A 67,394-nucleotide genomic window follows, 5' to 3' on the forward strand; every position below is an offset into this window, starting at 1 on the left:
GTGTGCCTCTTTGGAGGAGCAGAGATGGGAGGTGGTTACAGAGATGGGGGGATGACAGCAACATTTCTTCAACCTAAATTCATGGCATAGACATTCTTTGATTGAAATAATTCTGATTTCTACTAAGTCTCATTGTAAAGCTGGATTTAAATGTCGAGGCTCAGCAGGCTGTGAAGGTTGGGGACAGCACAGAGTGCTTGGAGGAGGAACCCATCCCACCCATAAACTGCTGAGCACCCCCACCTCCATCTGCTTTGAGGAGCCAGCACAGGAGATGGCTTCCAAGTCATCCAAGAGGTTTCTGTCTTGTCCCCCTGCCCACTCTGCTCCCCAGATGATGGAAGGCACAATATCCCTCTACAGGGGTTTGCATCCCAGCTGTGCACGGAGCCAGGGCTCCAAGGTGTGGAAAGCAGCCATCAGGGATGGACCCAACCCCACAGCAGCTCGTGGGCTGGAAAGCCAGCCCTCACCATGGCCACTGTGGTCTTGCCTGCAGGCTGGGGATGCCAAGGGCTTGGAGCATCCTCATCTTCCCCTCTGGGAACCCCAGGAAGCTGCTGACTCCCACCCATTGCCCCCTGCAGTTCATGGAAGCTCAGACCTGGGCAGGGGCTGCCTTGGCGTCTCTTGGTAGGAGGTTGCAGGACAAGGCAGCAGCAGGGACAGCCCCGGCAGCCCATGGCCACACCAGGGGAGCAGTCCAGGGGCAGTGAGGGTTTGAGCCCCGAGCGGGGATGCTTTGGGGTCCCGCTGCTCCCAGGGTCCTGCTGGCTGCAGCTGTCCAGCCTCTGGCCCTTGCCCAGCCCAGCAAGGATTTTGCCAACTGTGCACATTTTTGGCAGAAGCTAGAAAATATCACTGGTGCCAAGGCGGGCGACAGGCAGGGGAAACAGATCCTCCCTCACACAGGGCTCTCCCGTGGCTGTGGGAGGGCAGAGACCTTCTCATCCTCCCGGGCACCCCATGGCCAGGGCATGGGGCTGAGCTGTGCTTGTGACCCTGTTAATTAACAAGCAATTAATTCAGGACTAAGCTGAGCACCAGCTGGGCCCACCTGGGGCAGGCCGGAGCCAAGATGGAGGTTTTTTTGCACATCATCTGAGGCTGGAAGCAAGCCCCAGACACTGCTTCTTCCGGGGCATGGGGACACAAAGAAGGGAACCATGGTGGGTGCATGGCCTGGACTTGCTCCAGCACGGCCAGGAATTAGCAGCCTCCTCTTCTGGGCAAGCAGCTCCATGGTTCCCCCCGGTTCTTCCCCTGCAGTCCTCTCTCCTCCATCTGGCGGCTCCTTCGGCACCACACATCGTTTGTCACTCCGACAGGTTCAAACAAACCCGTCTGGGATTAATTAGGCTCTGTCTTCGTTTCCTGCAGCGCTTCGCAGGGGCCGGGCAGCGGAAGGCGGTGGGGAGGCAGCAGACAGGCGGGCAGGCTCGGGCAGGCAGGGACTGGATAATGGGGCAGGGGGGAGAAGGTAAGCAGGGATCCCCCGGCCCCCCAAATGCCTGCCCCGGTGCTAAGGCAGTCGGTGCTGGATGCTGTCCCGGGAAGAGAAGGCTGTGGGCGCTGTGCAGCGGGGATGGATCCAGGACTAGAGAGCTGCTGCCACCTCGTGCATGGAGAGCTGCTCCCACATACCCCCTTCCTAACCCCCCCAGAGATGGGCCCAAAGGCGGCCAGAACCCCCAGGGGCAGGACTGGATCATGCCGGCAAGGAAAGACACAAGCAACAACCAGAAAGTAAAACCAGAGCCCCCCATTTATTAGCAGTCGGTTCAACAGGACCTTACATCAGTGCTTGGGAGCCTCCCCCAGCACAGCCCCCAGGGCCCCATGTGCAGCTACAGGGGCTGGGGCTGAAACATCCAGGTGGGAACCCTGCTGCCAGCGGGGCCCCTCACATGGCGAGTGAAACACGTTCACCCCACTGCCCTGGCCCCACTCCGGCAGCATCCTGGGCACTGCATCCCCCTTGGGCAGAACGGCTGCCATCCCACATCCTGCCATCCAAGGGGAAATGTGGGCCCTTTTCCCGGTAAACCCGTGATGGCTCACTCTCGTCTGCCAACAGTTCCCAGGGCGTGGGAGGGGCTGCAGCTCTGTATGGCACCACCAGTACAAAGATGTGTCTCCCACTGGGAAACCTTCCTGTTTCCACACTGACCTTTGTCCACGTCACGTGTAACAACCAAAGAGACCACGTAAAACCCTCGGGGTTTAGGTACAAATTCTGGCACTGAAGAAAAACACCTCCCTGCAAAATGGGAACCAAATGAACACCCCCCCCCACCCCCATAAAACCCAACATTATTAAAATACTTTCATTTTTAATATTCAAGAGGTTTGAAGTTCTCAGCATCCTTCTGATTGCCGTTATCCCAATGTCTGTTCTGTCCCCGAGCTCTCCTCCATGCCAGGGTGTGCCGAGCACCACTCGGCTTTACCACAGGAAACACCACATGTGTACAAGATTGCAGGATGGGCCTGGGAGTCATGAGCATACTGGGACCAGTATGCCCAGACCAGCATGCCAGCCCCTTCTCCTGCTAGGCCACAGTCCCACCATGCTGCCCATGGAGGGGGAGCCAGAGGTTGAGGAGCTTGAAAATGACAAGAGAGATGACAATAGAAATTGTGCCCCAGTCTTTGAAAGAAAAATCCACCTTGTTCTCAGCTTTTCCAAGTAGGTATTGGGGGAATCCAGCAAACTCTCCTGTCTCCTGCCATGGGGCTGATGGCAGGAGTGGGTCTGGGCTCCTCTGTGCTTTGGGTCTCCACCAGCTCCATCCCTCTGCTCCAGCTCAGCGAAGTCACCACCAGTGCACCCAGAATGGCTGGACCAGGACCACCCTCAGACCAGGAGGTGAGGGACAGCTCTGGTGCTGCCCTCGGGCCCAAGGCAGTTGGAACCCATTTTGAGCAGAGAAAGGGGGAAATTTGTGCCACTTCCCTATGCCAGATCAGGGCAGGAAGGGACCAGGAATTAAAAAGGAAAAATAAAATGAAAGAGATACAGGTGTGGGGCAGGTGGAGAGGTGGGAGCACAGGGATTGCAGAGTCAGATCACTGCTCAGGCAGCCTCCAGTGGAGCCCTGTGCTCCTGGGGGTCCCCTCCAAGCCTCTGGTGCAGCCATACGCTCCTGGGGGTCCCCTCCAAGCCTCCAGTGACGCTGTGCGCTCCTGGGGTCCCCTCCAAGGCTCGGTATTGCTGAGAAGGTCCTGCTGGCACAGGGTCAGCCCCGCTCAGGTACTGCTGGGGGGTGGCAGCAGTAGCAACTACCTGGTGCTCTGCAGCTCCTCTCGCAGCCAGGTGGGCAATGTCTGCCCCATTTTGTACAGGAGCTTGGAGAGCTCTATGTTATGGTCCCTGTAATAGTCCCGCAGGAAGGCGCGTGACTGCAACAGGAGAGCAAAGAGGAGCGTCAGGGGGACCAGCTCAGAGCCCGCCAGCCCAGCACAGCCCTGCTCAGGACCAGCCCAGGAGGCTTTCTGCATACTCACATCTGAATCCATCTCAGGGTACTTCCTCCCTTTGCTCTTTCCCAAGCATTTTGTTTTCCCTCCATCCAGAAGCTGACACCAGAATCCTTTCTTTGGATCAAACCTGCAAAGCAAGAGCTCTGCCTCAACCCTCTTACCCACCTCACACCTTCCATGGACATCCTGCCCAGAAAGTCCCATAGGGCACTTCTCCACCTCTGGAACCCACAGCCCAGCTAACATCTTGTCATCAACCCCCTGGTACAACAGGTTCCCCTACAGCTGTGCAATAAGCAGTCCACCAAGCCTCATTCATTGCCCTACTGAGGGAGCACAGAGTCCACCTGGGTTTAACTACCATTTTCTGTGGCACTTTTGTCCGTGGATGCCCTCAAGTGCCCCACAGCATGTGGGTGGACATACATATGGGCAAGCCCTGGCAGAGGTAAATTACTATTTCTCTAGGAGCTCTAGAGGCTTCTCAGAGTGGGGTTTAATGGAAGGCTCAGAGCAAGATGACACCTGCAGAGGTACCACACAGCCAGCAGCTGCTCTCAAGCATGTACAAGGAGATGGAATGCCAGGGCTCAATACCATCATCTGTGCCACAAATGCACTCCTGAACTCTGCTCCAGGAGCCCAGGGCTGCTCTTGGGCTGCCTGGAGTGACCCCACTGTGGTGTCTGGATAGGTCTCAGGAAAAAGCCTGGCCTCATCAAAATCAACAGCAGCTCTGTAGAGAGGCCCAGGGCTGGGGGCTGCTCTGGGGCAGTGCTGGGTGTCCCCTGGCCAACCCACTGCATGGGAGCCATGGCAGGGTGGAGGAAGAAGTTGGGGGAAGGACTCACGCCAGGGTCTTGTGATAATCGATGAAGTTGGTCACACCAAGGAATTTCTGGACTGTCTCCATCACTTTGGCGGGTTCCGTTCGGAGCAGCTTGCCATCCAGCACCAGGATCTGCAAGGAGCAAGGCAGGGTGGTGAGGTGTCACTGGCTCCCAGCCCTGCTCTCCTAAGGCAAGAGGACACCTTTACCATACCTTCAGACATCTCAGAGCCAAATCTGCCACCAGCCTGCACAAGGGCCTCCACTAAATATCAATGTGCCCTGGTGCTCCCTTACACTGGATGTAGGAAAATAAAATGCAACTAAAAGCCAGGGCCAGGACCCACCAGGACAACATCAGAGCTTCTGCTCAGGGCTACCCAACCCACAGGCAGCTGGAATTGCAACACAGCAATTACACTAGCAGCAGGCAACTAGTAAAACTTCATGAGGTTAATCGACAGCGGAAAAATCATTCAGGGATTGATCCCATACTCTCCAGCAGTGCTGCACTGTGCGGGTCACAGCAGGGCTGGCATCCAGCTCCCATTTTCCCTGCAGATGGCTTGAACTATGGGCAGCTTCACCTGCTATTTTTGTCCTGTTCGATGCCGTGGTGACACTAGACAGGGCAGCCCCAGGGGGGTCTGTGGCCAAGACGGTGACCCCACAGAGCCACCCACAGCCCTCCGCCCCCACTCCCTTTCAACCCTGCTGTGACAACCCACACAAGGACATCTTCGTATGTTATCCATCATCAGGTCCCCTTCTAGCACAGCACCTCCCCTGTGCCCCCTCTCCAAGTAATTTTACTTCTCTCCCCATGGTTTTTTAGGTTGCAAGAAAAACAGCTCCCACGGGAGCAACTCCACAGCGGACCTCGGATCCAAGAGCTCTTTCCCCCACATCCCTGCTTGCATGAGGGCTCTCCCCAGCTGCTGCCACTGCAGGACTGGGGTGCTCCCATCCCTACCTGGTTGGCGTGGTAGCTGTTGAGCCAGCGCTCGATGTGGGTGGCGTACCAGCCCGGCACCAGGCAGCGGTTCTGCAGGGTCCGCAGCTTCGGGGCGGCCTCGGGCCCCGCTGTGATCACCTCGTGGAAGGTGTATTTCAGGGCAACCGGGTCATCGTGAGCTCGCTGGTGCTGTCAGGCAGGAACAAGGCAGGTTTGTCCCCAGGGTAACCCAAATCCTGGGCTGCCCACGAGGTGCAGTGGCTTCCAGGCCACCAGGATGTGTCCTCACGCATCACATGTTCCACCAACTAGCGTGGCATCCACATTCACCCCACATCCCAAACCAAGCTCACCATCCCACAAGACTGCGCCATCCAGGGGAGAGGCAGAGGCTCACCTGATACCAGGAGTAGGCTCGATCTGCAGGGTTGATGAGGATGGTGATGATTTTGGCCTTGGACAGCAGGGCTGCAGCTCGCCGGGGAGCCACTTCAGAGTCAAAGTAGTTGGCACTTTTCTCAAAGTAGAAGTCAGAGGTGGTGTTGGAGGGGATGGGGAAGAATTCCATGTACCTGGGGGAGGCATAGCGTGAGGCTGGCAGACAGGCACCACAAGATGTCCCCAGCACCGCTCTCACAGGTAACACCTCAGACACTCAGAAGGGAAATCCCACAGCACCACTGCTCCCCTTCCCAAAGTTATTGGCACTCCCAGCACAGTCCCCACAATGCAGAGACCCACCAGTCGATGCCCTTGTGATAGTTGTGTCCATTGAAGAACTGTATCTCCTCGAAGGTCTCTGAGCTGGGATAGTTGCTGCTCAGGTCCGGGTGCATCCCCAGGAAGAGATAAAGGGCAGTTGTTCCTTTGGACAGACAGATAGAGTTGACATGGGCCAAATCTCCCTCCAAGCTCTGCTTCAGGGCAGGAGGGCTGAGAGAAGCTCTTTGGGAGTGTGGGAGTCCTGTCAAGCCTCCCAGCATGCTCCCAGCACTGAAGGTGAAGGGAAGCACCTGTTTTTTGAGGCCCGATGATGAGAAGCTTCGGGAATCGGTCACAGGTCTTTTCTTTGGACCAAATGTCCTTGTGCCGTTTGTCTTCACAGGGATCCTGAAACACAGCGTGGAGGATCAGAGACAGAGCAGCCTGGATGGGACCCCACACCACTGCTCAGCCCCTCCACCCTGAGCAGACACACGGGGAGGCCACCCTGCTTGGCAGGCAGGACAAAGACCAGGCTTATCTCCAGGTCTACAGGGCAAACCCCTTCCTGGCACTGCCTGCAGAACCAGCGAGAGGTGAAAAACCTCTCTTCCCACTGCTTACCCAGGGAATCAGAGGGAAATCCAGGTTGGAAGCTACCTGAGGTTCAGAGCAGGGCCAGCTACACCCCACTACCCTCTCCCAGCACAACAAACAGGGTCACTCCCCCTACTAAAGGCACAGGGGTACCTGCCACAGCGGGTCCTTCTCCTCGGAAAAGATCTGGAAGTATTTCTGTGCCAGCTGCACTGGGGGCAAGGTCTGCAGCTTCAAGTTGGTCCAGGAGTTGAGGAAGCGGACCAGGTGCTTGAAGGTGTACAAGCCCAGGCGGTCGTTGCCGTAATTGGACAGATGGGTCATGAAGATGCTGATCTGAGAGGACAGAGCAGGGGTTAGAGGAGCTTCACCCAGCAACCATCTCATGCATCTCATCCCACCCTGGCTGAGGACACTGGGGACATCTCCCACAGCAGTGCCAGGACAGCTCTGCAGGACACCTGTCTGTCTCTCCCCGGGCAGTACTTACAGGGTTCAGGAGCACAGTCAGGAACAGTTCACCCCCATTGATGATTTTGTCCAGCTCACTGGAGCCACCAGGGTATTCATTGTAGAAAATAGTGTGCGTGAAGAGGCCACAGGTTTGCCGGGGAAGCACCTGGGGCAGGAAAAAAGATATGGATGGAACAGGCAGAGGAGCCAGGGCAATGAAATGGCCCCATGGTCTCCAGGCTTCCAGAGCTGGATCTCCTTCCCTTCCCAACAAAAGGAGGGAACCAGACCTCAACCCTTCAGAGGTCAGGACCAGTTACACTACTCCTCACCATCCTTGACTTGAAAACATACACAGAAGGGAAGGATGTGAACAGATGGAAAAGCCAAAAACTGTCCTCATACAAGCTTCACCCATGCAGGATGAGCAAGAGGGAACAACCCCCTCAAACTGGAGCTGAGCAGAAACCACCTGCCGAGGTTCTGGTTTTGCTGGGGGAGGCAGGAGAAGAGAAGCACCAGAGACAGAGCTGGGCACCCACCATGATGCCATTGTGGATGAAGCCGCGGCGGTAGCGAGCGGGTTTCAGGTGCGGATATTCCTCTGTGCTCGTCACTCTGATGGACCAAACCTGCTTCCAAGCCTCGTACAGCTGCACATGGACGGGGTACACGCCCGAGTGGTGGGGGGCCACAGCGTACCCCATGTCAGTGGGGATGCCATGCTCCTGCAGAGAAGAGAGTGGGGAATGGGTGACTGTGGAGACCCCAAAATCACAAACCAATCCCTCTCCATTCCCAGTTACAAACTGTCTAGTTGTGCCTCTGGAGAGCAACCAGGGAAGGGCTCTGCATCCTCTCCTAAGCCTGACTGTCTCCACAAAAGGGAGCCCAGGAACAGCCATGCTGGGTGGACACCCACTCCTCTGCTTCACTCAGACCATCCTCATCCCTGTCCTCTGCTGTCACCCACAGAACAGCCACAGCCAAGCTGTTCTGTGAAGAATGAGGAGATACAGTTATATAGGACTGCAGAGCGGTTTATATCAGTAGATACAAAACAGCCTGGAAATTCTGGGCTGGAACACTGCCCATCCTAAGTAGGAAAGGTCTGGTCTAATTAAGCACTTGTAATTATCAGATAATAAATTCAAGTTAGTTTGAAGATCCCTCTCTCTTCGGCCAAAGGATCCAATTATTAATAAGTCTGGCAGTTTGGATTCAAGACAGCTGTTGATCAATCACAGCATGAACTGGTGCCAGTGCAACACAAAGGACAACCCAAAAGGACAGAGAACCCCTGAGCAAGCTGAAGGTCACAGCCTGCCTTTACAACCAAACATGTCCCTGCCAGTTCGGCCTGTAGAGGGAGTTTCCATCAGCCGGAGCCTCCCGGCACAGCCACCGCTCCAGGATCCCACATCATCACCCAGCACAGATTCACACGGTGCCAGGCTAAGCATCCCCATGGGCTGCACCCTCTGCATCCCCACGGTGCCAAGCCAGGTGGGCACAGCTGCAAGGCACAGACAGGGTCTCCCCTTGAACAGCCACTGGGGCAGTTCACTGCCACAGGAACAAGTTGGCTGCTGCAGATAAATCCTTTGGCTCTAGGTACTAGAGCATAAATGGATTTACCCACAGAGCTGCAACATGAGGGACATGACTTAATGTCACCAGGTCTCTCTGCTCCAGCAAGCAGGGGCTTTTCCCTGGGAATCTTCTTTGCTCCTCTTCTACCATCCTCCCCTCACCACAAGCAACCCCACTGGCAGCATCTTACTCACGACAGCGAATTTCTTGTTTAAGGTCATCTGCTCGGCGAGAACTGACTGGTTGTGGAAGAGGTGAGGCTGCATGTGGCTCCACATGTGGGGGAACCACCAGAACTCCTTCACGTAGGACAGCAGCAGGTCATCACCTTCATCCTCAGCATCAGTACCTGTGGCACGACACTTGCTGTCACCACCGAGCATGGAGAGCTGTGTGAGCAGCTGGGGCAGAGGGAGGGGCAGCCCCTCTTGGTGGCCAGGTGATGGAAGAATAGGGTGGGATGCCTAAGGACCCTCCTGCAGCCCCGAGAGTACCCTCTTTGAGCACCAATTGGTGCCCCAGCACCAGCTGTACGGCACCCACAGGAGAAGTGGTGCCCTTGCCCTCCTCACCTGTGTGGAAGAATTTCCCTGAGTATCCCAGGTTGAAGGTGAAGTTCGGGATGTGGGTGCGCAGCTCGTTCTGTGTGTCAAACAGTGCCTGGGAGGAGGGAAGAGAAAGCAAGATGTCCTCAGCTCATGGCCTCAGGGACAGGTGCCACATCAGGGCAAGCACCAGTGTCCCTGAGAGCTCTGCAGAGTGGCTCCCAGAGGGACAGGGGAGGCTCTGAGGGCAGGAAGGTTCATCTCTGGAGCATCCCTGAGCAAGCACAAGTGTCCAGCTTTGCCCACCCAGCCAGGAGAGCACAGACGCACCTTGACATCTTCCACCTTCATGCGTGTGCCCTCCTTGCCCACAAAGATGTCATCGATGTCCACCAGGATGTAGCGGTCAAGGGGCAGGGACAACCTCTTGCCCGTCAGGAAGGAGACAGAGTCCACAAAGACCAACTTGTGCAGCCAGAAGTTGAGGTTGTTGCCGAAAAGCACCCTCTGGATGCCATCGTGGAGGCCCAGGTCCTGCATCACAGTGGTGTGCAGTGCAGCGTCCACGCTCATGTGCGGGATGGACTCGGCCGACTTGGTCTTGGCCAGGAGGACAGGCTCGTAGGTGGAGTGGTTGGACTGGAAGACAGTCCAGTCCTCCCCGGGGAGCACACCCTTCTCCACCTCACTGGGGCATGTGATGTAGAGCAGGGGCGACTTGGGGTTGATGCTGCAGTCCTTCAGCGCCAGGTTGGAGTGGAGGAAGAGTGGGAAGCCCTTCAGCTGGGCACTCAGAAGGCTGTTCTCGTTGGCCTGCATGGGGAAAATGGGAGCTAGAGGAGATGGGACACTGAAACAAGGCAGGGGCTCACAAGGAACACTAACAGCCATGGCAACAGAGGCAGTAGCTCACCGCCCCCGGAGAACTGGGTTCTGGCTTCCCCCCGCTTCCTCTCTGGAGCATGGGGTGCCCTCATCCCCCTCACACACTCAATCCTGCTCATGTCCTATGTGCAAAGTGTCCCATGGCTGGGAGCCCTTGGCAGGAGAAGGGCTGCAGAGCAAAATACCTATTCATGCTTTTGGCAAACCCCAGCAAGGGTCACTGCTGGAAAACACGTGCTAAAAACAACTGGACTGATCCCAGAAGTGTGGTTTTTCCCTCAAAACCTCCAAAGGCCACACAGCCCTTCCAAAGGGAGAGAGCTAAGATGGTGCCCTCTGCTAGAAGCTTGTGCCCCACACCAATTTCATGCTGCTTGCAGAAAGCATGGGGAGGGCAAAGTCCCTGTGGGGCAGCAGGACACCAGGGCTGACACCCAACCTGGCAGTGGGATCTTGGTTTGTCCCGTGTACCCCCTTACCTTGAAGAAGCCGATGATGCCCACGCCGTACTCCACGCAGTACTTGTCCAGCAGCTCCCGGTTCCAGGCATCCAGGTTGACATACTTGAGGATGTTCTCGTAGATGATGAGGGCAAAGCGTCCCCGGTCCTTGTCGGTCAGCGTGGGCATGTCCCCCTTCCCCGGGGCAATCTCTGTCCTGTATTTGAAGCGACTCGACTCCAAAATGGCCACAATCTCCTGGCCCAGCTGGGAGTAGAGGCTCTCCACGAAGACCAGCACCAAGGGGTCTGTGCGGGAGGAGTCGGCCACCTTGAGGGTCTTCAGTGGCAGCAAACGGGAAGGGGCAACCTTGGGCTCGTCGCAGTCCGGCCCCGCCACGTCCCCAGAGGGCTCCAAGCCCCTTTTCCACCCATATAAATAATAAGCAGAGACGAAAACACTGAGCAGGCAGAAGGCAAAGAGCAGGAGCAACACCACCTGCGGAGAGAGCTGCCAGATACCGCGCCGGGCCCTGGCCAGCACAGTCATCCTTGCATCCGCTGGGTGAGGTGGGGCCCCTCTCCCCTGCCCACCCCCTCCCCTCACGAGCCCCGGGGAGGGGAAGAAGCAACTAACCAACCAATAAAAAATTAGGTAAAATCAAATTGAATACTACTAATAAATTAAAATACTAGCAGGCTGCCTGTGCAGGCTCTCTCCCCTCCAGCAGTCGGGCGTCCCTCGCCGTCTGCTTCATGTCACCATGGCAGAGGCACCGAGAGTCCCCTTGCCGAGCCGAAATTCCTGTGGTGATGGCAGCAACGGCAGCAGCAGCTCCATGGCCTCAGCAGGGCGAGGGGGCGGCGGGCAGCTTCGGCATGGTTCGTGGTGGGAACGTTGGCATGGTGGATCCCTGGTTCCCCGGCTCCACACAGCGCCCTGAGAGAGAGAGGTGGGATGAGAGGGCAGGGACGATGCCAACGCTGCCACTGTTATTTCTGCCAGTGTGACAGCCCCAGCAGAGTCCTCAGGAGCTCGCTGGCATGCCAGGGCTTGCCACAATAACGCTGTGAGCTCCCAACAGCGCCGGGGATGGAGTGGGAATGCAGCACACAGCCAAGCCATGGGATCCTGGCTGTGGGTGCACCTGGAGTGCAGGTGCATCACCAGGTGCTATGGAGAGGAGCCCCCAGCCCCCTGTGAATCTCTGGTACCTCAAGCAGCTGGAGAAGCAGCCCTATTCCTCCCTGTGCCCAGTGGGAGCCACGCTGTGCCAAGGAGAATGGGGGGAGGTCTGAGCCCCCCATGGCCCAGCTCGGCTGGCAGGGAGCGACATGGGCAGCCTGCCAGCCAGGCAGCTCAAGGCCGAGCCAGGAGCCGCCAGCCAAGGTCACCGAGATGGGCATGTGGGAGTGTCCACGTGGAGCCAAAGCAACCTTGGGAATATTCTTCCCTTCCCTGTGAAAGGCTCTTTTGAAAAAAGAAAAGGAAAACAATGAGCACTGCTTGACAGGAGGTGAAGCCACCTGGGGGACAGACTGATGCAGCTAATGTGTTTAAGGAAAAAAAGTGGCTTGCAGCACTGTCCCCAAACTCCTACCACTGTTGGGGACAAGGGCAGGAGTCCCTGCTCCTCCCAGGGAGAGCTCCCTGTGTCCTGCTCAGCACTGCGGCTGAGCACCCTCCCTGCTGACACCAGCCGGGCTCCTAACAGGATTAAACGTGGCCGACTGAGCGGCACTGTGGATTACAGGCTGGGGCTTGGCAGGGTAATCCTGTCATCCCTGCCCTTCCCAGCAGAAACTCCCACTCCAGGCAGTGCTTCCCAACCCTGCCGACATGGCACTGCTTCAGCCAGGCCTCGGTAGGTGCTGCTGGCAGCCAGTCTCCTTCCAGCCTCCACCACTGTCTCCTCCTTCACCATCTCCATGACACATCAGCAACTCCCCTTGCCAGCTGTGTGGAACACCTGGGTTTATTGACTTGTAATTTATCTTTGTGCACATAGATGATCTCCAGGCATGACCAAGAGAGGATGCACCTTCTCTCCTCAACCCCTCGAGGCGTGTCCTGCCTGTTCCACCTCACACCTTCAGCCCCTCCGGCATCTCTGGGACAACAGAACAGCCCTGCTGGGGTTTTGGGACAGGGCTGCTCTCCAGGTCTGTTGATTTTAAGGATGTGCTTGCGCAGAGGGAAGCTCCCCTGCCTGCTTACAATCCCTAGGGATGCAGAGAGCTGGAAATGCATTATCCAGCACCCTGGCTGTGCCATCCCACTCCTTCTCCGTTTCTTTCATCTGCCAGGAGCAGTGGGTACTGGCAGCTGCATTCCCACAGTGATAGGCGGGCAAATGGCAGCAGTGGGTTTGATGCCAAGCACCAGAGCCAGCACCTGATGGGCAGGACCGTGTGTCCATCCATGCACCACCCTCCATGAAACAGGGAATAGGGCTCTGCACCTACATCACCTGCCACTTCCAAGGGCGCTTCATTAGCCCATTCTCTCCTAAGAGCTTTTAATTACAGTACTTAATGACCAGGCTTTGGAGACAGCATCTCTGGCCAGACGCCGGCTGAGTCTCCCCAGGCTGCCACGTCAAAGCCTGCCCAGGGCAGGGGGCCAGCACCGGACCCCCGGAGCAGCCAGGTGTGAGCTGGGACTGGGACAGGCAGCATCCCGCCTCAGGCACCTGTCAGTGTGGCAGGAAGCAGGCAGGAATCCTGCTCTGCTGGTTCACTGCCAGAGCAAACCCTCCATGGGGAGGATGCCAAGGGCTTTGGGACAATGCTGCAGGGTGGGGATGCTCCTGCCCAGGGCTTTCCCCATGCAAGTGGGTGCTGGCTGCATCCTGCCCAGCAGACCCCTGCACATCCCTGGCACTGGTGGGAGAGCTGACAGCTCATTGCCGGGGAAGGAAGCAGGCTCATGACCAAAAGCACAAAAGAAGTCCTTGAGACCAACAGCTTTTCTAAAACAAAAAGGGAAACAAGATGGTAAAATTTAAAAAACCACAAGATCTGGCAAGGTGACAGCTGGGGTCAAACTTCCTTTTAACCTGATTTTTAGACGCTGCTCATGTGCCTTTTAAAACCACAGTGATTATTTAAAAGGCACCAGCTGGAAATGTCAGCCTGAGTCCCACACACAAGACCTCAGGCCCCAAGAAACGAAGCTGGCAGGCTCCCATCACCAGGTGGGTGCTCAGCCACAGCCACACATCAAAGACCCCGGGAGAAAGGGCCCTGGAAAATGCTCTTTCCTCATGAGTTTCTGAGCAATGCCCTGGAACAGACTCCGCTGGAGAGGAGGCTCAGTGAGGAGGCTTAGCCACCATGCTCTTAATCCGGCTGCCCTGACAAACACAATCAGCATCCAAGCAGCTTCCCGGCGTGGCTGGGAGCCCAGAGCACCCTGCGGAGCTGGATCCGACCCCAGGATGGGCAGGGAGCGCAACAGGGGACAGGGAAGCCCTTTACTATCAGCTTTACTAAAGTACCTTTGCTTCTTCAAATCTAAGAGAGCTGCAGGAGGAAGGGAAAAATGGTTCAACAGCTTTTCAAAACCCACCCCCCAGTGCAGTTTGGGGACAGTGGTTTCTCCCTGCCCAGTTATTTTCCACAAATACTCCCTGGGGAACCACTGCACCCCAGAAAGTCAGGGAGGCTCTAGATGAGATGAGAGGGAATCTCCTTTAGTGGCTTACAGCACTCTTCCTTTAAATACCAGTGAGATTTTGCCGGGATGCAATGGGAGGATTAAATATAAGCAAGGAAGTGCAATCAGATCCAGCGGAGAGGGAAGAAGGGTCAGTGATCCCAGAAGACAACCACAGCAGGGTCTGATTTACTGGGGGGTGGAACAGGTCTGGCTGCAGGTGCAAGCAGTGAAGATCAGGCAGTTCACAAGTCCCAGCTGTTGGATAAATCAACTGTCCCAAGCCCATGGCCCAGAGATGGAAGGTGAGCTCAAAACCACAGGTGTGACAGAGTAAGAAATTGCTCACACATTTCCCTCGCACCAGTTTGGAAAAGGCTGAAGGGAAGAAGCAGCCATCCACCTTCATGCAGAAGACACTCCAAGATTTTGTTCAAGAACCTTGGCCCCTGATTCTAGTAGCTTCCAAACCTCCAACATTCAACCCATAGAGATGAAGCCACATCCCAAACATCACAGCCAGATGGGTAACCCTGCTCCTCTCCTGCTGGCACCCTTTGGGTGGGCACCCCTGCTCCTCACTCCTCATCATTGCAGGGAGAGACCCACCACTGCTGGGTAATCACCTTGTCACCACCACGCCAGCTCCACTTCTCCTTGTAAGCCAGCCCTGGGGGTTAAGCATGGATGGAGGAGGATTTAAAGGCAGGATGCTAAATTGCATTGCACAGCTCAGCGATTTGCAATCACTCCTGCTCACTCCAACACTTCCCCTATCCAACCACTGCAGGGAATATGGATGGATCAGCCCCACCTACACATCTGCTGCATCTCCCACTTGAAGGCAAAACGCTACTGGAAGGTCTAAATTTGGCCAGGCTGGAACTCAGGCCCCCAGCAGGCAGACAGTGCTTATCCAACCCCACCTTTTGTCTTTCCCACACCTCACACACCCTCACCAGTATCCCCAGTGATCACCAACTGGTGCCCTGCAGCCCTGGGAATCAGCACTACCTGTAAAAGATGCACAAAAGGCAGCCAAATTATTATTAATAGGTTTAAGTTCCCTCTAGAGGGAATCCCCTTCACTCACTGGTAATATTTAGAGGGCTACAGATCTAAAACCACTGAGCTAAGCACATCCTTAGAGAGAAGATTAATGCCATCACATTATTCAAGAGACAACTGCAAGCTCAAGACAGGGGAGGTTGCTTTGAAAATGAAAAAGTAATCGGCATGAAAAAATGGCCTTTAAACACCCACCTCTGCACCGCCACCTTTATCAGCTCTAAATGACAGTGATCCCAGCTACGACTGGAAACATCTGCAGACAGCTGGAAGCACTGGCAAGGGAAAAGAGCTATCTCAGGGTGCAAAGGACCACTGTCTGTCCCTGTCCCCATCTCCTCCCTCCCCAGCCAGGGCTGCACCCACTGACCAAGAGAAGGCACAATCAGGAGATGATCTCCTTTACTGTGGTGTGTGGTGGTGTGATGATCCCACCAGCATGCTCCTGGAGCTGGGACACAAGCCCTGCACCACAGGAGATGAAGCTACAGCAGCCCAGGAAGAGGAACCCAGCATGAAAACTTCAACCACTACAAAATCAGGAGTTTTTCCTCGTGATCCCCATGTCCTGACAGCCTGGGTGAGCCTTAGGATGGGCCCAAGAGACTTGGACAGAGGAGTGATCTGTATGGACATCCATTTGCCTCCTGCCAAGCTGCAAAGCCAGGGTGTCTGGGCAGATGTCTTGGGGTGACGTTATGATGTGTATCCCATATCGCTGCCTATGCCCAGAAATTAATTTTTGTGCCTTTCTATGCCTCTAAACTGAGCCTGAGAGGGCGAAGGAAAAAAAACTGAGCAAAACTTTCTCAAAGCAGGAGAAGGATGAGGAGCAGGCAGAGAGGGGAAAAACACAGAGAAGGACACAGAGGAGCAGAAAGGAGCTTGTCCCCATCACCCACTCGCCAGAGGTTTGGTAATGCCAGATAAGGAGGGTCTTATGTGGTAGATTACACAGGCTGTTTAAGCACTTTGCAAACAGTAGTTACAACCTACCAGGGAGAAAAACACCCTGCTGTGGGAGAGGGAGATTCCCAGTGCTGCTTTCCTGAGGACACCAGCCTTCCACCAGTGCCCAAGAGGTGCCAAGTTAAAAATGGACAGTGGCAGCCCTAGCAGCTGACCTTGAAACAGGCAGTGACAGGCAGTCCCTGATGCTGCTCCCACTTCAAACCCACCTGGCTCGGCTTCTCCCCTTCATGCACAGGCTGGATACGACCAAACACAAAGGAGTATCGGGAAAACTCATCCATGATTTATAAGGTCTGGAGAACTTCCACCCCAGGAGGACTTCAGCAGGAAAATCCTCCCTTCTTCTCAGCTCTTTTTTTTTAAGATCTGATTTATAGAGCCTGGCCTGAAATGAGCAGTTGGAGCATTCACCTGGATTGCTGAACCAAGCTTCACCTTGATACCTCTCTCCCCTCTGGAAATAAACCTCTGGCTCTGCTGCCCACCCCCTTCCTGCTCCTAGGGGAAAGAAACCAGTATGAGCAATGAGCCCAGTGAAAGTGGTTAAGAATTTTCACTTTTAAAAAGTTATTTTTAGTCAAAGTGTCCAGCTCTGGAAGAGGAATTTTTCACCCAGAAAGCCCTGTTAGCACTTCAGTTTTACTGTGAGAGATAAAAGTAATGTTTTTCTCAGGTTTTCTTCAAAAAAACAATCATGAGAACAGTTCACTGCCTGCAGAGGGATGGAAAAGCAAGGTTCTGTGTGTGACATGTATATGCTGAATTTTTAGGGGAGAAAAAACCTGAATAATTTTTTTTTTAAATCCAAATCACTATAAACTGGGTGAGGTTTCTGGAAGGCCATGATTAAAACTCTTCATGGCAGAGCAGCTGGCAAGCCCAGCTGGAGGGTGTCTAAGACTAGTTCTAGCAAACTCCACATCTTAAACCCGCATCCCAAGGTCCTGTCCCTACTAATCACCATCTCCCACCCCTTTCCCCAGCCCTGTCAGTGAGGCTGTACAGAGGAAGCCTTTGCAGAGGTCACCCCATTTCTGATCCTGGGGCACTGGTGGCTCCCACCCTCCTTGTCCTCAGCATCCTGATCTGGAAGAGCACCTCTCCATCTCCCAACACCCACATGAAACCAGTCTCCTCTACAAACTAGGCCAGCAATTAGCAGCAGCCATTAGCTTTCCTATGCCCCAGGGACACTGGGTTGGGCAGCTGATCCCTCAGCACCAATGATCCCCAACACCATCGCAACAAAACACCCCAACACCCCACAGCCAGGTTATGGTTCAGGTTATGCCGCTGCAACCCTCTCAAAAAAGCTGAAGCCCTTCACAGATGACTCCTCCTCAGAGGTATTTTTTGTCCTTGAATGCTTGGGAACAGCCTTGGAGCAGAGCTTGGGGAATTCTCCCAAACCTTAATTGAAAGAGGCGCTTAACGAGGAGAGTTTCTTTTGTCTGTTAATTGAAACAGGTTCTTACCGACAAAACTCTCCATGAATTTTAAGTGGGTTCACAGGGGGAAAAAATCCACTCAATGAATTGGGTTTTCCTGCTTCGAAATGTGCCGTGTCGGTTCCTGTGGCTTTCCAAGCACCCAAGAGCCTTTCTGGATAACTGGGGCCTGAATCCTGAGTATTTTAAAAAGAAAAAGGACGAGGGGAAAATAATCTCACATGCATTTTTATATTTCACTGGAGTGGCAGCCTGCCCTCTCACAAGCAGGTTGCACAAGGACTCCTACCCAAAAAAAGACAGACTGAAAACCCCTCGATGCCACATTTTGCTGCCTCTGACAATTGGCTTGGCCACACTTTTCCTGCAGAGATGCTGGTCCTGCCATGAGTGTGAGGGTGACACTGGATCTCAGAGACCCTCGAAGCAGCAGCGATTCCCTGTGCTCAGCCACGGCAGCACTGCGAGCCCCATGGCATTGGCCGGCTGCTTCCTTTTCTTGACAGCTTCTTGAGAGCAGAGGCATCCTGCCACAGAACTGCCAGCTGTTCTGGGGACCACAGGCTGCCCTGCGAGTGCTAACCCAGCCCCAAACCAGCGCTTTTGCAAAGCAGAATCCATAAAATCACAGCATGAACCAGCTCACAAAGAGCAACCGACCCCCACCAGCGCCCACATTCCAGAGAAGTCCCTACAAGGATGGAGCTGCCGCCGCCTCCTCCCAGGGGCTCCCTGGGATGCTACTGTCAGACCACATCCATCCTGCCTGATGCCCCAGTGCTTTGCTGAGCTGCCTCTGACCTCCACTTCCCTGCAGTCTGCCAGGACAGGCGCTGCCAGGAGCCCAAAGCACCCGCAGGGCCAGGTGCTGGCAGCCAGTATTGAATTAGAAGTCAGAGCAGTCCCTGCCGTGACGTGGGTGTGCTCCCGCCATGGCTCCCGGGGTGGCAGATCCTTTGGGAAGGGCTGGGCAGCACACGCTGACGCACAGGCAGGACGCTTCCAGGGCCAGCATGCTCCAAGGTCATGACTGGGCCAGGCTGGAGGTCAGATCTTTTATTAGACCAATGGACACAGTTGGAAAAAGCGACACATTCTGGCCACGCAGGCATTCCTCAGGCCCAAGAGCACATCTGTTTTTTCCTAAAGGTATTAGTTAGGCTAATAAAAGACATTACCTCTGCATGCAAACTTTGTCACCCTTAAAATGTACCAGAGGCTGCAAGGCTCAGCAGCCCAGGGAAAACACAGGGAGCAGGAACAGGCACAGAGCACAGGGGACACTTGCAAGATTAGTTTTGTTTTCACCCCTAGAACAGCACTGGCAAAGCCCACACTTGCCCCCAACAAGCACAGCTGCTGCCTCTTGCCTCCCCTATTTTCAGATCCAGGTCTGAGGCTGCAAGAACCAAATGGCATGTCCATGGGAAGTCTGTTGCTTTGGTTTACCTGCTCCAGCATCAGTCCTGTCCTCTCCTTCTCCTCTGCAGGGGCTCCAAGGCAAGCAAATGCTCGAGGAACCAACCTGCCATGCTCCACCTGCACTGACTCCTTCCCTCCTGGCCTCAATCCCACTCTCCAATGTAAATCCACGAGACCAGCAGCGTACCAGCACAGCAAGGGATGGATCAAGGCCAATGGAGGAGACTGAAAATGGCCTGAGCCATGTGTCCAGGCACTGACAGCACTTGCAGCTGCACTTCAGGACTATGCAGTTAACACTTTTTAATGCATCCCCTTTCTTTAAGAGCTCCAAGCCCTGGGGTTGCAGGGTTGTACAAGGCTGTGAAGGTGCAGCTGGTGTTGGGAAGGAAGGGGAATACTCAGTGGGGTGCTGACAAGTAGCTAGATGGTATCTGGGTTTTGCCAAGGCCAAGGCATGGGAAGCAGAGCCAGGAGAGCATCAGGCTACCCCATGGAGCAGGGACATCCTGGGGGCTGTCATCCTTCCTAACCATACCCAGAGCTATGGGGTGAGACACACATCTCCCCATGTGGCAGAGGGAGCCGAGCCAGACACCCCTCACTGTACATCCAAGCCTCAACATGCCCAAGCTCAGAGACTGGAAACACTTCTTCCCTCCTTTACACCAGTGAATGTAAATTCCAAGATATTTTGGGATCCCTAGCAGAAGTAGGACAACAGGACAGAAATCCTAGAAGAGAGCCTTGATCTCTCCAAGACAATCTCCATTTCCACAGCTTTGACCAGATCAGCATCAGAGCTGAACTTGGGGTATGCCCACCATAAATACCAGGGCAGTTCCTCTTGGGATACCTCCCATTAATGGATCTCTCGACCTTCATAAACCCCTTTTGGAAGGCTTGTACCACCTGAAGGTAGTGCAGAGGATTCTGTCCCCTTCCCAGGGCAAAAGACTGCAGCAAGGTCCTGCTGGTTTTGGGGAGGACGTGGGAAGCGAGGTGCTCCCAGCCCCCTGGCCACCAGCCACAGTCACACGCAGGATTTACAGCTCGATATTGATTCGTCTTCTGCAAGCTCTGCCATTACAGTCGGTGGCTTTTGCAGGAAAACAACATGAATCATAAGTTACAGGCCGCCATCTCTCCATGTCCGCAGGGTGTGACTCATCCAGCCCTTCACGGGTCCGGCATGAGGGCTGCCCTGCTCCTCCACACCTGGGGACAGGCACAGAGCGGGCACGGGGGGCACCATCTCCCACTGGCACCTGGAGAGTGGTCTCAGCCCCCGAGGTTTGTAGGATGGTCTCCAAGAAAGCAGCATCACACCTTCCCTCCACTCCCCATGTCAAGTTCCAATATCACCAACACACACTTGACAATGGCACAAAGCAATGCCGCCAGAAACACGCAAGGAAGTCAAGGGCTGTCATGACGTCCTGAAGTTGGAATGGTTGGAAACATCAATGAGATAGACTGGAAGCCCCTGTCCTCTGATGCCATGAAGCAAACACAAGACTTGGGAACTTAATATCTTGCTTCCTTTGTCTTGAGTCCTAACCTTATTCTGGCAGGCTCTACCTCAACAGCCAAAATAAAAACACAACTCATTAAGGTACATCTTGAAGGCAGAATTACACAAAAAAACCCTTTTAAGCGAAACCCTCCAAGACCCTGCCCCACACACAAAAGAACCAAGAACCAGCTCCATCTCCAGTAGGCAGTCAAAAGCTGGCCAAGATTGGATACTTGGTGGGACCACAGCCCTCCATCCTCAGCCCAGCACCCAGAGATATCCCAAAAGCAAACCTGCTCATAAAAGCCTGTGGAAGGAGACGGGGTAGGTGCTGATGGTGACACTCTGCAGCAGGGGCACACACGGCTGTGCCATACTTCAGCATGGCACTGTACTGAAGAAAATATTAATCATTCCCTCTTCATTCCAGCCTGGGTTTTGACTTATGAGGTGTCTTTTTCCTTCAGTTTAAATAACCACCAACAGCACATTAAGTATGTCCTGTTCTACAGTACTGACAGAGCCACACAGGAAGGGGGGAAAAACCCAAAACAACCTGTAAGGGAAAGTCTGTTTGCCTGGGATGGATTTTCCATCCCCATCCAAACAAAATCATACCAGACCCACCAGTTTCCCAAAGGCACAGGAACTGGGAAAGGGTTTGTGTGTGTGAGCTTCCCCATCAGCATCTGTGTCCTGTGCCTGCAGCTCCAGGTTGGAAGGGACAAATTTGGGGGCTGCAGCTGGTGGGGTGTCATGGCATGTACTGGGGCTGAGCAAGGTGACCCTGATGGGTGGCATGGGGAGGTCCTAGCTTCCCCATATCCACACATGGATGCCCCAGCCATGGAGTGGCACTGGGAAACATGAGTTTCGCCTTCACTGTCCTTGCCCAAAATGAGCACTGACACAGGCAAAGGGAAGATGCCCGGCCATTCTGCCGGAGACCAACAGCATTGGGGTTTATTTTCCGGCCATATCAAGTCCTGCACGTTTTTTCTATTGTTTAATTTCCTTCTTCTCCACCCACGGCAAGTTCACTCAGAAGAGGAACTTATTTCCTATTGAATTTGTCCTGGTTGTTTTACTTGGAAAAGGACAGCTTCCTCAGCCCTGGTCCCCATGTGCAGCCGAGGGGAGCAGGCATGAGGCTGCTCACCTCCCCATCTTCACCAGCCCAGCTCCAGTAAAAACAAATCTCGAGATGTGAGTAACAAAGATGCTGCTTTGCTGCAGGAAGAGCTGCTGTTCCAAGGCTGCCGGTGACAAAAGGGCACTGCAAGGTGCCGGTTTCCCAATCCTGTGAGCACCACCGTTAGTGGGAAGACAACCATCCCCATAGTGTGCTGTGGCAGCAGCTGGCTGGGATCACGAGACGGGAGAATCCCGGTGCTGTGATGTGACTGCAGTGCTGGGAGGGAGCACCAGCCTCGATGGGGAGAAAAGCCTTCCAGGTGATGCCAAAGGTCGCCCAAGATGGTGTGCCTTCTGTGCCGCCGGGAATCAGGGGCTGCCCCCATCTGCGGGGGACAGCCTGCCTGTGTGGTGGTGAAGGCAAACCCAAACGACTTGGGAAGATTATACACAGCTATGTACGAGAGGCCCAGGAGCTCACCAGCGGCGGAGAAAATGCCAGGACCTCTTCCAGAGAGGGTGGTGAGGTGCTCCACAGGAGCGCCCGCCAGGCTGGGCAAGCCGCGCCATGCACAAGGTGTGCACCTCCAGACCGGCTCTGGCCGCGCTACCCTGGTGCTCCGGTCCTGCGCGATTTTAGCTACCACCACTCGCACTCCTCGGCAGCGGGGACGCCCCAGGCCTCGCACCCCGCGCCTGGCGCCGTGCTGCAGCTTGGCCTCGACTGCTCCTCGGCGGTGCCCGGCAGCGGCGGGGCGAGGGCACCCCCGGGCACCGCGCGGCCTCGCCGCCTCCTCCGACCCCCATGCGGCGAGACCCCCTCGGCCTGGCGGAGCCGCGGGACGGCTCGGGGCGGGGGGCTCCCCGCCGGACCCCCGCTCCACCCGGCCGGCTCCTCCCGAGGGCACCGGGCCGGTCCGCCGTGGGGACGGGCGGGGAGAGACGCCGTTCCCGGGGGACGGGAGGAGCCGCCGGGCCCGGTTCCCGGCGCAGCCCGGCCGGGGCGGTGCGAGGCCCGGCGGCCCCGGCCCGCGCTGCCGCCCGCCCGCTCCCCCGCCCGCCCTTTGTCTGCGCCGCCGCCCCGCTCGGGCCGTACCTGCCGCCGCCGGGCCCGCTCCGCTCCTCTCCGCTCCCCTCTGCCAGGCCGCCGCCGCCCGCTCCGCCGGCCCGGCCCCGCTCGGCGCGTCCCGCCCGCCGCCCGGGCAGGCACCGCCCCCGCCGCCCCCCGCCAGCACCGCCCCGGGGGCCGCGCGGGGCTCCGCGGCTCGGCCGGAGCCGGGGCTGGGCCGGGATGCCGCGGATCGCAGTGCCGGGGGCAGCGCGGGGTTTGGGGCTGCCCCTGCCCCACCTGCCCTGCCCAGCGCAGCCGGCGGCTCCTCGCCCCCTCCGTGGGCCGGGCGATAATCCCGCGGCGGGAGGGCTCAGATCCCCGCGCCCGGGGTGCCTGTGATGATCCATGCGCCCGGCGATGCTCCCACCAGGGCCCCACATTCCCGCTGTTTCCCGGGATCAGTACGATGGGGTGTCCAAAGGGTACAGCCCAGGCTGTGTGTTTGGTGTAGCTGGGGTGTCAGGTTGATGGCTCCTACACAGAACCTTTTCATCCTTCCCCCAGTGTGCACACACCCTTTGTGACAGATTTTTAAAGTCAGTCAAGCCTGAGGTTGTCCCCAGCCTCCTCCCCATCCGCAGAACACAGATGTCGTTTCAGGGTGCTGGTATCACACCGTTTCAGCTTTTCCTCCCTGACTTCAAGATAAGCTCAAGGGCCACATCCAAGTTACTGGCTGGCTGCCTCCAACCTGCATGCACACAAAATTCCCTTCATTCCTCAGAGAGGGGGAAAATGAGCTGCTCTACTCCTGCCCTGCCCTCGGAGGCTGCTGGGGGCTGGCCGGCATGTGGAGACACACTCCGGTCCAGAGTTAATGACCCACACGAGCCACCCAGGTCTGTCTCACTGCTCGTGTTAGAAGGGATGTGGTACATTAAGACAAGCCTGTCAGGTTTCGTGTCCAGCCCATGGGGATAAGTTTCATGTTCAGCCCACAGGAATGAAATGTGGCAGAAGGTCTGCTGGGTTCAGTTTAGGCAGCATACTCTGGGAGAGTTTCCGACTGAACAAGAGTCGAGGAAGCAATTTCAATCAAATGGAACAAGCAGATAAACAAACAAAAGGAAAACAAGAAAGGAAATTGTAGGGAAAGAGACACAAAGAATGGCAGACTATTATGGCTGCACATTTTCTAAGTGTTCATTGAAGTCAAAGACTTTTTATCCTTAAACATTTCACTTCCCCTACAAGCATTTTCTCTGAAGATCCCTGAATATTTTGCAAATGCCAAAGTTACTTGAAAGCTCAGAAAACAAAAAGGGACAAACAGCAAGTTTTTCAACTGCAAACTGCTGTAAAGGGTATTAAAGGGATTATTTTTTTTTTCAGCCTTAAATGATTTGCAAACTCAGCCTGAAAAAAGTATCTCCCCTGGGAACAGCATTCTGAGGCCATGCTAACCTCTGCCAGAGGAGGTTCATGCACAAATCATTGAGCAAAAAGCCAGCAATGAGTAATCAAAGGCATGCACCAAACTCCAAGAACAATCTGCAGAATCCACAGTCTCAAGCGGTAAAGTTTTCCACGGAATAATTTCTTCTGAGAAAAAGGAATTTGTTGAATTCTTGGTCTGGCATTTATGAATACTTTTTTCTTTTTAAAGAAGAAACGACTCACTGGAAACAGAAAACCACTCAGAAAGGCACTAGGATTTATTAATACCAGCTCTGCCATTTTACATGAGTATCAGGTAGCTTTTTTTCTTGCCTGTCTTCTGTTTGCAAACACAAAGGAAACCAATTCCTTTCCTGCGTGCTTTAAGTTACAGGCGCTTCTTCAGCACATCTGTCAGAAAGCAGTTCAGCGGCTTTCCTCAGCATTGTTTCCAATTTATTAATCAACACTTCCAGCTCCCTACTGAGTTACAGCCACATTATGGTCCCCTTGAAGTCCATGGCAGCACTTCCACCAACTTCATTAAGACCAGAAACTGGCTCTTGAAGTCTCTGCCAATTCCTTAAGTGCTTTAACTTCAGCGTTGGAGATTTCTGTTTTAATCTTCTTACGCCTGTTTCTGACACATCATTTTACATGTGTGCATACACAAACTGCTTTTCTGAAACCAAAACTGGCCTTAAAAGCAGATGGAAAAGTTTGGTTTTTTTTTTTACCTGTGAATGGTGCATTTGGGACCCTGAATGTATCTTTGCCACGGCTGTTAGAGGAAAGATGCCATCTTGAGGGGTCTGTTAGAGAGCCCCAACTGCAGACCCTGCTCTGTATCAGGCAGACAGCTGGGATTCAGCCTGCTGCAGGGGGAATTTTGGCCTCTTCCAGTTCCAGTCTCTGTTTCAAGGCCACCAGTAAGGCCACTGGCCCATGGCTCATGGGAACAAGTCACAGCCATGGAAACAGTGATATTTGAGCGCCAAAAATTCCTGCTTGTGGGAAGCCCAGAGCTGGGGCCTTTGCAGGTCAAGCCAGTCACTTCCCACTGACCCCTCTCAGCCTGAGCCAGTTTACTCCAAGGCCGAAGCCCAGCAGGAGAAGAGGTTAGGAGCAGCGTTCCCATTTGCCTGGCCTTTTTGTTTAGTCACCGGCTGAGTTATGAAATCCGCCTGCAGCGTCACCGTGTCTGTGGGTTTCCCATGGGCTGGAGAGGCTATTACCAAGGAGCAGCTGGAATGTTAATTACCCATTAAGGAACTAAATCTGGGGGATTCCTAAAAGCAAATACACATCATCTCTGGCACTGACCCCACAGTGGCCTGAGCATCCTTCCCAGCCAGGCTGGAGGACACAATCCTTCCAGCCCCTGCTGGGTGCCTCCCTTCTCATCCCAGCCAGGAAGGCTCTCAGTGCTGTCCTCAGCAGTAGGGCAGCCTGGCTGGAGCTGGCATTCGAGCCCCAGGAACATTTTGCAGGGCAAGCAGCTCCCTTGCAGACACACCAGAACTAGTGCGAGGCAAAGTGAAAGGGAAGAATGTGTCTCCGGGAGTGGAGAAAGCCCCATGCTGCCCACACCCTGGAGGGACTGGGAGCAGCCTGTCTCCCCAGCAGCTTTGGGGCTGAGGGCAGCACAGGATTTTGAACCAGTGTGTAAATTCTTTTAGCAGCTCATATGGTTATTTCAGCCTGTTGCCCATAAGTGGAGGCTTGTCTGTTTTCTTGCCTCTGGCTTGCATCTGTTCCAGGGGAATATCCATAGGCTTGCACAGTCCTCCCGAAGGATTGTCACAGGCAGTGCTGCACGCGTGGCTCTGTGGGGATAAACCCACCCTGCCTGGCTACCTGTACACCCCTCACCATCCCCAGGCTCCTCCTCAGACGGGGCACCCACAGCACACGTGTCCTGACACAGGCTGACCTCTGCAGCACTCCCTGCTGCTGACTCCTTCCTTCCCCTTTCCTCCAAATCAGGCCACTGCCGCTGTCACTGGAGCTCCTGGCTGGAATTACAGCAGCTCTGCCAATGTGTATTTTAAAAGCCTCTCCTTCAGTATTCAAACAGGAAGATCCCTGATGCAGTGGCAAAAGTGTAACAAAGACAGGAGCGAGTGAAGGTGTTCCACGGGGTCAAGAAGGGGGTTACAGTGGCATCCCTGAGCACAGAGAGCTTTCCCAGGGAAAAATCCCAGCACGGGTAGGGGAGGGGCAGGGAGACAGGGATCCTTAAGGACCAAACCTCTTTTCCCTGGTGGCAACCCAGAGGTTTGCATCCTGGAGGAACCTGGAATGCTTGGCCAGAGAAAGGAAAAGGCGTGGGAAATCTGGATGGGCAATATGGACACGTGAATGCTACCCTAAAAACATGTAGCACCCTACAGCTTCAGAGGTGATGGACATGAGAAGCGAGGCAGAAGTTTCTGGTGGGCCAGCACCAAATGCTATCAGTCGAGCAGAGGTGCTGGACCCTCCCTGCAGGTGTTTCCAGGCCTTTGGACTGCACAGCCTTGCTAATAGGGCTGTTATAAGGAGCCTCCCTTGTACAGCTGCTTCTCCTCTATCTGCCCAGCTCGGAGCACAGTTCTGGGCGCAGATCTGAAGGCCTGTCAGGCATTCCCATGTGGGGACTTGCAGGAGCTCCTGTCCCAGCCCCATGTGGCTCAGAGCTCTCTGTTTCCCAGAGGCAGCTCAGCACCAGGGGGTGCTGGATCCCGCCCAGGAAGCATCTCATCAGTGCTATAAACTCAATTTCATTGTGCTTCTGTTCTGAAGGTTTTTGGTGTTCCCCATCCTTACTCTCCTGAGCACTTTTAAAATCACTTGGAACCAGAAAACATTGCCTTGCTGGACCACCTTTATGTAAAAATTTACAAACTGACATTGTCTTTGTAGAGGTGGAACAAACCTCCCCGATCACAGCTGCGGGAGGTGTCCCTGCACCATCGCTCAGTTCACAGCTGCAGTCTCTGCTTCTCCCATCAGCTGCCAGAACTCCTGAGAGAATCATCAAGATTGAAACCTCTCCCATCAGCTCTTTGATGAAAATACCCCATGTACACATATTAAACCACCACATACATTCTTTTGTGAGTGAATTCCTGCACACCTCCCCGCAGTCAGGGCTCCCGCCTGAGCTCGGGGCAGGGACAAGCTGGTGCCTGGAGACCCCCAGGACCCCTTGCCGTGCTCAGCCCGCACTGCAGAGCAAGGGGGAGAGGCCTGCACCCCAACCTGGCTCTTGCTGAGCCGGGGCAGAGCCGACTGCTCGGGCGTAGCCGGGGGGAAGCAGGATGCTTGCTGGAATTACACCCATTTCCCTCCAGTTGTTTTTTACACCGGTTCGTTTCCAAAGCTCTCCCGGGACGGCTCCGTCAGAAACGCAAACACCCAGCCGCCATCTTGGGGAGGGACTCAGGGAGACGCCGCCGCCATCTTGGGGGGGGTCGAGCCGGCGGCGCCAGCTGTGTGAGGGGAGAGGCGGCCGCGCCATCCTGGGGAGATCGGCCCGGCTTGGCCTCGGGAGAGACGGTCACGGTTTGGCGGCGGCGGCCGGCGCGGAGGGACTGGGACTGGGATCGGGGCACAGCTCTGTGCCTGCGGCAGCGGACACGCCGCCTCCCACCATCTCTTCCGGGTGAGGCGGTGACCCGCGCCCCCTGACCCCGCCGCTTCCTTTCCGCGGCAGCCGCCGGAGCAGACGGGCAGGTGAGTCCGCGCCGCGCCGCATCCGCCGCCATCCGCCCGCCCGCGCCTCGCCGCGGCCTCCGCGCCCGTCGCCCGCCCTCACGGGACCGGGGCTGCGCGGGGCAGCGCGCTGGGTGCGGGGGAGGCGCGCTCGGCGGAGCGGGGCCGTGGGCCGCGGGAGAGCCGCGGGCTGGAGTAGCGGAGCTCCCGGCTGGCGGTGCTGGGCCCCGGGCCGGCCCTCCCCCGGACCCTGAGCGGCCGGGGCTGCGTCCCTGAACGCTGAAACGCGGCGGGTTTGGAGCTCGATGCCGGCGGTACAGCGTGTGCTGCGTGTGCTGTGTCGGCCTCGCTGGGCTGGGGACGGCGCTCTGGAGCCTGTGCGCCATGAATGTGTCGAGAAAGGGATGTGGGGCTATCGCAGCGGCCGCGCAGACACTGATGTAAATGGATGTTACAGTGCTCAGGGCTGTTGGTGGAGAGGGGACCACCGAGGGCGAACGTGGGTTGTGTTGGGGTTGGTTACCTCGGTGCAGTGGCCGCACGTCTCCCTTGTGCAGGGCACTGGCTGTAGCAGGAGTTTGGCAGGAGAGGGCAATAGGGAACCGTCTTTCTGCGCTTGGGAGCGGATGCACGGGATTCCCGGCCGCCAAACCGAGCACACCCGAGTGCTGCCCCTGCTGTCTCCCATTGCTGGGTGTGGGCTTCAGGGGCAGGAGACTTAGCTGGGCTAGTCCCAAGGATGTGGTTGAGAGACCAGTAACATGGAAGAACCTAAGCTGGTACTTAAAAGGTCTGCAGACTCGGGGCTTACTGACAATACTGGGTCTGTAGCAATTGTTTGGTTTGGTGTTTTTTTCCATAAACCCGCATAAACAAGGGGAAATGCTCAGCATGGCTGGTTATCAAGGAAAGGAGCTCCCTTGTGCACTGCTGTGGCGGAGCTTGGGGACGTCAGGTGCCATGAAATGCAGCAGGAGGGACTCCACTAACAGCTGTAGGTGATGACCTGTGTGCCAGGATACAGCAAAGCTGTGAATCCTGGGGTTTATAAGAAATTTACCTGTACCCCCACATTTACCTGTGTTTTGCCAATGGTAACTCATTTTTCTTGCTTGGTGAAAGGTTGCAATAGCAGGAATTCCATCAAGTTCTTTAACAATGTTGAGGAAACTACCAACACTCATACATCTGTTTTGTTGTTTTTCAGAAATGGCACCTCGTAAGGGCAAGGAGAAGAAGGAAGAGCAGGTCATCAGCTTGGGACCACAGGTTGCTGAAGGAGAGAATGTGTTTGGTGTCTGCCACATCTTTGCCTCCTTCAATGACACTTTTGTCCATGTGACTGATTTGTCTGGCAAGTGAGTATGGGACATGCATCACCTCGCTGCAGTACCCAGCTCCTTCGGGTGTGAAAGTAGAAACTAGGTTTGGCAGGAGGTTCCACCAAAATGCTCGAGTTTCTGCTGAGCTGTGAGTTGGGATGGTGCATGTACATGAACTGGGTGGCTTGGTGAGCTCTTCTGAACAATACGGTGTTCCGGGTACTCTGTGGCAGCTTATTGATCTGGTAACATTAGCAATAACAGGCTTGGTCTGTAGGCAGAACCTGCCTTGGGGGAAGAACAAGGAATGGCTTTTTCTTCCTGAACGTCACCTTTTCCTTCTGTAGGGAAACCATCTGCCGTGTGACAGGTGGGATGAAGGTGAAGGCGGACAGAGACGAGTCCTCTCCCTACGCGGCCATGCTGGCAGCCCAGGACGTTGCCCAGAGGTGCAAGGAGCTGGGCATCACCGCCCTGCACATCAAGCTGCGTGCCACTGGGGGCAATAGGTACAGTGGGGGGACTGGGACACTGATGGGGACGTGGCTGTGGGGGCTGATGGTGGATGAGACTGGACCAGGAGGAGGGTGGTTTGGCATGGGGAGAGTGTGACTTTGATACTGCTGGCTATTTGTAAACTGTGTTCAGCTCCTGAGTTGTTGAAGGGGTTGTTGGTTCTGACTCTCCTCCAGGACCAAGACTCCTGGACCTGGTGCCCAGTCAGCCCTGAGAGCTCTGGCCCGCTCTGGAATGAAGATCGGCCGCATTGGTGAGTGAGGAAAAAAGGGATTATTTAGTGAAAGGAGCTTTGTAGGCATCTGTGCTGCTTGATCTTAACTTTGGGATGTTCTTCATGGCTGCTTAGATGGCTCCAATGAAAGGATTTCAGATCCTTAAATTGACAGTTTACCAGTAGGTGGTGAGAGCAGTACTCAGAACCCCAGTTTCTATGTGCAGGGCTCTTCTGATGTCACAGAGCTGTTCAGTCCCTTAATACCTTGTTGGTCTTGGTGATTCACTAATGATGGAGTTCTCCAGCTCTTGGAGGGAGAGTCCTGAACTTTGTGGGGGAGTCACAAGATGCAGTTGTGGTTGTTGTGCTGAAAATTCTTCAAGCATCCTGTGTTTTTTTGGAAACGCTGTGACTGCTTGGTTTAAGTGGGATAGGAGATGGGGATTTTTGCTTACAAGCGCTAAAGCCCTGGGTACCCAGCCTGTGGCAAGTTCCCAAATACCTTCACTCCATGGAGAGTTCCTTCTGCACACGTGCAGCTCCTGTGGTGTCCGAGTGCTGAGGTGCTGGGTGATGGCTGGGGCTGGGTGGCTGTGCCCAGGTGGTTTCTGGAAGGTAACTGTGTGTGGGATTTTCTCCCTGCAGAGGATGTCACCCCCATCCCCTCCGACAGCACTCGCAGGAAGGGTGGTCGCCGTGGACGTCGTCTGTAACCAGCGCAGCACCTTCTGTTATTAAAGCTCTCTTAAACCTCTGTTTAGCTCTGTGTTTTCTTAATGGGGTGTGCTTAGAAGCCGAGGGGCTTCAAGATGGCTTGTGCTCTGGAGCTGGGCCTCTGGCTTGGAGGGGAACCAGGCTGGGTGCTCTAAAGCCAAAAGATGCTTTCAAAATGAGTCATGACCTCTTGCATCTCCTGGAAAAAAAAGCTGGGCTGGGAGCGAGCAACTGCTGCTGGGTTTTCTGCAAAATGTTGCTTAATGCATCACTTCCCCTTTCTGTGGAAAAAATCCTCTGCCTGGACATCTGTTCCTAAGCCAGCATTTCCCTTGGCACAGCCATAGTGCTTTATTTGTTATTTTTTATGTGGCCATGGAAAATGTTAGAATAAACTTCCCATACTGTCTTAAAAGTGCACTATTTGCTGTTCAAATCAGTTTCCTGTACTTAAAGTGTTCTTTGAACTCTGTGTGGAGAAGGTGTTGAAAACATGAAACCAAAAGCAGCTCAGCCAACATGGAGCTGAAAGGAGGAGGGGGCTGGACAGTGGAGAGCAGGGAGTGGGACACTGCGTTGCCAACAGCTCCTCTGCTTTTTGGTACACTTGGATACAGTGAAAGCTGTCCCTGTTCCATGTGAGTTACTCTGTCCCAGGGCTGCCTCACGGGGCACATCTGCAAAAACAAAGCCAAGGCAGGAGCTTTGCTGTGGCAAAAACTCAGCAGACTCTGCTTGTCTCTTGGTGCAGGGGGAGGTGTTCCCCCTCACTCCCGCTGCTGCCCACCCTGCTCCAGGCCAGTTCAGCCCTGCTGGTTTATAGAGCAGATGTAGAAAAGGGAAGATGTCTGCTCTACAGGAAGGTGGATTTGGAACCCTTAACCCTTGGAAGCTGGAGCTGTGCTGGTGCACACAGGGCTGGCTGAGCCGAGTCACTACACCCAGCCCGTGCCACGTGCTGCCCTGGCAGTGCTGTGCCATGGGCAGGCTGGTGCCTGGGCTTGCTGCACAATTAAAGCACAAATCACTGATTTCTCCGTCGACCTGACGTCTTTGAAGCAGCTTCCTGTGTTGATGCATAACCCTAAAGAGGAAATGGTGAATGAGGAAGAGAAACCAAAGTCCCAGCACAGAGCAGCTTCCTGGCCTGTGTCCTGGGCCTTTTTGGAGGGAAAGACCCTCCTGTCAGAGTAGCATGGATGGGTCTCCTGGCTCTAGACAGTCCCTGGCCTAACCCAACCAGCTTGTCTTGAGTGATTCAGCGAGGAACTGAATCACTTGCACCCCCTGTAGCTGTAGCTGGGTGATGGCTCCTGGGCTGGGTGGGTGGGGGACACGTGTGCCTGCCTATGCTGTGTCACCCTGTCATCCTGTGGAGAGCATGGGGCTGCTTGGGGGCTGTGCTCCATCCCCACACACAATCAGGGGTCACTGGTGGGCCCTGTGGCTTAGCCTTCCCCCTCAGGTGTGCCCAGGGCTAATCCTGTGCTGTTGAGGGTGTCACCTCAGGGTGGGTGGGAAATGTAGGTCTGTTCCCCAAACCTTTGTGCAGGGTCTGGGGGCTGAGAGCTGTGAGATGAGACCCAGCTGGTGATGAATGGCTTCCTGTGAATGTGCCTGGGTTATTCCACCTCATTGCCTGAAACAATTGCTCTGCTGGCCTGCTCCTCAGCAGAGTCCTGAAACCATTCCTTGCTCCAGATGGCTTTTTCTCCCCAAAAAAAGACTTGTGAAGTTTTTGATGGGCAGCACCAAATACAAAGCCTTGGGGTAACAGAGTGGTGACAATCCAGTGCCAGCCTCAGGCGGTGGGAGAGTGAGGAGGGTCAGACAGGATGGAAGCTGCTCTCTGAAAGGGTCTGTGTCTTCCCTGGAAAATCAGTTCACAGACTGAGGAAACACTGGGTGCCACAGCCCTGGGCAGAAAGTTGTGTGTGTGAAGCACTGAAGAGCTGACTGGGAATGTCTGTGTGCGGAGCAGGGCCTGACTTAGGGCTGATGGTCCCCCTCCAGGCTGGGCCTCAAGGGGCTCAGCCTGCCTGGGAAGGGGGCTGTTCCCCACCCCCAGGTTATCACCCACGTTTGTGGTTTGCAGAGCCAGCCCAGCTCCATGGAATCGCTGGGGTTTCGGTTGCCAAGTTCCTGCTCAGACTTTCTCTGGTTCCCCTTATGGCTGAGGCTTGTCACGGAATGCACCAGGAGCGTGGCCTTGAGGCAGGGATTGTGGCCCCAAAATGAGGAGCTGAGTGGGGGCTGAGGCTGTGAGGAAAACCCATGTGTCCCCTAAAACTCCTAGTGCCCATGAAGGGAGAGACAAAAAATGCGTGGAATGCTTTTTTGTTCTTTTGTTTTCCCCCCCGTTTTTTCTTCCCCTTTTTTTTACTTGTCTTTCTTCCCTTTTATCTCAATTTCCTCTCCCTTTTTATGTTCTTTTCAAACCCCTCTGATGGTTTCTAAATACAGCTTTGTTACAGCTTTGGGGTGAGGTTGATGGACACCCCTGGGCCTTTGGGGTGAGGCTGATGGACACCCCTGGGCCGGTACTTTCTGAACCCCTGGGGGCCCAGGCCTTTCCCAGCTGGGTCGCAGGGTTGGGACCAGGGTCCAGGCACCAAAAAACCCTTCCCCTCTGTGAGGCTGCAGTTTGCCACCTAGAAAGCAGGAGCACTGTCCCACCATGTTTCCTCCAGGAACAGCATCTGCTGGGACACCCTGCCCTACTCCCTGTAAATGCTCCGCAATGATCCCTTTGTCTGCTCTCCCAGCCCTGGCTGTATGTCCCTGCTGGCTGGGAGGCTCAGGACTGAATCAGGAAAAGAAATGGAGTGGCTGAAACAACACGTCCCTGCTCGCCCCAGTGGGTTTGCCAGGTGACCAGTGGTGCCTGACTTTTAATTCCACATTCGCAGTTTCACTTTTGACTGAACTCTGGCCATGGCTGTGCTGAGTCCTGACGCTGGAGCCAGCTTGGTGCTGGGCTCAGTGTGACCCTCGGCCCAGCATGGGTGTTGGGCCATGGCTGTGCTGAGTCCTGACGCTGGAGCCAGCTTGGTGCTGGGCTCAGTGTGACCCTCGGCCCAGCAGGGGTGTTGGGGGTGTGTTATCCCTGGGCTGCTCTGGGACATTGTGTAAAATCACCAAAACCCAGCATTACGGACTGGATGGCTGCTCCTGCCCATGTAGCACTTGGGGGGCTGTGGGGGGGCTGGAGACCCCCATTGCCCCACTCCCACTGGTGCTTTGGGGTCCCTCACCTTGAGGGGCTGCTCCTCCTCTCTTAGCTTTGGGGGTTCAGCTCCTGGAAGATGCTGCAGGCAAAGCAAGGGGGGTAGTGCTAGAAGGAAGGAGGGCTTGAAAGTGCTTGGTCCTTTAGTCATTGCCCCCTCCGCCTGAGAAGTGCTGGCCAAGAACCCCCACACAGGGAGGGTCCAAAGTGACCCTCAAGGAGGGGCTTGAGCCCAAGTGCAGCTTTCCCCCAGCAGCCAAGGTCAGGGAGGAGGGGTGTACCCTGCCCTGTGCCCCCACGGAAGGTCCTGCTCAGCTTTTGGTGTAGGAGGTCCTCCCCATGGTGTCCCACCCCCCGTGTCCCACTTCTGCACCCCAGTTCCTTCCTCACTCGTTGCCTCTCACCTCCCCCATCTGACCCCCCCCTCCCTTTCTCACCTCCTGCCGCCCATGTACGACCTCCCGCCCCCCCAGGGGTACCTGAGTCTCTGGGCCCATAGCACCGGTGTCACCAGGCTGGGCACCGTGACCTGCCCGTGGCGTGGGGTGGGCAGTGAAGCCCCAGTGAGCGGCCGTGGAGCTCACGGCTGTGTCCAGCATCATTTCTGAACTGGAGACCTCCGGAGCAGAGGTCTGCCTGGCAACAAGTGATGCAAGTGCCAGCAGCCAATAGGACTTTTCTTTTGGCTTCCCCCCCTGGGTGTCAGGGCAGGGTGGGGACCCGAGGGTATTTCCAGAAGCCTCGCTCGGGGTGCTCATTGTCTTCGGGGAGCCCAGCGGAGCCATGGCTGACGAGCAGAGGGACCTCATCTCTGACCGCGGCAGCGGCGTGCTCAGTGTTGGGGACGCCCAGAGGTGCCACAGCTGGGGACACGGGGATGGGGGGCACGGGGAGGGCAAAGCGGGCGCAATGGGGACGTGGGGCAGGGGGGTATTGCGTGGTTGTGGGATGGAAGGGGATACAGTCGGGTCAAGGGGGCACAGAGTGACTATGGGGCAGAAGATGGGGCGCAGGCTGTGGGAATGGGGCACTGCGGAGCCAAGAAGGTTGTGGAAGGAGCCAGAACATGGCTGTGGGGCAAGGCAGAGGCAGGGCGTGGCAGCGGGATGGGGGAAATTGGGTGGCCGTGGGATGGGAAGCATGGGGCGGCAATGGGAGGGGGACATGGGGCGGCTGTGGGATGGGGGAATCGGGTGGCTATGGGATTGGGAGGGCACGGGGTGGCAGCGGGATGAAAGGGGTCACTGTATCTCTGGGGCAGCCGGGGACAAGGCATGGCGATGGGGTGGCCAGGCTCACACAGGGTGTGGCAGAGAGCCATGGCTTGAAGCTTTGGAGGAAGCAAAACTTCTTTCTTTGTGAGGAAGAGGTTGTGGGACAGGCGGGCTGATGACGTGGCCATGGGGCAGGAGCGGACCTTGGACCCCAGTGGCTTTGTGGGGCTGCGCCCCCAGGTCCCAACTCGTCCCTACGGCCCAAACCCCGCAGGGGGCACACCCCACCCAAAACTTGCAGCCAATCAGAGGCCGGGAGACCCTGACGTCACCAGTCACCAGGCAGACGCCCGTGCGGCGCGTCCCGTTCGGGACTTGTCCCCGGCCGGGCGGTGTCCGCTCCTCCCGGCAGCGGAGGCGGGCGGTGACCTCTGGGGCCCCGCTGCACCTCGACAGTGCCACATTCACCCAGCGGGGCAGGTCCAACATCCCGTGAGTCGTGTCCTCTGCCCCACGGACCAGCGAGATTCCAAGTGGTTTTCATCATCCCGCAAAAGGCGATGCCCAGTGATGCCGTTCCCCAAAATCCCCTGGCAGCGCCCTGTCCCCCTCCTGTGTCCCCAGTTCCCCCCGCCCCCACAGCGGGTTTCGGTTCCCGGTGTGGGAGGTGACGCTCATGCTGAGGTTTCACTTCTGCTCTCATCGATGGGGGAATTTGCATTTGTCTGGTTGCAAATCCCCCGGGACGGGGCTGTCTGGGGCGGGGAGGGGGTGACGGCAGGATGTCATGTTCTGCCGCCGGCGGGCGGCTGAGCCCCCTGACCGTGTCCCACAGGTCTGCGCTGAGGCGCAAAGCCGCCTTCTCCACGCTCTCCATCCTGGTGGCCCTGCTCATCGCCGGCCAGGCTGTCACCATCTACTTCGTGTACCAGCAGAGCGGGCAGATCAGCAAGCTGACCAAGACCTCCCAGAACCTGCAGCTGGAGGCTCTGCAGAGGAAGCTGCCTGCCAGTCAGTAGCCCCACGGGCACCAGAGTGGTGGGAGGCAGGGGCAGAAGGGATGACTCCCTCCTGGACCACCCAGCCCTGTTGGTGCCTCTCACAGTTCTCCTTCCTCGGCAGGTGCCAAGCCAGTGAAGACGATGAACATGGCCATGGCAAACCCGCCCCTGGTCATGAGGGTCCTGCGTCCTGCGCCCTTTGAAGACCTTCCGGTAAGAGAGATTCAGCACTGCTTGGCACTGCCTGCTGTCCTTAGGGCTTGCTGCCGTGCTCACACTGCCCCTTTGCCTTTTCTCTTGAGGTCAAGGGCCCTGTTAGCAACAAAACCGAGGACCAAGTGAAGCACCTGCTGCTGGTAAGGTCCCCTGCTCCCCCCGCCCCCCTCCCCACAGCTTCGTCCTGCACTGGTCTGGGGTCTCTTGGGGTACTCAGAGCTGGTGGGAGCTCCTGACCTCCTGCAGCATCCATCTGGCTGATACCAGCAGAGCTCCAACCCCCACCCCCTGCCTCATTTTTCTTGGCCCTCACTGTGGTGGTTGCTCTGCAGCAAGCAGACCCCAGTAAGATGTTCCCGGAGCTGAAGAACAACCTGATGGACAACTTGAAGAGCCTGAGGAGCACCATGACTTATGCGGACTGGAAGGTCAGTGCTTGTCACTGTCATCCTGTCCCACCTGCAGTGCTTGTCACTGTCATCCTGTCCCACCTGCTTTCCATCCAGGAGTGCTTTGGGGAGGGACTGGGGTATCCCCACCTGGATAAACAAAGTCTGGCTTTAGCCAGGCTTGGGCTGCTCCCACCTCAAGAAAGGGGATGGTTTTGACAACCTTCCCTGTCCAAGCCAGAGCTTTGTGACATGGCTCCCCTGGGGTGAACTCCCTCATGCCCATTAACGTGCTGGACCCTCTCATTGCAGTCCTTTGAGTCCTGGATGCACAAATGGCTGCTGTTTGAGATGGCCAAGAACCCCAAGTCGGAGGACCGCAAGGCAATCCCAGCGGAGAAAGGTATTGGGGATGGAGCTGCTGAGCTGGGGAAGGTCAGGGAAGTGTTGGCATGGGGCATCTCACAGGGAACCAAGCCCTCCCTCCAGTCACAGACCTATTTGTTCCATGGGGAGCCTCTCTTTCGTGGCTGTTAGGAAATCACAGAGCATCTCTGCCTGCTGCCTGTAGGGCATTTGGGGTGAACAAAAGGCTGAACAGCTGGAGCACCACCCCAAATCCTCCATCCCTGGCTGGCCCAAGAGCTTCAGAAAGGTCACCAGGCGGGGGCTTGCTCACTTTTAACTGTTTCTGGATAGAATCTCCTGCTGAGGGGGAGACGGGCCTGGGGGGCTGATGGAGTGTCCCCTCTGTTTCTATTGCCCTAGTGCAAACTAAGTGCCAGGCAGAGGCCGCTTTTGGGGATGACCAGCTGGGCCGCTTCCGCCCACAGTGCGATGAGAACGGAGACTACCTGCCCAAGCAGTGCCATTACTCCACCGGCTTCTGCTGGTGCTCCTACAAAAACGGCACCAAGATTGAGGGCACTATGACTCGGGGAAAGCTGAACTGTCCCGGTAGGTTGCCAGGGAGGGGATGGAGAGGAAGGAGCAGTGTGTATGCTTGGAATTAGGGAGGAGAGCTAGGAGAGGAGAGGAAGGAGTCCAGGCTGCAGGGTGCACCCCTCACCCATGCAGTGCCAGCACGTTAAGGCTGGAGAGGACCCCAAAACCCACAGTCCGCCGCAGGGTAGCTGGAGCTGAAGTGTGCAGTCAGGGTTTTCCATGAGCCCCCCCTTGCCCCCAGCTCAGCAGTGGGCACAGGCTCTCCCCCACTGCCCACAGAGGGATGGGGGTGGGTGATGGGGCAGCCCCGGGGTCCAGCACCCACGTCCTGCGCTCCCTCTGCAGGCACTGCTGCTCCCAGTGCTGCCGCTGCCACCGTGGAGCCAGAGGAGATGATCTTCTCCGGGGTGGACATGCTTAAGCTGAGAGCAAGCAAAGGTGAGTGCCCAAGTGTCCCCAGAGTCCTGGGGACTGCGGGGGAGGGGAAGGTGGCGATGGAGAGCGGTTTTGGGAGGTCCTTGAGCTGTTTTACTGACTACCTGCTCTTGTTCCCCCACAGAAGACTAGAAGAGGATGCCAGCAGTTGCCTTCAGCATCCCAGCTCCTGCCTTTTTTTTTTTCTCTATTTCTCTTCTGCTCTTACATTGCTTTTCCAAGGCAGTTAACAGTGGGTATCCCTGGGCACCCTTCCCCTGCTGCACAGCACCAGCCAGGGCTGAGCTGCCACCACCATCAGACATTGAGTACCCTCAGAGCGTGGGTAGAGCAGGCTGGAAAATTACTTCAACCATGTCAGATCCATAAATCCTGTTCTCTTTGACTCGACCTCCAACAGCATCCAGGCAGAGGTACAGCTCGCCCCTGCTGAAGAACTAATGCTTCCTTCACTGAACATTTAAAGCAGCAAAACAATCCCCACCAGCTTCTTAACTGATCCCTGTAGGCTGCAGCCCTGCTAGATTACTGGAGTAATGGGTTTTTATTGTGGAGTGCTCAGATTTGTAGATAGAGATTCGCCTACAGCCTCAGCAGTGGGTAACTATGGGCAGAGGGGCTTCTAATTTTCCTGAATATATCTGATTGTTCCTTTATAAATGATCTCACAAGCTAATAATCTCAAATAAACTTTTGAATAAGAAAGCCTTGTAAGCAACTCCAGCAGGGCTCTGTGTGCTGTTTGCAGCTGTCCAAGGTTAAAAATAAATGAATCTTAACAAAAAGGGATAAAGAAAAATCTCTGCAGGCAGAGACAGCTGTATCTCCACCCAGGATTGGCTGTGTTTCTTGTCCCATTGCTCGCCCATCCCTCGTTTGATTTCACTTGTACCCTGGGGTCCCCCCTGCCCCAGACAGGCAGACACTGGGCTCTGCTCTCCCACCCACAACATCCTCCAGAGCCAGCCAGCCTTGGCCACCCCTGAAAGCAGCTGAAGTAAAATCTCACTGTTTGTTGTTTATTATTTTGTATTTCATTAAAAAACAACACAAAAACTGACTCTGCCTTGGCTGAGAACAGCTGCTGCACACAACTGTTCAGTGCAACTCCAGGGACATGATAATCACTGCTGTCAGTGTTGGAATAAAAAGGAAACCCGAGAGCTCTCTTCTGTAGTAGCAAAAGGACTGACACCACAAGTCACAGGAGGAGGGGAAAAAAGGTAAAAGTTTTTCTCAAAAAATATAGCTCTGTGGTAAGAGAAAGGGATGGCTGGGTGTCAACAAGGGGGAAAGCAGTTTATGTTCTGGTCAAACTGCCTCCTCCAGTCCCATTCCATCTGGAGGGACTATAAACACATCTCTGGGCCTCAGCAGGACAGGAGGAGACAGAAAAGTTACACTGCTCTGCTCTAAAAGTCGGTTAAAAGAAATTATAAATTACTATTTTGAAAAAAGCTGGAATTTTCCAGGTGAGCTTCCTTTTTTTTTTTCCTCTCTTCTGTTTGATCTTCACCCATAAATCTTTAATCACAGGAATGCGGTACCTTTGGGGAGAGGAGTTAGAGAGTTAGGGATGGGGAGGAGAACAGCCTTACAGCTGAGCAGAGCATGGGCAGAGGCATCTGGTCCACTTCCAGGTGGCTACAACATCACCATCTAATCCCCACTGCTTTTGCAAGCTCCCTGTGGTCAGCAGGGACAGACAGACACTGCCAGAGGCCACTCATCTCTGCTGGTGACAGAGGTCAGCAACACCCAGGCTGGACATCCAGTTCTCAGCAGCTAAAGAGTTGAGGTCAGACACATCCAGAGAAGCCAGCACAGGGCTGCACGATATTCCTCACACTGCTCCACTCCCTGGCCCTCTGATCTAAGGCCAGGCTGGCTCAGTGAGCACTTAGAGACCACACTGTCTTCCCAAAACTGGCCCAGGAGTTCTGAATGTGGCCAAGGTTATGCCGCTCAGGGTACCAATGGCCAGTCCCCACAGGCCATGTACCTTCTCACAATCCTTCAGGCTCAGCTGCTTTCTTCTTCTAAAATGGAAAGGAGGAAAAATACATCAGTATCATTTGCACCACAGACATGAAGGACCCAGCAAAGCTACAGAGGCATCCTGGATACATCCCTGTAGAGGTGGCAGCCACCACATGGAACACCCTATAGTCTCCCTCTGTGCCCCCTTCAAGCCCTTGGGATGGGATGCAGAAGGCTGCCAAGCCCTCAGGAGCTCCAGCTTCTGCTGAGAATGAGATGAACAGACAGCTGGAGAGCAGCACTTACTCCTTAGACAGGACTAAGTCCTTTGCCACCAAAAGGATTCCTGGGTTTGACCCTTCCAGGGAAAGGAATCTCCTAGGGCAGCAATACAGGAACAAGCCCTTTGAGCCACCCTAATCCCAGCCAAAGATTGGGGTGTCTTAAGACTGGCCACAGTGAACTGCAGGCTCCCCTGGACTGCCAGCAAGGCCAGGACACGGCTCTGGTCGTTCTCTAGCTTGGCACACTGCTGGGATGAGCACCACAGCCCGGGGTCTGACACATACCTCCTTTTTCTTCTTCTTCTTGTGAACCTCAGCAGAGCCATCTGCTACAGGTGCCCCTTCCAAAGATGCCTTTTTGCTCTTCTTCTTTTCTTTCCCAGTCTTCTTTTCTAGGAATGGGAAAAAAAAGCCAACTAAGAGAGGGACTCTGGTATTGTCAGCCTCTGAGAGGGAGCACAGACTGGTAGGAGCACTTCCAGTGAGTTTTTGATCACATCCAAACTTGAGCAAGATTTCCAGAGCAGGAACTGGGTGAAGGCAGAGCTCTGCCACAGGCAGCTGCACCCAGGGATGTTTCCCTAATACCCCTGAGCCAGAGCAGCTTGATCCCACCATCTGTGCACACATATAAGTGGAATTATGTAGAATTTCCTTCTTTCCACCTTCTGCTGCCCACCTGCTCCAAGGAACTGCTTCAGGGCTGGAGTAGGTGAGCACATGCCAGAAATGAGAGCCAGGGGAGCTGCTAACACAGGATGGACACAAGGTTCAGCTCAGCACAACTGCTCCAAGAGGCTCCACTCATCCCTGTTAAACAGCTCACACAAGGGCCAATGGACAAGTCTGTCTCCTCCAAAAATAAGGGCTGCATTTCAGCGGAACAGAAATGCCCCAGCAGATGTGGCTCAGCCAATCCAGCTTCCCCCCTTTTTTTTAAAGCCTACGAGATCCAGCACAAAACCAGCTCTAATTTGCAAATACAGGCTGCACTGCAAAGAAAAAAATGGCCTTTGGAGTAGGGCAGAGAGCAGGGCACTACAGAACAACAAGCTGTACGAAGGTCACAAGTGACAGCACAAGAGGAAACAGCCTCAAGCTGAGCCAGAGGAAGTTTAGATTGAGTATTAGGAAAAATTTTTTCAGTGGATTAGGCAGCCCAGGGCAGTGGTGTGGTCACCAACCTAGGAGGCATTTACAAGACCTGTAGATATGGTACCTGGGGATGTGGTTGGACTCAATGATCTTAGAAGCCTTTTTCAAGCCACACAACTCTATGATTCCATGAGGGAAGCAGCCAAGCAGGAAGCCAATGGGAAAGTGGGTGCTACTTGCAAGGCCCTGCACCCGAGGGTGAATGTGCATCAGCTGCAAGAACCTATTGCAAACTAGGCCCCAAGTGTAGGATGCTTACTTTTAGCTGTTTTTTTCTTTTCCTTGCTGCCTGCCACCTTCTCCAGGTCACCATCTGCTTTCTTCTTTTTCTTTTTGGGTGCTTCTTCATTAGTTTGCCCTTTCCGTTTCTTCTCCTTGGGCTGCCCCACAGCCCCATCCTCTCCCCTCAGCTTCCGCTTCTGAGACGTTTTCTGCTTCTTGTTCTCTTTGTCTTTGCTCTTGGACGTTTTCACAGCCTTGTCTGCTGTGGAGGATGGTTTCTTTTTCTCCTTCTTTTCTTTTTTCTCCTTTTTCTTCTTCTTCTTCACCTCCAATCCCTCCACTGTCTGCACTGCAGGGACTCTGGCAGCAGTGACGACCTCAGTTTCACTCCCTGAGCTTGGCTGCTGTGACTGTGGGACGGACAGCAGGGCATGTGATGACACTGGGGTCACTTGCACCCCTTTTGCCCCAATATTGTTCTCTTTCACTGCCACAGTTTTCTTCAGTGGCGAAGCTTTGAGGCTGGCATGACCTGGCTCTGTTTTTCCTGCCACCTTCTCTTGGTTGGAGGCCTCTGTAGCTTCCTGCCCTGAAGGGGGGTTGTTTTCTGCAGAAACAGACAAGAGAGAGAAGACAACTCAGGGAGCATTCATTACACAGACTAGTCACAGGAGGATGGAAATATGCATTTGAAGAGGAGCATCCAGTTCTTCTCCCAGAAAAAAAGCTAAACTTGTTGGCATCTACAGCCGTCAGAGAAAGATGCCTCAGCCTGAAGTGGTGACAACAGCCACAACAGTTGGCTGTTTGACAAAATGGGTGAGCATAGATAGAGCAGTCCTTCCCCAGGACACCATCCCCAGTAAGTTGTGGACTTCCCAGGGTGGTGGGGGTTTCCACACTGTCACGTGTAATCACCACCACTGGCCAATCCCAGAGCCCCTGAGCCCTCTTGAGCCCATATACAGATGGTTCTGATCTCCTCAGCAGCCCTATGCACAATTTCATGATGTGCCCAAGGGACCAACAGACCCACGTGAGCTTCTAGTACGGGTCAGAGTTCATCTGAAAGTGTCAGGGTCACAACCAGAGCAGAAGCAGCTTCCAGCTCCAACTCTTACCATTTGCCAACAAACAAGGGAAATGGTGGGACATTTTGTTTCTCTACAGGTCTTCTCATTTGCTTCCCCTCCTCTGCTCTCCAGACATGCAGCAGAGCCCACACAGCCCAAGGGGAGGCTTGAATACCAGCACTGTGCGGCAGATGTTCTTCAGGCAGTGTTTGAACCTTCCACAGAAGCCAGCAATGCACTGTGCACTGGCTCCAGGGAGAGCCCTACCTGCTCCTGTTAATTACTGTGGCTAAAGCACATCCTGGAAGAGGCAAAGGCACTGAGCCTTGGAGGCAGCCAGTACAAGCAGGGTGTTCAGGGAGGAGGCTGTGCTGTGACCAGGGAAGCCAGCAGACGGCAGCAGCACTCCATGCTGTGGCTCTGTGGTAGAGACACACTGGGAACGGGGCTTGTCCCAGTGACATCCTCCCCAGTGTCACCCTTTTGTGCCAGCATGGCTTCGCTCCTGGGCCAAGCAAATTCCCAACCTTGCCAAAGACCCACCTGCTTTGTGGTTTGCAGCCACCTGGTTGTCATCTGTGTCGGAGTCACTGCTGTCACTGCTTGAGCTGTCAGCTGGGGCTGCTTTCAGGGAGCCCTTGGCGAGGGAGTTTGCAGCACTCCCAGCTGCCTTCCCTGGCCCTGCTTCACCTCCAGGCTGGGGGGGAACCGTCTTTGGTGCCTGGGGCGTTACTGGGGTCTTGGAGAGGACTGGGTAGCCTGTGAGGAGGGACTGAAACAGCACAGACACTGAGGAGCCACAGCAGGGCAGCCTCCCACACACCAGACATGCAGCTCTGTCTCTGCTGCTATTGTCCTCAAAATCCAAGTGAAGGGTCCACCTTTGGCCACCTGTGGAGCCTGCTCTGAGAGCCCAGGGCTACCAGGAGAGGGGCCAGCACCGACAGACACCAGCTGAGCCGACAGCCTCGAGAGCTGGCGGCCAGAGGCGCTCCTTTGTTCTCGCCCAGCAAGGCAGGCTTGGGGGAGGCTCCTGGCCATCAGCGTGAGCCCACGCACAGTTAATGCACTGCAGATGTACTGCACGCCCTGCACGTTACTTACAAAGGGAATCTCATGTCTTGGACGTGGGTTAAGTTACAAACTAAAGTGGGGGAAAAAAAATCCCTGCTGCTCTTGGCACTGTGCGCCAGTTCTCCTGGTTTAACCCTTGCAAGGTACCACGTCCTCCTGTCTCTTCTCCCAGGGAACGCACCATGAATGCTGGACCCGAGGCCTGGCTGCCGAGGGAAGCATTCCAGGTTCAAAAGCTTCTCTCTCTCTGCCCCCACCAAAAGGTCTTGCTCACACCACTGCACTGGGGAACCCCCATTTCTCTGCTGGCAAACCCACCCAGCGCCTTGTCTGCTATGGTTGAGAACTGAGTCTCTCTCAGTCCTACTTAGGAACCAGCTGCAAGACCTGAGAGGATCCAGACTGCTCAGGTACCATACCTGCGATGCTGCATCCTCCTCCTCCTCACTGGACTCTGAGGAGGAGCTATGGGCTGTCTGGGCTCCTCCTGGTTTCTGCAGGGAGCCTGCTGGAAGAGCAGAGTTCCTCCTGTTAAACCACTTCTGCCTGGGGCTGAGCTCACCTCCCCAGCACAAGCACTGCCACCAGAAGGCTGCCAGCCTCCAAAGGAAGGGGAGTGCTCTGCCAGGCTGGAGAGGAAGCACCCCTCTCCAACCACTGCACACCTCCCATAGAGTAACAAAAGGCTGTCCCCACCCTGGTAGCACCGAGAGCATCTTCTGGGGAGAACTGACCAGGTTTGGGGGGCTGCTTGGGTGCCTCCTCCTCGTCGCTGTCAGAGGAACTGCTGCTGTCTGAGGTGTCCTCTGCCTGGGTGGGTGGCATGGGCTGGCTTGGGTGGGTGTCCTGTGCTGGCTGCAGCACTGGCTTCCTTGCCTTGGCAGTGGAACTTCCTGGGGTGGCAGTGTTGGCTGGAGGAGCTTTTCCCACAGGAACCGTTTGCTTTTGGCTAGAAGCAGTGGGGACCTAGGGAGAGGGAGATGAAATAGATCTGGAAGGAGGAATAACTGCTCACATGCATGAACTATAAGCAGCAGCCCAGAGTAGATGGGCTTGGTCCACCTTGGCCCTTCTTCAGCTGTACTGCTCCAGTTCATGTCACAGTCAGCCCAAGAACCTCTCAGAGGGCCCAGCTGGTCCCAGCACACAAGGGAAGCAGGCAGCTGTGGCCAAGCAGACAACTGATATCACAAAAGAAGGAAGAAACCAGCCAGCCAGCTGGGAGCCAGGAACAGAAAAGGTACCAGGACTACCCTTTGCTCCTCTGCCTCATCTCATGGGATGATAATCGTGGTTAGGATAGAGCAGCCCCTCTCTCCCTGCTTCATGAACACATCCCTCAGCTGGGGACATGGCACCAGCCCCAGACCCCAGCAGACTCATCTTCTCCCTCTCCCCAGGAAAGCTCCCCACCTTAGTCTCCTTCACCATTACCTTTCCTGCCAGCACGCTGTGCTCTGAGGCATCACTGCTCGAGCTCTCAGACACTCTGCTGGCTGCAGGGACAGCAGGAGTTTTTGTCCTCTTCCCTGAAGGCAGGGTGGCATTTGCCTTTGCAGCCACCATGCTCGAAACCACAGTTACTTTGATGTTCTGCTGGGACAGACCCTTACAGAGATGAGAAAGAAAATCAGGACAGAGCAAACTTGGAGGAAAAAGATACAGAGGCATACACCAATCCAGCACAAACTCCTGAGCCCTTCCATCATTTTCAGCACAGCACCAAGACTTTTGTTTTTTAATTCTCTCCTTTGCAGACCAGCTCTGTCTCCCATGAGCCTCTGAGCAAGGCCTCTGGCACAACCAGAAGCAGAAATAAGGGCCAGCACCCTGAGAGTGCCAAAAGCATTAGCTCAGTGCCCCAAAGGCACCTACCCTGAGGGCAGGCAGGGGAAATGTGCTGTGCTTGCAGGCTGTGAATCCCTACCCACTGCAGCACCAGCAGTGTAAGACTGCAGTTGTAAACCTTTGCGGAGCAGGCACTTGGACTCCAGGACGTCTTCTACACTCTAATAATCACACACCAAGAGTTAATTGGCAACAGAGATAAAGAAAGACACCGACCACAGGGAAAATCTGCCTCTGGATCCACAAGGCAAGAACAGATGAGGGGTCAAATTAACAAGAGCAATTTTGTTACCTCACATTTGAAACCTCCCATCAAACTTGAAATAAGAGGGGTTAAAAATAGAAAGGCCAGGGGCATGGAAATCTGTCACTGAGGACAGGTCCATGACATAAATGCCAGCAGAGGAGGGAGCAGGAGCCACGAAGAAGTACTCAGCCTCCTGGTTTGTGTTACTGACGAGGCTACGTGAGCAGCTCTCCCCCTCCAGATCTCTGACAAGCTGGGCCTTTGTGGGCTGACATTTCCCTCACACAACATCTGGCCTTTGGAAGGGAAAAGGCCCCGCTCCGCCGTGCAGAGCTGCCAGCCCAACGTGAGCTCTCAGCCCTCTCACACAAAGCTCAAGTTACAGCAACTGCATTATTTTATACAATCTCAGTAATATAAACATGCTTTACTCAAGGACTGCTCAGGATGGCTGCCTGCCCATCAGCTGGTGGGAGACAGCCTTTCTGCGGGCCACAGCCTTAGGCCAACACAGGGAAGGATTTCCTGAGTGCTCATAATGTCCCTCTCCCAGCAAAGGCATGTGTGGGATATAAAATGTGCTTGGCCACCAAGTCCTGGGCTCAGAGCACCAGCCAAGCCTCCACCATGAGGAACAGTAGCTGTGTTCCTCAGTCAGTGGGTTTTTTAATGTGGTTTCTTGGGCTCAAACTGCAGCACAAGTGCAGACACCCCCAAGACAGCTTCACACTGAGGCAGCTCTGGCCCCAGGGAGTCAGCCACAGCTTTGCAGGACTGGCATGGAGACACAAAGAGACTCCAGTGGGAGAGCTGGGATCAGCTCCATGACACTCAGTGATGCTCTCAGCACAGATACGGGGTCACCTCTTTTCTCCAAGCCAGGGGCCTGGCTCCTCCAGCTGAAAGGCAGCAGGACCACTGTGCTACCCCTCAGGGCAGATCCATCCTCCCAAGGCTTGCGGAAAACAAAACCAGAGAACCTCAGGGGTCTGGGAGGAACCAGGCGATGGGTTGCCTTGGAGCTACACAGCTCATGGAAAAACTCTTCCTGTAAGGATTTGGCTGCTTTTCCAGTCTAAATTCCTGGACTAGAGCAGAGGGGACAGAGTCCCAGGGGAGGTCTGGGGTTGTGTGTCTACTCATGTTCCTGTCAAAGCACTCACACTCTCCATTGCTCTCACACACTGCAAGATTGCTGTGGCTGAGATGTGCACCTAGAGCTGGTGTCAGCCAGACCCATGGACACTGCCAAGAAAACCTGATCCAGCCAACAGGAGGCTCCTCTGCACTGCTCATCACCTCCACAATTACCACCTTCCAAGTCCTGAGACCTCCTGAGTGTGCAGCACTAAAAGCCCACATAGCCAGTGGGTCAGTGGCTCCTCACCTGGGAAGGGGGGACTATTTCATCCTCTGAATCTGACTCCTCACTGGAATCATCACTGCTGTCCACAGCTGGAGGGGCTGTGACTGGTGCTGCAGCCGGTGCCTTTTTCACATTTGTTGGTTGGAGCACAGAATTGGTTTTCACTGCAGGAAAAGCATAAGACATTGTCACTGTGAGAAAGAGTTGCTCTCTGTGGCTGTCCAGAGCAGGAGCTGCTCCATGTGCAGGGGAGAGGAAGAAACCCATAAGGATGCAGATGAGGGATCCTGGCTACTACCAGGAAACTTACCAGCTTGTGGAGGCTGTCTCTGTGCTGCAGGAGACTCCTCTTCACTGTCAGACGAGTCACTGCTCCCACTTTCGGAGGCCTGGCTTTTCAAGGTGCTTACCACTGCTTTTTCAGGTTGCCCAGCTTTAGCAGCCTGGCTCAGGTTGGGAACAGGCTTGGGCTGTTCTGATAACCTCTTAACAAAAAACAAACACAGGCCCAGAAATGCAGTATTAGTACAGGTGTTGTTTAGGAGTTTAAGTGCAGTTTCAGCCCAGGCTGGGTTTTGTTTTACCCTAACAGAGTTACTAACACTCACACCATCCATGGTGTGTTACAAGTGGGAGGGGCTTCAGTCCCTGCCTGGACTGAACAGCTGTAGATACATCCCTCTGCATTTAGCAATCTCCTTCTGACAGAAAGCCCAAGTGTGTTTTACATGAGCACACAGGCTAACAGTGCGTGTAAGCTCCTAACAGCAATTCCTTCTTGAGGCAGAGATGCTGGCTGGGCAGGAGCCTGAGAGCAGGACAAGCACTGCAACCCCAAGACTCCCACTCCAAGGAAGCCTCTCATTTAAGCATGACCTACCAACAGCTCAGGGAATCAGTAGGAGTTGGGAAGCCTTGTGCCACAACACTTGCAAGATTCAGAGACAGTTATTAGAGCAGCTACAGCCTGGAGCTGGTAGAGAGCTCAGTGTAGACCCAGGGCTGACACAAGGGTTTGGGAGGTGGGGCAGATACAGAGTGCAACTCAACTTGGAAACTGATTTGTCAACAGGTCTAAGAATTTAGACATCTCCAGACAACAAAACACCTCTGACATTCACTTGGGCTGTGTCTTTCTGCAGCACCTGTCAACACTCAGATGTTCCAGGATAGACCACAAGCCACTTTCCCTGCTGTGTCAGCACTAGGAAGCCACAGTCACCTGTGCCTCGGATACACAACTGCCAGGTGAGACTCATTCTCTTCCTGGCCCCTCTCCAAGGACTGCGGATCCCCCTCCTGCACACTGAAGGCTAGCAACAGCAGAGGGAGAGGCAGTGCTTGTGGATGATCTGGGAATTTCCTCCCCTGCAGATATTCCCCAGGCTGGCAGTGTTCTGCACCCGCTCATTTACTCCACTCATGGCTCATCTCCGGGCTGCTCTGCCAAAGAGTACATCGTGTTTGCCAGGGCAGGCAGGCCCTGTGCACCCTGCATGTGATGCCAGCCTGCTTTGGCGCTCCATGAGAGATTCCTGCCCGGCTGCCCCACCCCTGCCATGCTGCCAATGCAGTGATACCCCCACAGCCCGCAGCAGAGAGCACCAGCTTAGCAGCCTTTTGGGAAGACCAATCCTACTGTGCTTCCTGGCACAGCCCTGCCACGGGCTGCCACTGGGGCACTGTTTATCATCTCCAAGCCAAACACTAAACAGACAACAGCATCTGCATGTTTATCCCATTACAGAACAGCTCTCCAAACGAGCCAAGCACATTTGACTCTGCTTAGAGAAACAGAAACCTCCACAAGTGCTTGGGGAGGGGGGACTGCAAACCTCACTTCTCTGTTTTGTTTTGATACCAGTGAGTCACAATCTCCAGGAGAGAGGCCAGCTTTGCAATGCTGAAGAGACACAAGTACTTGAAGCAGTCAGAAGAATTCACACACACTGCTCTGAACGTGCTAGCTCCTCTCTGCTGTTCTGAACACTGCTGTGCAAGGGAAGAGCTTACCAAGATCAGAGCCCACTGAGTTTTAAGCTCACTCAGTTTTAAGCCCTGCATAGCAACAGGTCTAGCGTCTCCCTCTGTGTGGATGCACAGCACAGGGCTGCTCCATTTCCTAACTTAGCTATGGAGTGAGAAAGAGCTGCCATGCAGGGGCATCTTAACACGGAAAGAACATAACAGCATCCACACAGAAACCACCATAAGGTTTACACAGCCTCAGATCTTCCTGGGAGGCCACCAAGGTCCATCCATCCACATCAGATGGATGACAGCCTCAGGTGGGATCTGGCCAACAGCACAGCCGAGTTACATCCAGGGAGCAGGTAACACAGGCAGAGAGCTTCTGACAGCTTGAGAGTCACAGGTATTGAAGTAACTCAGAGAGGAGGAAAATAACTCAAGAGGAAATAATTTTTCCTGCTCCTTCTCCAGCCCCCAAAGCAGGAGCTGCCTGTGGCTCAGTGAGTGTGATGACTCAGCTCCGCACAACCCATCTGCCACTCGCTGGGTCCATTTGCATCCTGCAGCGCTGCATGACAAGAGGGGGAACAACACTGAGCCACGTGCGCCCAGCACGTTGTAAAATCACACTCCAGCACTGCCTGTGTGCCTCGGGAACACCGCCCTGTATGGACTGGGACCAGTGTCTCAGCTGGGTCATGGCCCAGCAAAGGGACAACTGCCACCTGCACAGCAGGGGGAACAGGGTTCAAGGAGGGAAAGAGACCCTCAGTCTCTTGGGAGATTCGGCCTCTCCCCACAGGACCTGCATTCCAAGATAAAAAGTTGCTGGCACAACTTTTGTCAGCACAACCCACACGGGTTTTCCTGGGATGCTCAAGGAAGACACGGGTTCCCAACACACGGCTGCACGTGCATCTCACACCCACTCCTTGTAAACAGAAGCCAAAGCCTGTCTACAGAGGGCTCAAGTGCCACCTTTGGCTCAAAACACTCAGGAAAGAAGCAGCAGAGCAAAATTAGCAGTTCCAAAAGAAAAGCAGCTCAGTGTCTTTAAGGTCAGACTGTCCCCCATCACCATCCTTTCCCCCCAAAATATGCGAACACCTTGTCAACTTCTTTAACTAAATATTCCTGAGTCTTCACGGGTAAACATACCAATTAAGCAGTTCAATTTAGGCATGATGTTCATTTTAATTGTGCTAATCCACCCCCACAGGGAAAGATGAAGCAGCTTCCAACGCTCGGTATCTCTTTGGATCTTGCACAGAAGCCAGAGGAAGTTGCAGGATACAGTAAGTCAGTGGTTAGCATATGCCCAAGTAGCAGATGGTGAGGGATGAGCTAAGAAGTTTGACTGGGAGGACAGGACTGTGGACACAGCTAAGCCCAATGGTTTATCTTCAGGCTTCACTCGTGGTCTCTGCCTGTAGGCTACTAACATGGGAAGGAACAGCCTGCTTGGCAAAAATAGAGCTCCCTTGATGACAAGCTCTTCCTTGCTGACTCTGGCTGTCGAGGGGTAAATGTCAGTTTGCAAGAGGGAAGATGCTGAAGTGGTTAAATCAGCAGGTAAAACTTGCTGTTGCCAGCTTCACAGAATCAACACTGTAGGACACAAACCTACTCCAGCACAAAAATCCTGCTAAAATGGACAAATCTCGATGGTTTTACAGTGGGACCTCATGGCACAGCTATCAAATAGCTGTTCCTGTCACCTAGAGCTGAATCCTCACATATAATCAATCACGCAGGAAGAGAGCAGCACAGAGCCAACTGTTAGAGAAGCGTCCCCCTCCACCCACCTTAGCAGACCAAGGCTATGAAGACAAAAATGCAGAGCCTCGCTGGCTCCTGCCTGTCAATAGAGAAAGGACGTGTTGACAAAGAGGCTCCCTGCAAGGACACGTGAGGCTCTACCCCCAGCTTCCCTTCCTCCCTTGCAGACAGTAAGGCTGCAGCTCCCAAAGGCTGCTTTCAGGGCACTTTCTGAAGTGTCCTGCAGCTCAGACTTGTGGCAGAAAGTCTCAATACAATGTGCCTAGGGATGCACTCAGGAAGGGATTTACATCCCTTTCAGTTTAGCCACCTGAGTCCAGTGTGAGCTCCCAGTCCTTCTCCTTTGGTTGCAGAACTCTAACCAAACCCTCACAGGAGAGCCAAGACCAAGCTACCTGTGACCCTGCACACAAGGCCACTCCAGAGGGGCAGGGCATGAGTGAACAGCTGGTACCAAACCATTTGCCTCCCACCTCCTCTGGTACGGCTGTGTGAGAAGAGTTGAGGCTGTACTTGCTTCCAAATAGAAAGATCTTCCTCTCCGAGGGACTGAGAAACAAGGTAACTCCTGGTGTTTCAAGGAGATCAGTAGCAGCATTTAAGGGATAAACATTTGTCTTGCATATCCCATCCCTTGGCACTGGGCTGAATGCAGCACCTACCTTCTGGCTGATGGGCACAGGGAGATCCTCCTCTTCACTGGCTGACGAGGCAGTGCTCTCCACTGGCTTTACACTTTCAGCAGGCTTCGTGGGAGCACCAGTCCTTCCCAGGGAGGTTTTAGCCTGCTTTGGCACTGCTGGTTTTGGTGTTGTCTTCCCTTGGGACAGTGGGAGTGTTTTTGCTGGAGCTGCTTTGATGGACAGTGATGCTGCTGGTATACGTTTCGCTGGGGATGGGATGGCCTGGGAGGATTTTGGAGGCGGCTTTGTCTGGACAAGACATGAACAGAGTGAAATAAGGCAAATCCCATAGCAGCATAATTCATTTGCTCAGACTGTAATCAAGGGAAGACATTTCAGAGCCCCCCAGGAAAGGCAAACCCGGAAGGAAGATTAGCGACTGGCAGGACACAAGGAATTCTTTCATCTAGCTGTGTGGGGATGGTCTCCCAAGATGAGAAAGCAAGACCAGGCATTCTTCATCAGCCTGCTGCTACTACCAGTCCCCACCAGTGAGGTACAAGGCAGCACTTTGCACTCTCCACAGCAGGGAAGCCCAGCTGCACTACAGTTTGCCAAATTAGACACTATTTATTGCAATTTATACCTGAGAAGCAAATTCCACCACGATAATTTGCCTCTTCAGGTGGGAAAAGAAACGCCGGGGGTTTTTTTTTCATTTAAAAGTACTGATGGGTTTTTCAAAGAAAGGCACAATGGGTTGATTAAAGCTCAGAGCAAAGACATGGAGGTGCCTTTTAACACCTCACGCCTCCTTCCTCCCACCCCCAACATGACTTTGCTACACACTACACGCATTTACAAAATTTTCTTTTCACTGCAGTCCCTAGCCCTGACAGGCATGCAAGGAGAGAGGGGATCTCGGAGACACGCACTTGGGTTACTGATGGACGTTCTTCATCTTCACTGTCTGATGAGCTGCTGCTCTCTGATGTGTCATCAGGCTGTGCAGCCCCAGGAACCGTTGTGGATGCAGGTTTAGCCTGGCTTGCTGCCAGTGCTGTTTGTTTCACTGCATTCTTCTTAAGGGACACTGGAGCAGGAGGTGCACTTTTCACAGGTGTTGCATTAGACTGCACTGTTTTCACAGCTGGCTTGGCCTGGGAATGGGGGGAACAAAAGGGAACAGAAGAATCAGGTAACACCTCGGAAGAAAATGGTTGAAAGCTCTAACTGCAGAGAATCTGTTTTGAAGTGAGCTACCTTGCTAATTTTGACCAGGACACACTTGTTCAGACCCATGGGCTGTGGAATATCTGAAGCAAGTCACTTTCTCCATGGACTGCCTGGCTATATCCATCAAATTGCATACTAATCACCTCCTACAGATCCAAGGATCTCCCTCAGCTTCAGGCACTAGTAGAAACTGGAATAGAGTGGTTGATGTCAGCAGGGCTCTCGGCCACACAGCACGTGCTCTGGTCTTGGGTTTGGGGATCTCACACACCCAAGGTAAGGGGTGATGTCAAAATACAGCACTGCAGCATTTCCTCTCTCCTTCAAAAGAAGGGAAATGACTTCCTAGGGACAAAGACTCCATGTTGGAGAGGTTACCTGGATGGCTGGAGTTGCCAGCTCCTCCTCAGAGGATGTGTCCTCACTTGATTCCTCACTGCTGCTCTTGGCGGCCCCAGCCACCGGCTCTGAAACACAAGTGAGGAGAAGTCATGGCTGCTGCCTGCTCTGAGCCCCCAGAGTGTGATGCTAATGAGGCTTTTGATGTCAGGGAAACAAAACAAGCCACAGAGAGGGTTAAGGGGATTTGCAGGGAAGAGGACCTAGCCCTGCTGAAAACATCAATGGCCTGCTGGGAACAGCTTCTCCAGACAAATGCTGGCCCAGAAACACCACTCCTCGAGTGCAGGCAGAGATGGGAAATACTGCCTGGCCACGCTCTGACCCTGTACGGTGCTGCCCAGCCACACACAGCTCCTTGCAGGGGCACCCAGCCTGGCTGGGCCTCTGCTGGAAAACAGCCAAGAGAAGGATCATTTCCAGAACTTCAATGATCTATTTCTCACCCTCCTCCTCCAACACACAGAGACACACTTCAAAACATTTAAAGATTTCCCTGAAGACTTCAAATCCCAAAACGAATCACTTTGCAATTGGGAATAAAGAAACAACACTGTCGTGCCTTTCCATAAAGCTGAAAGTATCTGCAGCATTTGTACTGCATCTCCTCTGGACAGGCTACACTGTTACCCCCAACCCCTGGGTATGTGCTGGGTGCTGCCAGACATCTTAGCACAGGATCTGCTGCTTGAAATGGGAGCAAGCACGCTGGATTCATCCCACGGAGCTCCGGAGCTGGCTGCTTTGCAGTGTTCTAGCAGCCTCCCCAAGGAACAAGCATCACTCTGAGCTTTCCAGCAAGGAAGCTGAAAGGAACATGCTGAAGGCACGTCTCAGATCCAATCTGCTGCAGAGCTGGAGCTCACACACACCTACCCCACCCTGCAGGCTCCTTACCCGCTTTGGGGGCTGGGGCCTTCACAGTTGGTGTCTCCTCTTCCTCCTCGCTCTCAGATGAGGAGCTGCTGCTGCTGCTGGAACTTTCCGGTGCTTTGGTTGTTACTGGTGCTCTGCTTTGCCCTACTTTGGCCACAGCTGCTGTGGCATGTCCAGGCTTCCCAGAACTGGGCAGTTTCTGGGCCTTGGCCGGGGCTGGAGCTGCAGCTGAGGCATTGGGCTGCTGCTTGTTAGAGAGCACAGTTCTGTCAGCAGCAGGGAGCCCTGCTGCTCTGCCTGCTGGGGCAGTGGGCTTGGGAGGAGAATGCAGGGAGTTGGCAGCTTTGCTACCCACCACAGCTGCTGTCACCTACAGGAAATAAAGGAAATTAGAAGGCTACAAACAGATGAGGAGCTAAACTGGAGACAATGTACCCACAAGAGCAATGTGGTAGCCAGGTAAGCCAGAGCTCTTTAAGGAAGTGTTTGGGGGACAGGTATCTAAGAAAAGGCTTATGGCAGCATAGGAGGGTCATTTAAATATGATTTCCACCCCAGGACGCAATTCTACACATGCTGATGAATGTGGGACAGTCCTGGCCTCAGAGTACCAGCAGCCTTCAAGGCCAGGAGCATTGCCTTACCGTCACTGCACCTTTCTCAGGCGGAGCCTCCTCTTCTGACGAGGACTCATCTTCCTCACTGCTTTCTACATTCACTACTGAGTTCGTGGCCAGAGAAAGGCTGGCTGCTGCACAGGAGAGAGCCACACAGCAGCTGTGTGAGTGTGTTTCTCACATCAACACGGTCTCTCATTTGAAGGAGGGCCCCAGTAGCAGGACAGCGTCCCATCTCCACACCTGACCCCAGACCATCACCACTGCTGTCCCTGTGACAGGCAAGTGCTTTGCTTCTCCACCCCATCCCTCTCCCAGCCACCAAGACAGGGAACCTTTCAAGATCTGCAGTTTTCCAAAGGCTGGTCTACAGCAGATCAGACTGAGCCAAAATATATCAGACAGGGGTTTTTGTTAGACTCCACAAGCTAACACCTCCTACATCAGTTGCACGGGAGACCTATCCCCACCTCAGACACAGGGCACTGGCTTTCCAGACCAACTAACAAGACCTTCCCTGATCCATGAAACAGGCCTGCCTTTGCTGGCCCAACACACACCTGGGACCAACTAGACAGTGCTCCACAGTGGGCAGCAAGAGGTTCCCAAAGCTTCATCCAAGCAACAACACCCATCCCTCCCCAATGAATCATAACAGGTTTTTTCTAGCTTCAGCAGACATCTGTGCTCCTCAGAAACTCCACATGAGAAGGGGGTGCTAAATTAGTTGTCCTATTTTTCTGTGAGCACAAACGAATAGCCATCACTTTACAAACATTTTCTCTAGCCAAGCAAGCTGGGCTGCTCCTACACAAGTCTCCAGTCCTACTCTGTCAACTCCAGGAGATGAAAGGCTCCTACCATTCGCTGCTTCCGCCTTCTCTTTCTCATCTTCTTCTTTCTCTGAGCTCTCAGAGCTGCTCACGGGATCGGGAACTCTGATCTTTTCTGGGATGGCTGCCTCCTCATCACTCACCTTTCTTCTCCTGGAATTTGGTGGAGTTCTGAGAGAAGACAATGGGTATCAAAACGGGGGAAAAATATCTTAAACAAATTAGAATATAATTATTCATTCACTCTCAGAGCAGGCTCCAGCCTAAGAATAGGCAGTGTCATTTCTCTTCAGAGGAATTCCTAAGAGGGTGGGAGAAATAATTCTCTAACTTCCAAGGGACATCTCCAGTCCTCAGTAGACATCCAAGAGCAACATACCCCTGCAACACTCACAGGAGATACTGAACATAGACCATTTTTCTGTGCCCTAGGCAGACTCTTTCTCACTTTAGCAGAGAAATAAAAACATACACAGTCAGGCTGGTGCTCGATAGAAGGCATCCTCCAGAACAAATTCCATCTCCAGGAGGCAGCTACAGCCTCAAAGTAAGTGTAGCCTCAGGGTTAGGGCAGATATCCCCACAATACCAGGTCCTGGTATTCCACAGGGCCAGGAGAAGTCAATCTAAAGGGTACAAAAGCTATTTGAACTCGGGCTCTCAAGTCAAAAGGGCAGGAAAGTCAGGTTGCAGAGAAGTTTAAGAAAGGAAGTGGCTGGACCTACAGAAAATGTGTTGGAAAAACAGGAGGAAGAGGCCACATAAGTATTAAACACTTAAGCTGCTCAATTGGGTTAAAACATTAAGCTGGAGAAAGATTTTCCTTCCAGGCTCTAAATCCTACCTGTACCAGAAGAGATGATGTGGCTAAAGTTACCCACGTTTTCATGTGAGAATTAAAGACAACACCTTTGCTTTATTACAAGGGTAACACTGGGCACACACTGGTGTGATTCACACATGCAATACTTCTAAGCCCTGGGACACACAATTATCAGAAGCAAATATCCTCTCTTCTGGCCCAGTTTAGCTCATTTTATTAGTTCATCTGTTTTAAAAATAAGATTAGTTTAATAATTTGATGAGTAAAGATTGTGCATGGTGTCAGAGTGTTCTGGCAGCACAGCTGCAACAGCAAGTTTAGTGCAAGCAGGCTGCACCAAAGGCATGTTGGCTCTTAGAAAGTCCTGTAGCTACTCCAACAATCATTTTAATAAAGCAAAAGGGCAACCCACACAGGTAGCTCTGATCCTGCAACACCTTCCTGATCCAGTGGCTGCTGACAGCACAACACAGCCTGATGTGAGAATTTGCTGTGAGTGACCAGGAGCTCAGGAACACTCCCTGAAGGGAAGAAATGGTGTCTGCTAGCGCTGTCCCTGTGGCATTCCAGAACATCCTGAGGGCTGCAGGGCTCAGGCTGCTCCCAGGGCTGAACTGGGCCAGCTTTCCCCTGCTCCAAAGGCACCCTTCCACCCCCTCTCTGCATCCTCCAAGAGTAAATGCAGCTCTGGAGGGAGGTCACTCCTGTAATGGCAAGTCTCAGCTTTAGGCTCACTCTGGAAGAGTTTCTGCAGGACAGCACCAAGGATGGCCTTGGTGAGAAGGGCAAGAGCCACACGGTAGATTAAGGAATGATATTTTTGGGCCAAAACACCTATGAAGCAACAGGAAGTGACAAAGGCAGCTCACTCACAGGAGCACCCCAGGATTAAGATAACTACTGGCCAACACATCCCTCATTTTGACTCCCAACCAAGCAGAACTCAGACAGACCAGGAATAACAGACGTTTTTGTGGGGCAGAACCATAAGAGAAGGGTGACACTGAAGAAAAAGGAATTAAACCTGGTGCAAATGCCTTGTTGCCCCTCAATTTTAAAAGCAACAGTGTCTGGGAAGGTTTGCTGCAGCAGGCAGGATAACCAGCCCGTGGGAAGGTCACCATCAGCACCCATGAGAGCAATGAACTGTTAGAGGGAGGAACTGCAAACCTATTTCTACGCTGCTACATCCTCATCTAGATCCAGCCTTTCTCCTGCTCAGGGATGGAGGACAAGAGCAAGGCACAAGGCATCAAGCAGAAAACACCTTTGAAAAAACACTTCCCAAGGCTGCTGGCATGGCCACACTGAGGAGATCCTCACTCCAGTGCTCCCAACTCCACGGATTCCCAGATAACCCAGCACTGAGGCTGCCACAGGCTTCTCTGCAGTGCTGCACTCCAACATCCAACCAAAGCGAGCACAGGCTGGGTGCAAATATCACAGATGGGAAGACTCCCTCCTGCAGACCTTCAAATGGGGGATAACGATGCAGGAAGGCGTTTGGAACATGTAAGGACTTGAAAGGACAGGCTGAAACCAAGAGATTTCCTCTGAGTCAGATCATCTGTGATCTGTGCCAAGGTTTAAGTCCCTGTAAGAGTTCTGGCATTTCAGCATCTGCTCAACTTTTCTGTTCTTGGGTCAATAATCCTGCAAAGCACGTGGCTTTAAAAAGAAAGTGAAACAGAACTGGGGAACAGATTTCTTACAGTAAAGCATGGCTCTGAGCTCCACAACACTCCAGCATCAACCAGCATCATCTGCCCAAAACTGAAGTAACAACTTATCTCCAAGCTCAGGAAATTTTAAACCAGCATAATCCTGAACATCTGAAATGAATTGCTGTGAAACCAGAGGTTAGGAGAAAACTCTGCTGAGCACAGTTATCATCGGAAATCCTCCAACAACACGGAATTCCAGCAAATAAAAATCACACATGCCATGCAGCTTAGCCGTCAGCACAGTCTGGAACATATTTGATACTTATTATCTCCTTTGACTTACTTTTCCCAGTGGGTAAAGATGTCCTCGAGAGAGGTCGAGAGGGAAGGGAGCAATTTCTGTGAAAGCAGAGTGAACACCAGTGAGACACCGGCCCCGTTTCGGGATGTGACCACCAGACAGAAGCAGCGACCGCAGGGGCCCATCCAAGACTCCCCAGGAGAACGGGACCGTGTCTCCCTGCACACACCTCCCGGTGAATCCCTCCCGCTCCCCGCCGCGCTGCACCCAGGGCCACGTGTTCCCCTGGAGACTTCTCCCGGAGCAGCACGTGTTCGGGGAGGAGCAGCCCCCAGTACGGGAGGCTCTTTGCGGGCGGGCTGCCAGCCTTCTCCCCTCTCCCCGGCCGGCTCGGGGCCGGGACGCCCCGCGGCCACCAGGAGCACCCGCTGGGTGCAGGGACACCACGCGGCTCCAGCATGGACCTGCGGGCCGGGGGGCAGCCTCGGGCCCGCGGCACGCCCGGCCCTCACACGGCGCTCCCGGTGGTCGGTGAGGGCGCGAAGGGGGACCGGGCCCTGCGGCCCCGCCGAGGCCCGCGCTCGAGGCCCGCGCTCCAGGACCGCCGCACCCCCCCGCGCCCCCGCTGCCGCCCCCGCGGCCGCGGCCCGGCCGCCCGTTACCTGCCCGCTCTGCGCCTGCAGCTCCCGGGCGGCCCGCGCGAAGCCGCCACGGAGCAGGTGCTGGTGGATGAGGGCGAGCAGCTCCCGCCCGCCGCCGCCGTCGGCGGCCATGGCGCGGCCCGCGTGCCGCGCCGGAGAGACGCCACTTCCGCTTCCGCCGCGCGGCCCCATGGGAAATGTAGTGCCGGGAGTCGCCGGGGGCAACACGTGGGGGGTCTGGGTGAGGAGGGGTTTGTCATGCCGTGGGGGTCTCTCACACCGCCACGGGGGGAAGAGGGGGAGAAAGAAGGAGGGGGTCACCCCATGGGGTCTCTCATGCCATTCCAGTGGGAGCCGGGAAGAATGCCGGGGCAGAGTGGGGTTCACCCCATGAGATTCTCTCACACCCCCTCGGCTGGGGATGGGGGACAAAGAAGAGCGGGGGTCACTTCACGGTGGTCCCGCATATCGCTCTGGCAGGGGATGGGGGAGAAGGGAAAGGGGGGTAGCCCCGTGGCGGCTCCCTGCACGGCCCTGGCGGGGGATGGAGGAGAAGGGAAAGCGGGGGGGTCACCCCGTGGCCGGAGCGGGGCCCCTCACACCCCCTGGGCAGGAGACGGGGGCGAACAGAGAGCGGCGGGGAGGCGGAGGATGAGCCGCCCACCAGCGAGGGTGGCACAGCGGGGGTCGTTTCAGCAACACCATATGTAATTCTACATATTTCAGAACAGTTTTCCATAAGATTCATCCACAGCGCTCCAGAGCTGAATCCTCAGAGCTGATTTAGTGCTGAGTGGACTTTGAGCTGTTTGTAGGAGCCGCTCTGGCATTTTTGGGGCTTAAACAAGCAAAGGGCCAGAGGGAAGAAGCTGCTCCTGATGCAGAGCAGCTGTTGGAGAGGGGCCTGTGACAGAGGGGCTGCCCCACTACCACCCCCCACCCCGCGCTGATACTTTCCAGGAAAAATCTGGCTCCCATCACTTTGGCAGGGGTTTATTTTTGGAAGGTTTAATAATGTCCGTGGTGCGCCTGTCGCTCATTCAAAATACAGACCCTTTATTTGTATTCATAGGCAGGATTAAATATAAAACTGGCCTGGCTCCAGCTGGCTCTTGCACCAAACGTCTTTGACACCAGCATCGTCCAAGGCTGTAAAGTCCAGGTGGCAGTTTTACAGCTCCTGTAAATGAATCACAGACCTGGACAGCCCTTTCTGGGTCTGACCTCCCTCTGCTCAAGTGGTCACTGCAGCCTCATGTAAATGTGGCCACAGCACACACCACGATGGGGTGGCTGGACCATGATGGTGTCCCAGCACCACTGTGGCTGCTCTGAGGTGACCTGAGGCACAAATCTCAGCTGGTGGCCTGGTTGGGGACCTGGTTCTCCTACCTGGAGAGAAAAAGCCAGATGGAAGCATCCCAGGGCAGAGAGCAGAGAAGGGTGTCCCCTGGGCAGGCTGTGGACGGGGCTGAGTGGACAGAGGCAGCCTGGGGATGCTGTTCACGGCCTCTGAAAGTGAGTTTGGGTGGAGATTGAGCCCCCAGAGTCCACAAAGGGCTCTCTCTGCTGCAGGGATCTGGATGAACAGCTTTGGACCTACTTTGACATGGTCTGGAATGGCTTTATACCTCCAGGAATTTCTCAGTTTGCTTTGTTTATTTAAAGAAAAAACCCCAAATCTGAACACTAATCCAGTTCCTACCAGCAGCCTGGTGATTAGAGGAGCTGCTGCCCCAGGCTCAGGGTCTCTCCTGGGCAGCAAAGCTCTCCAAACATCTTGAAACAAATGTCAAACTATGTGGAGGCTTGTGTGGTGCAGGGAATTGCAAAAGCGCTGTTTGGAGAGGTCTGGGGGGAGGGTGGATGGGACATTTAGCACTGGGAAGGTGGCAGATGGCCAGATTGGCAAATCATCAAGATGCCAACAGAGCCACAAAGGAGGGGAGCACGCCCTGCTAACCTGCAGGGGTGGGACAATGCAGAGAGACCCTCAGGTCAGGTACAGACAGGCGAGGGGAACACAGTCCTGCAGGGTGGGGTTGGAGGTGTTCAGCCAGCCCAGCTTTTCCAGAGCCCTCTGATCTCTGTGCCAAGGGGTGATTCTTTACAGGGTGCCTGGGGAAAGCAACTGCATTATTTTCCTCCAGCATTTGGATGCCAGGAATCCAACAAGCCCCTGCTCTGCTGCATTTTCAGGCCTCCCCTCTTCTCCCATGGCTCAGGGCACACATGCACTAGAAAGCATAAAGGGTTTGGCTTTGACCAACTTCAATAAAGCATGGAAGGGGGGGAAGATAGATGGGCACAGATGGGAGGAAACACTTTTGGGAGAGACTGCGTGAGAAACCAAACAGAGGATGTTAAAGCTCTGAGCACCCATGCACAAGTGGCTTGAAAAATTGACTCCATTTCCCCCCTACCCCCACCAAGTATCTTTTCACTGGTCCGCCGTAGTTCAGGGTCACCTGAGTCCAAAGCTTCATGCCCTCAAACCAGAAGGGTACCCTCCACAAACCACAGCACAGGGCCTGGGAATGACACAACCCACTTGAATGAAGAAATCTGAAAAAAAATAATATGTATGCTGCACCACAATTACAGGTAGAGAAGGTATTTGAGGTGGTTAGTAAACATGTCAAAAAATAAATACAGCTATTCAGTCAGCAAACAGCTGCATGATTATAACCAGGAAAATCTACCCCAGCCGAAAACCAGCTGAGACCCAACAACATGCGCTTATTAAGGAGTGGTATTTTTTTTTTGTGTGCGCATTTTTTGGAAGGAGGTTGAAAACATTCTGCCCACTCTTTATTTTAGGAAGGTGAAATGTCCCTGGTGGATTTCAAAAGCCAACCTCTCGGGTATGTGTTCTCCATGCCAAGACACTGAGTCACGAAGATCGGAGGAAGCTGTTGGAAGTCCAGACGGGATAAAACAGCTGTAATTGAGGAGCCAGCTCAGCTCCGTCTGCTAATAACCACACAGCCCTTCCCTGCCCTCAGCCTTTGAGCTGAGGTCTTTGCTCTCTGCCACTTTCACAGGCTCCCTGGTTATTGCTTGAGGTCAAACTTGTCCACACCTATTCCATTCTGAATGACTGCTTGTGTCCCAGCCAAGCCTGGGGTCAGGCAGTGTGCCTGCAGGCTGGGGAGCACTGTCCTTCCTGCGTTTTTCCCAATGGGAGCTGACAGCCCCAGGAACGTCTGCAGAACCCTTGGGCTTGCAGGGACACATTGCTGCTCTCCAAGCTTCAGTTTAATGTATTTGTCCACCCTGGCACGTCATGTGTTGTAGCAGCGTGGGACACGTCTCCGGTCACCGTCTGGCCTTTTTGTTTGGGGCACGTGGGGTTGTTGATGCCTCTTGAGGGCTCTCAGAATGAAGGGACTCTGTGATCCATAGGGATCATGGGGCAGGGTGGTACACAGCACGTGTGGGGTCTAGATGTGGGAAGGTCCCAGGCTGTTTGCCCAAGGAGGTTTCTGCCTCTGCCTGCTGGTGTTTACACCACAATGGTGGAGCAGGGACAAGAGGAAAGGTGCTCTGGCTGCTCCTCAGCTGCGGCAGCTCCTCGCCTGACACGTTTCATGGCTGCTGATTCCATCCAGAGTGTGAGGTGCAGGCATGGTGCTCCTTCTGCCTCAGCTCCAGAGCAGGGTGGGAAGGGTGGCCAGGGACAGGACCCTTGGGACCCCCAACAAGTAACTCTGATGTGTCTCATGGGTCAGAGCGTTGGCTGAAAGTGCAAGCCGTGTTTAGAAGAATGATCTTCATGGCCCAGTTCAGAAACTGAGCTGAACTTCCCTGCTATGAGTGTCCCGTCAAAAGAGCTTCAAGCCCCCTGCCTCCTGGAAAGAGCCCTGGAGGTACCACCTGGACTGAGCAGGGGAAGGAATATGGAGGAGGTGGAGATGGGGCAGGACAAGGTGCAGTAGGTAGACGGAGATGAAAGGTGTTAAGGGACAGTGAGGAGAGAAGGTGGGAGCAGGGGCAGAGAGAGGAATAGGGGGAGCAGTGAAGGGATAGAGAAAGGGGTTCTCATTTCCAAGGAAAGATGAGTCAGGGAAGGGAGGTAGGAAGCAAAGGAAAATCTGAGAAGGAATGGAGAAGCAGAGGAAATGACGAAATTAGCCTGGGGGGATTTGCTCAGCGGGGCCCCTGGTTGGGCAGCTCTCGGTGTGGAGGGGGTTGCCAGGTGCTGCTCGGCAGGGATTTGAGTCACAGCAGATTTCCCACTACTGGGCAACGTCCTGGGCTGCAGCCGGGAAGCGCCGGGGGGCAAAATTGTCCATGGCCAGTGCTGCTGTCCTCTGCCCAGCCGGTGGGCTCACGCTTTGCAAGAACAAGGAGCTGCTTTGGGAACAGTCTGACTCAGGAATCCCGTTTTATTCTCCCCCCCCTTTGTTTTGCTGTTCTCTCCCCCCTCCTCCTTTTTCTTTGTCTGCTAATGCACAGCAGATGGGAGGAAATGCCATTTTAAATGCCACAGCATCCTGATGAAATGCGATGGGTTATGGCAATCTCGGATGAATCATGGCATTGTTTTGTGTACACGGCCCTGCTGCTGCTCAGCCTCGCTTGGGCAGCTCTCTGCCTCCAGCCTTGCAAGTACACTGAGGATTGTTCAGGCATCCCCACCAGCCTGGTGGCAGGTGCCCTCCCAGACCTGTCCAAGTCACATTCATTAATGTCGCATTTCTGGAGGCCAAACCAAGCCCATGACACTTTACCAGTGGTGAAACCAGCGTTTAGTTTTGAAACATCTGCTCCACATTGCCTTTGGGGACTTCAGGGGTTATAAATGATACTCCGTTCTCATGTTATGTTCATAGGATTTTTGCACAAGGTGGAAGAATGAGATCGAGGGAGCCTGACCTGGTGAATCACAGCCTTCCCCAGCATCTCCAGCTTAGCCCTTGGCCCCTCTGGAAAGCTGTGTTTCCACACCTGCCTCCTTCTTGGCCCCACAGCCAGGATGGACCCACAGAGCCAAAGCTGAGGGCTGTGATGTGGCCACTTGCTGTCGAAGCTTTGCTTGGGGTGATCAGATCATTTCCCCTAAGCTATGAGGCAGGCATCGAATAATATTGACTCACTCTCTGGCAGCTTGCTGCCAGATGAGAAGGAGCAGCTCAGAAGTGAAAAGAAAAATATTAAAAATATATATATACACACATATCCCAGCAGCTCCATCACTGGAACTCAGAGCGACCCAGCCCTTTTAGTTTCAAACTAATTAATTGGAGGGAAAAAAGTTACTTCTAAGCCTGCAGAATATAAAGCAGTCTTTTAAATTTGGTAGCTGAAAGAACAGATTTGAGAACTCCAACGAGCAGAAGACCTGACATTAGCATTTCGTTGCAATATGCTTAACAACCTCGATTGGAAGTGTCTCTCTGGCTGTGTCTCACTGCCTGTGTGTCTGCTGGCGTGGCAGTTATTCAGCGCTGGCACTGAACATCAAGTAGCATTAAGCCATTTAATTTCTCTTTTTTTGGGGGGAGTAGATCCAATATACACCGATGCAGTGAGCAGAAGGGCTGTTATTATTAATCAGCCCCCAGCCCAGCCCTGCTTTCCCGCAGGCTCTTGCTCTCCTTTGTAAGCCTATCCCTGTTAAAAGGCCTGGCAGCCTCGCGTGCAGCACGGCCAACACCAACAGCCTCAACAGCTCTGCTGTGTTGATCCAGGACTCAGCAGCTCTACCTGGGAGGAGAGGGAAGGGGCTGTGTTTGCCTTCACGAAGCTAGGGATCTGGGGTATTATTTTTCTCCCATTGGGCTTCCTTTGCTGCTCTAACTGGAGTCCAAAGGTGTGCAGCAGGAAAAGGAGGGGAAGGAGGCAGCAGGGGGAGGAAGGGGCTGCTCGTGCTGGGGTCACACTGTGGACCTGTGCTGTGGTTTGTGTCCTTCCAGCATCCTGAGCTTCCTCAGCTCCATTCTGACCACAGCAAAACTCTTACTCCTGGTTAAGCACCACAATATGAGACTGAGAAAGGATAAAAACCCCCTTATTTTTCAGCAGTGAGCTGCCCCACTGCTGTGGCTGTATCCTATTAGTTCGCCTCAGGATGCTTTTGCTCCCACCAGACCAGCAGCACTTGTCCCCCCAGCCTGGCGGTCTCAGCCCCACAGTCCCTGGCCATAATCGCCATCTGTGGTTTGCTCTGAATTCCCTGCTGTGTAGAGTCTGGGAAGCTGGGAAAGAGAAGAAAGCTTGCTGGGAAAGCTCAGCAGGATGGGTCACCCAGGGGAGGATCACTGTGAGGAACATCACTGTGCAGCAGCATGTCCCCCCACCCTCCCTGTGGCATCATCCTGGTGTGGGCACAGCCATGTGCCAGCAGTGGGGATGCAACAATCTGAAAACAGGGTAAAAAAGAGAGGAAAAAAAAAGTAAGAATTTAGGCCTCTCTTTCTGAGGGTTTCTGCTTTGTTCATTAGCATCCCTTCCTGGTCCCCTTGTGCCTCAGTGTGGCTGCTGGGCACGAGAGAGCGCCATTAATGGGCTCTTGATGTGTGTTTATTTCGTTTAGCACATCCTGAGTGCCGTGGTGAGAGCTTCAGAGACATTCATTATGCTGATTGCTTTCCCTGCTTATGAAGATGGAAAAAGCCACAGTGGTTAAGGGAGTGGAGTGGACAGATGCCAGATGCATTAGTGCTCTGGGCAGTCACAGAGGGCCCCTTCCTTAGGAGTTTTGCCTCAGGAGAAGGAGAGTTGAGAAGAACCCGGCTTCCCTGGGACCTGCACTCATTGACCAAGTGGCTGTGGGTTGAGGGGAGACCCCACAAGGGGTGGGAGACCCCACAAGGGACATGACACCCTGCAAGGGTCTACCCTGCTCTGGCAGAGCTCAGTCTGAAGGTAGGGGAGATTGTGTGAGCACATCCAGCATGAGCCTTGCCTCGTGTCACAGCGTTGCCAGCCCTTCCTGATGCTTGTGCCATGAGCAGCCAGGGGTTGGCAGGGCAATGGTCCTGCTCACAGCATCCTCATCCTCTAAAAGTGTGAGTGCTGAGCCAGCCTGACTGGCTGCAGTCAAACCCTCTGACCCTGCCCAGGACAGGCAGCCACAGAAGGGTTGGTGGGTCACCCAGCACGACCTCTGCTCTCTGTCAGCACAAGCTCTGCCTGTTCTCTGCCAGACAAGGAGGTGGGCAGGATGGAAAGCTTGTGCTCCTGGTACCCAAACCCATCTGCTCCTGGGCTTCCCAGGTCAACTGTGAAGCACTTTGCCTCTGCTCGAGTGGGACACAACCCCACGCTAGCTCCAAGCACGTTCTCCAGATTGATATAACTTTGATGTACCAGAAAAAACTCAGCTTTAAGGCAAGAGCAACATGTACACACGTGCTTGTGAAAAAGTAACGTGGGGAGATCAGATTTGGTCCTGCACTGATGGGGAAAGCCAAGATGACCTTCTGTAGCAACATTAGTCCCTGTTCTCCCAGCCCTGCTGAGGGGGTAGCATGGCCAGAGATACCCATTTATCTGTGTATGACAGCAATACACAGGAATCACAAACAGATTTTTGCCTTATCTTGCTTGAGGGTTGTTGCAGTACAAGGATTTATTTTGGCTTTTCTGCCAAAAAATGTATGCAGAGATTCCACCAAAGCACATATATATATGTTTCTCTTGGAAACAGAAGAAAACCATTATCCGAAAAAGCCCTGCACTGTTATTAATCTCTGGGGTTTTATCCAAGTTTCATTAGGAATCTGGACATACTTGAAATGGCTTTCAGATAAAGCTGAATGAATCTCTCTCTGTCTCAGAGGCTGGTGCAGCTTAATTTCCTAGCTGAGATTTGGGTGGGTTGGGAATTGGGTAGGAGATTTTCAGCCACCTAAACCGGGAAGGAGGGAGTGCCTTAAAGCAACCCGATCTGAATGACTCGCAGGCACTTTCCAGGGCTTGCCAGGAGCGTGGGGTGAGCAGGGATGTCTTGGTGGAGGGAAGCTCTTCCTTGAACTTGAAATTGCATTGGAGACTCCTGACTCATGGGGCAGGAGAGCTGGGAGAGCCAGTCCTCCGGGGGAGGACAGCCTCCCCTAATCCCTGGGAGCAAAAGGCCAAAGCACGGATGCTGGAGTAAGGAGGATGCCGAAGGCACTCCCCTGCCTTCCCTGGACCAGGGGTCCTGGATGTGGCCACCTCAAAGCCACGGCAAGCCTTCCAGCCCGTGTAAGCCACAAGAGGGTGACAAAGTGCCATCCTGTGCTGTGGTGGCCCTGGACAAACCCAAAGGTGTCCCGGGCTGGCAGACGACAGCAATCCCCTTTGGAGGGCAACCAG

The 67,394-nt window shown here is 54.4% G+C and overlaps 4 protein-coding genes across 9 annotated transcripts; 2 read left to right on the top strand and 2 right to left on the bottom strand.

The window, feature by feature from the left end:
- Window positions 1–1,747: 1,747 nt before the first annotated feature.
- NDST1 (N-deacetylase and N-sulfotransferase 1) lies at window positions 1,748–22,871 on the bottom strand. Of its 2 annotated transcripts, none has more exons than XM_069028864.1 (15): window positions 22,796–22,871; window positions 10,522–11,421; window positions 9,488–9,970; window positions 9,185–9,272; window positions 8,807–8,961; window positions 7,562–7,747; window positions 7,057–7,185; window positions 6,720–6,902; window positions 6,281–6,377; window positions 6,009–6,132; window positions 5,665–5,839; window positions 5,286–5,456; window positions 4,335–4,444; window positions 3,508–3,610; window positions 1,748–3,402 (listed from the first exon to the last, which is right to left on the bottom strand). In XM_069028864.1, exons 2-15 carry the CDS (start codon window positions 11,029–11,031, stop codon window positions 3,283–3,285), a joined length of 2,634 nt encoding a protein of 877 aa, XP_068884965.1. In that variant the 5' UTR covers window positions 11,032–11,421; window positions 22,796–22,871; the 3' UTR covers window positions 1,748–3,282. The 2 variants fall into 2 exon arrangements, with proteins under 2 accessions (XP_068884965.1, XP_068884966.1); XM_069028865.1 differs by lacking the exon at window positions 22,796–22,871 and adding an exon at window positions 11,697–11,760.
- A 4,927-nt stretch (window positions 22,872–27,798) lies between these two features.
- Window positions 27,799–30,692, top strand: RPS14 (ribosomal protein S14). The gene is made up of 5 exons (XM_069029102.1): window positions 27,799–27,904; window positions 29,091–29,241; window positions 29,553–29,714; window positions 29,898–29,974; window positions 30,584–30,692. Exons 2-5 carry the CDS (start codon window positions 29,093–29,095, stop codon window positions 30,649–30,651), a joined length of 456 nt encoding a protein of 151 aa, XP_068885203.1. The 5' UTR covers window positions 27,799–27,904; window positions 29,091–29,092; the 3' UTR covers window positions 30,652–30,692.
- A 3,931-nt stretch (window positions 30,693–34,623) lies between these two features.
- On the top strand, window positions 34,624–38,801 carry CD74 (CD74 molecule). 2 transcript variants are annotated; one of them, XM_069028618.1, is made up of 9 exons: window positions 34,624–34,732; window positions 35,928–36,103; window positions 36,215–36,306; window positions 36,396–36,449; window positions 36,642–36,737; window positions 37,011–37,101; window positions 37,467–37,655; window positions 37,989–38,081; window positions 38,203–38,801. In XM_069028618.1, exons 1-9 carry the CDS (start codon window positions 34,662–34,664, stop codon window positions 38,208–38,210), a joined length of 870 nt encoding a protein of 289 aa, XP_068884719.1. In that variant the 5' UTR covers window positions 34,624–34,661; the 3' UTR covers window positions 38,211–38,801. The 2 variants fall into 2 exon arrangements, with proteins under 2 accessions (XP_068884719.1, XP_068884720.1); XM_069028619.1 differs by lacking the exon at window positions 37,467–37,655 and having other exon boundaries at window positions 34,625–34,732.
- A 282-nt stretch (window positions 38,802–39,083) lies between these two features.
- TCOF1 (treacle ribosome biogenesis factor 1) lies at window positions 39,084–59,247 on the bottom strand. Of its 4 annotated transcripts, XM_069028615.1 has the most exons (18): window positions 59,112–59,247; window positions 58,492–58,547; window positions 55,690–55,832; window positions 54,856–54,962; window positions 54,233–54,581; window positions 53,315–53,403; window positions 52,636–52,860; window positions 51,740–52,009; window positions 47,638–47,812; window positions 47,349–47,491; window positions 45,301–45,474; window positions 44,601–44,832; window positions 44,286–44,374; window positions 43,336–43,564; window positions 41,757–42,326; window positions 40,628–40,734; window positions 40,081–40,117; window positions 39,084–39,625 (listed from the first exon to the last, which is right to left on the bottom strand). In XM_069028615.1, the coding sequence occupies exons 1-17, from the start codon at window positions 59,220–59,222 to the stop codon at window positions 40,085–40,087; spliced, it is 3,102 nt and encodes a 1,033-aa protein (XP_068884716.1). In that variant the 5' UTR covers window positions 59,223–59,247; the 3' UTR covers window positions 39,084–39,625; window positions 40,081–40,084. The 4 variants fall into 4 exon arrangements, with proteins under 4 accessions (XP_068884716.1, XP_068884717.1, XP_068884715.1 ...); XM_069028616.1 differs by having other exon boundaries at window positions 39,084–40,117; window positions 44,286–44,371; XM_069028614.1 differs by having other exon boundaries at window positions 39,084–40,117.
- Between the last annotated feature and the right edge of the window lie 8,147 nt (window positions 59,248–67,394).

The sequence above is a fragment of the Aphelocoma coerulescens genome, chromosome 13 (assembly GCF_041296385.1).
Source record: "Aphelocoma coerulescens isolate FSJ_1873_10779 chromosome 13, UR_Acoe_1.0, whole genome shotgun sequence".
NCBI classification, from domain to species: Eukaryota; Metazoa; Chordata; class Aves; order Passeriformes; family Corvidae; genus Aphelocoma; species Aphelocoma coerulescens.

What these genes read in the sequence shown, in the direction of transcription:
- NDST1 (XM_069028864.1), bottom strand. Translation starts at nt 11,031, where the DNA reads ATGACTGTGCTGGCCAGGGCCCGGCGCGGTATCTGGCAGCTCTCTCCG. An exon ending in TAAACAAGAAATTCGCTGTC is followed by an intron (nt 7,748 to 8,806) that starts GTGAGTAAGATG and finishes TCTTCTCTGCAG; the next exon opens with GAGCATGGCATCCCCACTGA. An exon ending in TCATCCACAATGGCATCATG is followed by an intron (nt 7,186 to 7,561) that starts GTGGGTGCCCAG and finishes TTCCTGCCCCAG; the next exon opens with GTGCTTCCCCGGCAAACCTG.
- RPS14 (XM_069029102.1), top strand. Translation starts at nt 29,093, where the DNA reads ATGGCACCTCGTAAGGGCAAGGAGAAGAAGGAAGAGCAGGTCATCAGC. An exon ending in GTGACTGATTTGTCTGGCAA is followed by an intron (nt 29,242 to 29,552) that starts GTGAGTATGGGA and finishes TTCCTTCTGTAG; the next exon opens with GGAAACCATCTGCCGTGTGA. An exon ending in CGTGCCACTGGGGGCAATAG is followed by an intron (nt 29,715 to 29,897) that starts GTACAGTGGGGG and finishes ACTCTCCTCCAG; the next exon opens with GACCAAGACTCCTGGACCTG.
- CD74 (XM_069028618.1), top strand. Translation starts at nt 34,662, where the DNA reads ATGGCTGACGAGCAGAGGGACCTCATCTCTGACCGCGGCAGCGGCGTG. An exon ending in AGTGTTGGGGACGCCCAGAG is followed by an intron (nt 34,733 to 35,927) that starts GTGCCACAGCTG and finishes CGTGTCCCACAG; the next exon opens with GTCTGCGCTGAGGCGCAAAG. An exon ending in TGACTTATGCGGACTGGAAG is followed by an intron (nt 36,738 to 37,010) that starts GTCAGTGCTTGT and finishes CTCTCATTGCAG; the next exon opens with TCCTTTGAGTCCTGGATGCA.
- TCOF1 (XM_069028615.1), bottom strand. Translation starts at nt 59,222, where the DNA reads ATGGCCGCCGACGGCGGCGGCGGGCGGGAGCTGCTCGCCCTCATCCAC. An exon ending in ACAGCGTGCTGGCAGGAAAG is followed by an intron (nt 44,833 to 45,300) that starts GTAATGGTGAAG and finishes CCCTCTCCCTAG; the next exon opens with GTCCCCACTGCTTCTAGCCA. An exon ending in AGGAGGATGCAGCATCGCAG is followed by an intron (nt 43,565 to 44,285) that starts GTATGGTACCTG and finishes GTGCTGTTTCAG; the next exon opens with TCCCTCCTCACAGGCTACCC.